At 36.7% G+C, this 72,089-nt stretch overlaps 1 protein-coding gene across 1 annotated transcript; it reads right to left on the bottom strand.

The window, feature by feature from the left end:
* Positions 1-20,208: 20,208 nt before the first annotated feature.
* Positions 20,209-44,047, bottom strand: LOC131621943 (SKP1-like protein 21). Its single transcript, XM_058893012.1, has 7 exons — positions 43,988-44,047; positions 43,507-43,698; positions 43,312-43,422; positions 43,128-43,197; positions 42,849-42,949; positions 42,572-42,690; positions 20,209-20,341 (listed from the first exon to the last, which is right to left on the bottom strand). The coding sequence occupies exons 1-7, from the start codon at positions 44,045-44,047 to the stop codon at positions 20,209-20,211; spliced, it is 786 nt and encodes a 261-aa protein (XP_058748995.1).
* Between the last annotated feature and the right edge of the window lie 28,042 nt (positions 44,048-72,089).

The following is a 72,089-nucleotide window of genomic DNA, read 5'->3' as shown; positions in this document are numbered from 1 at the left end:
CATGAAAGAAGTTGTTAGAAAAGAGGTTGTGAAGTTATTAGAGGCAGGGATGATTTATCCCATCTCCGATAGCGAATGGGTGAGCCCGGTGCATGTTGTTCCTAAGAAGGGTGGATTGACAGTTGTGAGAAATGAGAAGAACGAATTGATTCCTTCAAGAGCGGTGACCGGGTGGCGTATGTGTATTGATTATAGGAGGTTGAACCAAGCAACAAGAAAAGATCATTTTCCATTACCTTTTATGGATCAAATGTTAGAGAGGTTAGCCGGAAGAAATTTCTATTGTTTCTTGGATGGTTATTCGGGATACAATCAAATATCAGTGAATCCGGCGGACCACGAGAAAACTGCTTTTACATGTCCTTTTGGCGTTTTCGCATACCGAAGAATGCCATTTGGACTATGTAATGCTCCCGCAACATTTCAAAGGTGCATGCAAGCTATCTTCTCAGATTTGATCGAGAAAAGCATCGAGGTGTTCATGGATGATTTTTCTGTGTACGGGTCGTCATTTGACTTGTGCTTGAAAAACCTTGATGTGGTGATGGAAAGATGTATTGAAACAAATTTGGTTCTCAACTGGGAGAAATGCACTTTCATGGTAACGGATGGGATTGTTCTTGGCCACAAGGTATCTTCAAAGGGGCTTGAGGTCGATCCGGCAAAAATCGAGGTTATTGAAAAGCTTCCCCCTCCGGTGAATGTGAAAGGCATAAGGAGCTTTTTGGGACATGCTGGGTTCTATAGAAGATTCATCAAGGATTTCTCCAAGGTCACAAAGCCTTTGAGTAATTTGCTCAACAAAGGTATGGAATTTAATTTTGATGAATCATGTCTAAAAGCTTTCCTAGAACTTAAAGAAAATTTGACCACCACACCCATAATTGTCGCTCCTAATTGGTCGCTTGAGTTTGAACTCATGTGCGATGCTAGTGACTATGCGGTTGGTGCGGTCTTAGGCCAAAGGAAGAACAAACAATTTCATGCTATACATTATGCGAGCAAAGTTTTAAATGAGGCACAGGTTAACTATGCCACTACCGAAAAAGAATTGCTCGCAATTGTATTTGCATTGGAAAAGTTTCGTTCTTACCTCATTGGTTCTAAAGTGGTGTGTTATACAGATCATGCCGCAATCAAATATCTTCTCACCAAGCCTGATTCAAAACAGAGGCTTATTCGGTGGATTCTTTTGCTTCAAGAATTTGATCTTGAAGTGAGAGATAAGAAAGGTACCGAAAATTTGATTGCGGATCATTTGTCTCGGTTAGTGAATACCGAGGTGACAAACAATGAAAAAGAGGTGAGGGAAGAATTCCCAGATGAAAAACTGTATATGGTACAAGAAGTTAGACCCTGGTTCGTAGATATGGCTAATCACAAAGCATCTGGCTGGATACCGGAGGATCTAACTTGGAATCAAAGAAAAAAGTTTTTAAACGATGCTAATTTTTATGTTTGGGATGATCCTCACTTGTTTAAGTTGAGTAGTGACAATCTTTTGAGAAGATGTGTCGCGGATGAGGAGACAAAAAGCATTTTGTGGCATTGCCACAATTCGCCTTATGGTGGTCATTTTAATGGTTTGCGTACGGCCGCAAAAGTCCTTCAATCGGGATTTTGGTAGCCTACTTTGTTCAAAGATGCTTACCACCATGTTGCCTCATGCGACAGTTGTCAAAGAACTGGTGGAATTGGGAAAAGAGAGGAAATGCCCCTCCAAAGTATTGTAGAAGTAGAGGTATTTGATTGTTGGGGCATTGACTTTGTCGGACCATTCCCTTCCTCTATGTCAAATGAATACATCTTGGTAGCTGTGGATTACGTGTCTAAGTGGGTGGAAGCGATTGCTTCACCCAAAGCGGATGGTAAGACCGTGATAAAATTTTTGAAGAAAAATATATTTTCGCGGTTTGGCACGCCAAGAGTGTTAATTAGTGATGGTGGATCTCATTTCTGTAATGCCCCGCTTGAAAAAGTGTTGGAGCAATATGGAGTAAAACACAAGGTAGCTACTCCATATCATCCACAAACTAATGGGCAAGTTGAGAGGACCAATAGAGAAATTAAGAGAATTCTTGAGAAAACTGTGTCTAGCTCTAGGAAGGATTGGTCAATGAAGCTTGATGAAACCTTGTGGGCATATCGGACCGCTTTCAAAGCACCGATCGGTCTTACACCATTCCAAATGGTGTATGGTAAAAGTTGCCACCTTCTCGTAGAATTAGAACATAAGGCATATTGGGCCTTGAAGCTTTTGAATTTTGACCACAAGTTGTGTGGAGAGAGAAGAAAAATCCAATTAAATGAGTTGGAAGAGATGAGATTGCATGCTTATAAGTCTAATTCAATTTACAAGGAAAAGACCAAATTCTATCATGATAGTAAGGTTAGAATGAAGGACTTTAAGGTAGGACAATTAGTTTTACTCTTCAATTCCCGGTTAAGACTTTTTCCGGGAAAGTTGAAGTCGAAGTGGTCCGGACCGTTTTTGGTCAAAGAAGTGAGAAGCCAAGGGGCTATTGTGATAGAGGACCAAAAATCAAACCAAGAGTGGGTAGTTAATGGTCAGAGGTTGAAGGTTTATCGAGGAAGCGATTTTAATCGTGAAACTTGTGTTTTATCGTTTGGCGATCCTTGATTGCCTTTGACCGTCGAGCTGACCGACGTTAAACAAAGCGCTCTTGGGAGGCACCCCAAGTTGTATATATTCACTTGTATTTGTGTTCTTTGTGCAGGTGGGATTTTTGAGTTGTCGTCGAGCCAAAAACGATCTACCGGTATTTTTGGGCGTGCTGAAACAATGCAGTTTTTCTGCTGTTTCTAGTGTAGCGCGCGTCGCACCCATATGTGCGCGTCGCGCGCTATGTGAACTCAAGGACCCCTTCCAGGCAGAGATGAGGGCGCGTCGCGCCGAGTCTTCGCGCGTCGCGCGCTGTGTATATTTTTGAAAAAAAAAATAATTTTGATTTGGGCCCACCCATGCTGGGCCCGACCCGGTTTCGTTGGCAGAAGGTTTAGTTAGGGTTTTGGAGGTCTTTGCCTCCATTCCACCCTTTCTCCTCTTTGTTCCAAGAAAAGAAAAAACACAACACACACTTGTTCATTTAGATTGTTGCATTTCCTCACTATTTTTGTCTCTCTATCATCATCAATCATCAAGGTATGTTCTCTCTTCTTCTCTATTTCCATTAACTTAAGTTTTAGAACTTTAGGTTTTTAGATTTAGGAATTTTTGATAGATTTTGAATAACTAGGGTAGAAAACAACCTTTTGCTGTATCTTTAGCCTGCTGGAACCCTTAGAGGGAAGGAGAAGCAAGTTCTTCTCTTCTGTTTTGCAGAAAAATGAAGTTCTTTTCTGGGTTTCGCAGAGCGCGCGTCGCGCCCTGTTCAGCGCGCGTCGCGCCCTGGGTTAAACTTTGAATTTTTTTTATGCATTCTGTGAAGTTGTATAGGGTCTGTTTTTTTTTATTGATGATGAATGTGATTGATGTAGGCTATTAAAATAGAGGTTATGCTAACTTTGTTTCAATTTGTGTGTGTTTTGTTTGATTTGAAATTGTGCAGGAATGGCACCCTTTTTAAAGAGAAAGAAGACTGTTTCTGGTGAGGGATCTTCCTCACAAGCTGGCAGGTTTGATCGGACGAAGTTTCAAGGTCCGGAGCAAGAGGCGAGGTACCATGAGCTCGAAAGCCGAGTTGTGTGGAGTGAACGCACTGTGGTTCCTATTGACCACGGCCTCTTCCAAAGGGCGTGGACTGCTTTGTCTGAAACATGCTGGGACAAGTTGTTCACTCCACCAAAATTCTATCAGGTGGAGATTGTCAGAGAATTCTACGCAAATGCCTTGCCTCCGAGCGGTTGGTTAGGTACTGAAGCTTACCCGTTTAGAACGTGGGTGAGAGGTAAGACCATTGACTTTAGCAAAGAAGTAATTTTTGATTTTCTGGATAACCCTCTTGCTTTGGTAGAAGAGTGCCAGTACCATCCCAGGTTGAATAGAGGAAACTGGGACGTGGAGAGTATTAGGGAGAGGATTTGCAGGGCTGGTTTCACCTATACTCTGACTAAAGCTGGGCTGCCAAAGACTTTTACTCGTAGTCAGTTGACGGAGGAGGCTCAGTTGGTGACTTCGGTGGTCCTTTACAACATTAGGCCACGGAGTCACACTTCCTCACTCACCATTGATACTGCAGGTTTGGTTTAGGGTATTTTGAATGGTGATAACATTGATGTGTCCAGGATTGTGGCGAACGAGCTGAAAAGAGTCGCCCTGAATGGGACTCTTCATGGTGATGGGGTCAAATGTAGGTTGATTTTTCCTGGATTAATTATGGGTTTATGCAGGAAGGCTGGTGTCCGGTTTCCATCTGGTGGTATGATTCCCATGGATGGTGTTATAGATGATATTTTTGCTAACAGGTATTGTTTGCCTGGAGGTCGTCCTTTTGGTGTTGCTGCTAATACATCTGACCTTCCCGATACTTCTCAAGCTGTTCCGGTTGCTGCTGCACCGCCTGCTGGTCCTCATCTTATAGATGATACTATCAGATGCATATGGCGCATCAGAGAGCGTTTATGTTTTTGCAGGATTCTATCCGGCAGCTTTCTCTGCAGCAGCCTGTTGGTTCCAGGGATGATTTATCTGCTTATGCTTCATGGCCTGAGGGCAGGCCAGATCCTGAGGAGGGGATGGCTGATGATGATGAGGATACTTCTGATGAGGAGTAGTTTTGCTTTACTGTTTTATTGTTATTTTTATTGTTTTTAGTTTTATGTTAGAACAATTTTTACTTTGTTTTTAATTTTGTTCCATCCTGTTGGATGAGGTACTTTGAAAGGCTAGGTTTAAGCCTTTGGATAGTTAACACCGGTTTGGTGTGGTTTCTTCTTATATATATAAGTTCAGTTTACTTTATTTATCGCATTTATTTTTTTTTAGTATTTATATTTAAGATATAATTAATTTTGATAAGTTGTCCTGATGATTAATTAGTTGGAACATGAATTTTTGTGTCACGATGAATTTAGGCGATGCAACGCAATTTGAGTGGTGATGATATAAGTTGAAAACTGTACGTGCAAGGTACATCCTTTATCGTTTTGTTTATCAAGTACCTTTGATTCTGATGCTTTTAAATTGTACAAATTAGTTGTCATTAATTTATGTTGATAAAATTAGTTCAATTGTGAATCATTTTAGCCTAGTTGTAGTTGTGAGGAGACTTTCCACTGTGTAGATATATAATAAATTGTGCTGGATACCAGCAATGTGCGTTTTAACTCGTTTTTATTATGATTAATCTTGCATTTTTTATTAAATTGTGTTAAGCATGAAAGTGATCAAGGCGTTTTGTTCTGCATTACGAGTATAACTTCTCTACCATATATAACCTACCCGGTGAGTGTGTGTGCATTTGATAACCATTTTGAGCTGTTTTTGCCAAGATTCAATCGGTATCAATTCCTTGTCTATATTTGCCGATTTTTGATCTGAATCTTGATGATTTTCTTTCAACCTTGAAGAGCACCATTAATTGTGGTTAGGAATGATTCCTTTTCACCTTAGAATAGAGAGCATTCGTGATTATGTGGTGGTAATATTCAAGTTGGGGAGAATAAAAAATTTTGGTTGTATTGGTAATGAGAAGTAAATAAGTGATTGCTCAAGAAAAAAAAAAGAAAAAGAAAAAGAAAAAGAAAAAAGCTTTGTATATAGCTAGTCCTTTAAAATAAAAAGGTGAACTCTTGAGCAATAATGTTGTATGATCTGTTGATAAAGAGGTGTGGATGTAAGTGTATTTAAATGCTCTCTTAGGTATTGACCCTTTCGATTCAATGGCCGTGAGATATGACACTTCGTTGTTAACCAAGCCAAGCTACAACCAGAAAATCCTTAGTGATTCATGCTTATATACTTTTTTATTTATTTTGTGCTTAGATGAGTTCATAATTAATTCGGTATGTTTGCGTCATTGTCTGGTGAGTGTTAGGATCCTCCATTTTTTGTTCTCTCATGAGGGAAGTGCGTAGGTGTGATTCATTTTTGAACTTCTTTTGCTTGTGGAATTTTTGACATAAAATTTGTATATAGGATTAGCATTGTTATCATGGTGCTTTGATGAAAACTGGTAAGGATTGATCTTTGTGTGCTGTGGGAATTTGAACCACTCAATTGTTCTTGTTTCTGCCTGGTTGTTTCATTTGTGAAATTTTGTGTTCCCGGTAATTTATCATTGTTTTGTTTGAGGACAAACAAGAGTTTAAGTTGGGGAGAGTTGTTAGGTGCCAAATTGTGTTAATATTTAGTTTAATTAATGGCACCTTTCGACCGTTTTTATCGTATATTCGTACAATTCCCTGAAGTTTTAGATAATTATTTATAGTTTATAATTTTAAGCTTTCTTTTAATGATAATATGTGTTTTAGTTGTGATTTTGTAGGTTTTAGCCATTTTTGAGAAGTTTGGAGCTTGTTTTGACCATGATAGGAGAGTGCTTAGCCGAAGTATGCGCGCGTCGCGCGGAGATGTGGGCGCGTCGCGCCCTGGGCAAGATATTTTGGAGCTTCAAAGCAGAGAGTTGCGCGCGTCACGCGCATGGGCGGTTTATATTTCTTAAGTGTAATGGCGCGAAGCGCGCTGGAGGGCGCGACGCGCCCTGGACAGAAAATTGTTTTACTATATAAAGAGTAATTCTGATTTTTGGAAAGAGACTTGACATTCTTAAGAGCTCATAAACCCTAAACACTGTAGCAAACTAAGAGTTGAAGATTAGAAGCCTTGATCGTCGATTAATCGCCTTGGATGCTTGTTGATCTTCATTCTTTACTTCTTGAGCAAGCTACCATTCTCATGGATAGCTAAATCTCTTTTGTATCAAGATAAGATGTAATCTTCCTAGCTTTTTGTATGTGTTCTTGTGAATATATTATGTATGAACATGTGATGATCAATATAGATGGTTTAGTTTGTTAAGTAAAGATTTTCTTTGGTATAAGTGTTTGAGACATCAATATTTGTATCTAGATCTAACTTTATCATCTATCAAACTATAAATTGCAGACATGGATTTAGCGTCTGATGTTTACTTAGTATCGGTTTTAAAACGTTATTTGTATTGTTTAAAGGATGGAGAAATCGTCGGTTAAACAATACGGTAAATCTAACTATATCATTGCGGACACGGATGATATAGGCGTCGATACGTAATTATGTTGATCGTTACCATGTTCATATACGTATATTTATAAGGAGACATACAAATTTAGGTCGATGAAATCGAATCTTGATACATTTTCTTTAACTTAGAACTTTCATTACTTTACTCTTTGCTACTAAAAGTGTTGAATGATCTTTTGCAAACCCAAACTTAAAGTAACATTAACTCACGACAAAATAGGCTATAGAACGGCGGTGATATCGCAATAATCCCTGTGGATACGATATAAACGAAAAGTACACCACAATACTCATTCAACAGGAGTGCAACCCTCGTTAACCCCTTTGAGCCATGAAGTAGAAGTTTCTTTTTTATACAAAAAAAACCTCACATTTAACCCAGGGGCAGGGTAGCGTTCAATTATCCTAATCGAGCAATCCAAATTCATCAGGAGTGTGCATCCAAGGATACAACAATGGTTATCCTTCAAAAGGTTGAGAAAAGTCAATATCACAATGGTAATCCCTCGTCAATCAGATAATCAGGCAGTCACAATCACCTCCCACAAATCAAAGATTCAGGATCACACGACTTATCGAAAAAGTGAATGAAAAAAAAAAGCCCGCTAAGTCAACAACTTGAAAACAAGTGACTTAGGCAAAAATTAGGGCATCCCGCTGGACTCCAAAATAAAATTCAAAAGAATTTGTCCAGGCAAAAGTTAGGGATACAAAAAAGCAAAGCAAAAGCGAAAAGCAAGGATTATAAAATAAAGATCCTCACCAAAAGAACAAAGTCGTGTGATCAAACGCCAAAAACAAAAGGGGTAAGGTGACCGCCATGTCTAGAAGACCTCATCAATCCCTCAATCATTTCAAACTCCTTTTGAAGGATGGACGCTCGTATCAAGTTAAGTTGAACTTAGGACTGGAGAACATCACGAAGAATGGGTGGGTTAGGTTAGACTTTGAGCCTTAAATCCTTTCTTTCTAAAACCGTGAACCAGGCCACGTTACAACCCTTAAAAGACCTAATTGAAGCAGGGTTATTTCAAAAGCATACTACACCAAGTTGCGTAAAACTGACTCCTAGATGTTTGCTTACCATTTGCGTTGATATCGATATGACAAATAATTCAAACACTAAATGTCACAACTTTGTTTTAATAACGTTGATCTCGAAGCTAGCATAAGCATTGCATTAGGATTATCATCTTCAAAACAAATATCTTTTACTTGTGAATAAACACTTGACATCAAGGAAGATCAAAAAATGAACAACTGTAGAAAAAGCTGATCAATTCCATGAGCCATTCACTTCAAGGGCTAATCACTCCAAGGGGCAAGTTGTGTGAAGACTCTGTCAACTGAGGCATCCATTCACTGTTGGTCAATCTGGGGCCATTGAATCGAGGTTCGACCTCTCAAATTCAGCATATCTGGGGCAATCAAGTCGAGGAATCTCTCTTGGGTTCAACCAATCTGGGGCAGTTACGTCAAGATTTGACAAATCTCTCCAAGGATCCTTTGGGGCAAATTCCTTCGTAGTTCACGAATCTTGGGGCACAATCTTCTGAGTTGTATTGATTCTCTCCGATCATAGGAGTTTATTTCTCTTGTAACTTTGGTTTCGCCCCAAGAACATGAGTTTATTTCTCATGGGAGTTGTTCCACTTCCCCAACCTGGGCTTCTTATCTGAATTTCTCATCCTCAACATGGTGAATCGAGGGAATCTCCTCAAACTCACCATCCCCAAGCAGTTCAAGGTGTAGGGAAAGTCAAATGAAGTCAATTCCTCCCCAACAAAGCTACATTCCAACCCTCAGTACAATTGCTAAGGATCTTTGGTGCTGTAGGGATTCCAACCCCGATTCATATTGGCATCTCAAGACAATAAACAATGGACCCGAATGATCGTGCCTCTGTCTCACCAAGGCCTTTATTTGGTACTTTGCATATAGAATCCATTGCATATAGCATTTCATCCTCAAAAGCGTAGCATATCCGTCAAAACGGATCATTACGCCATAGAAAAATTCAAACATGCATACAAAGCATAAGCCAGATAATACAAATTAGCACTCAATCAAGACGACGATACTTCCCCACATAAAAGGTTGTCCTTATAAACTCCGATTGATATCTGCTACTACATTACAAATTGTTAGACGCTGGCCTTAGGATCTAGAGGGGGGTGAATAGATCGTTCACAGTTTTACGGAGTTAAACGACTTTTTCAGCGGAAGTGATTTTGAATCGACTCCCGTCTATTCCGAACCACTATCGAAACGATTATATATGTGTTTAAAAACCAGTCAAAGACTTGAGGTAAGTGATAAGAGTATACGTTGCAGAATCAAAGCGTTGCTCTTATTGAAAATCAGATTAACTTCTTGTATGATGGACAATGTTTGCAATGCAGTAAGATTGATAGAAACAAATATACAAACACTTGGTGATAATGATCAAATTGAAGGTGATTCAATGTGTGGTGGATTGTGATGTTTATGTAAGTTCTTAATTCACAATCTTAACACTCGAATCGTTGATCAATTTGCTATTATAACCAAATATGAACAGAATGTAAATGAAAAAGTAAAAGCGACAAGAACACGATATTTGTTTAGGCAGTTCGTCGATCGTCCTCGCTACGACTACGTCTGCCCCCAATTCCAAACTGAAATTGGGTAATCTTTCATTAATGTTGAAAGTAGTATATACAAAGAAGATAACAAAGCGATAAACGATAAACCAATTATGTCGATCCTTTGAATCTTCTTCCCCCTTAATCTTGAGCAAGATCAAGGTTATCCAAGAGCTTCACTTTGATTCCCTTCTGCAGTGTCTTGATTCCTTGAACTCCCCGTTCCTCAATCGTTACACTCAGCCGAATCCTCAATGAACGCCTCTTGATAAAAACCCCCAAGAACCACCCGTCGTGGAGGACAAAACCCGCAGATTTTATTCACCAACAAACCCCACAAACCTTCACCCACTAGGAATCTTCAATTCCGTTCCATGGACGTTATCGAACTCATCACTAACCCGCAACGCAAGAATGATTATGTGTAATTGTGTTGGAGATGATGAAGAACGAAGATGAGAAGCGTTTGTGTATCTTTCAGTCGTTGGTGTTGTTTTGAATAATGAGCCTTGGACAATATATATGATAGCTTAACAGTTGGATATGAGAGAAACAGAATTTTTGGCATTCTTGATCAGTTAGGTCGACCTTTTGTAGTGCTTAGGTCGACCTAGGAGAGCTTGCAGAATTTTGCTCCCAGTTAGGTCGACCTGTTTAAGGAGTAGGTCGACCAGAATCTTCTTCAAATGCATTCTGGGGACATTTTCTCAGATTAGGTCGACCTAGTTGTTGTGTAGGTCAACCTAGCAGACTGGTATTTAAATTTCATCAATTTAGGTCGACCTAGATGATGTGTGAGTCGACCTAGCAGAAGTATATGGATTTTTCTCCATTTTAGGTCGACCTGGGTTGAAGGTAGGTCGACCTAACTGCTGGTTTTCTGCATTCTTCTTGATCTGCTTGTGTTGAGTCGACCTATAAGTATAATAGATCAACCTGTACTATCATGAGTGATCAATGCTTGCTTTTCTTTGAGTTTTCTGCTTCCGCCTTGTTGTTTGAATGCTTATTTGAGTTTGCCATACATCAAAAACATCTTTGAGTGTAATCTTGTATTCACATGCTCCCCCTTTTTGATGATGGCAAACCATTAGTCGAAGCTTTGGTGATAGGTGATAAGGACTCAACAAAGCTCCCCCGTACATCCAGCATCTATCTCTCAACCAAGCAATCTCTTCACAAAGCTCCCCCGTACATCCAGCATCTATTGCATCTATCTCCCCCTTTGACAACATCAAAAAGAGAAACAAAGAGACAGAATAGGAGAGTAACAAGAGAAATATAAAGAAGATATCAGCATTCATAGTAATAGATAACATGTAGATATTGAACCAATAAGAGCCAAACATGTTTTAAAGAAACACCACAACATACATAGTAGTCCAAGATATTGATAGAAACAACACAAAAGATACTACATCATATAGAATTTTAACATAATGCTTAATGAAATGAAATGCAATGAAATGATGATATGATGAAGAATCCATCCTAACGCCTGCCCCTTCTTCCCCTTCCTCTTTGAAATGTGTGAGGTCGATCTTCTTCAACTTGTTCCAACAGATCCAGCACAGACATGTTAAGAGTGTTGAAGCTTTGACTTATGTTTGCATGACGATGCAATGCCGTTTCCTCAAACAGATTCTGTCTTAGAGTAGAGTTGGAGGCAAAAGTTTCAAAATCGCTTTTGTGGTCTTGAACCAAACTATATAGCGATTGATATTGACGTTGTTGTTCATCATACCTATCTTGTTGAAGCTGTTGCATGGTTTGGAAGTTCTGCTGTTGTTGAAGTTGCATAGCTTCAAGCATAGATACTATGTTGGATTGATCAGGAGGAGGTGGAGCAGTGTATCCCCAAGGAATTTCTTCCTCTTGAGGAGGTACATATTTCCAGTTTGAATCCATGTCATTGGCAGCATCTTCCATGTTGTGATCCTCATCATTGGCAATTTCATGATCATTGCCTTCTTCTTCATTCTCAGGAATATGACCAAATTCCGTAGGATCATCGTAATTGTATATGACTTTTCCCGATCCTTTCTGAATGAGATAATAGGTTTTCCTAATTGGATCCCAATGATATCCCATGAGGGTTAAGGTTGTTTGAGAGAAATCTTGATTCTGTTTCAAGTGAATGTACGGCAATCCATCAAGATTCATGCCAAAGTGGTTCACAATAGTTTGAATAATCGAACCATAACATAAAGCCGTAGTCTTCTTCTTTACTTCCTCAAACTTAGCAGTTAGAAAGTGTGGCCAATGCACACGAGTTCTGTTTTGAATCAGATACATTAACACCACTTCGTTACGTTCAATCCTTGAAAATCCTCCTGCTCGAGGTCGGATTACCCTTGAGATGATCCAGTTGAGAAGCCTAGGATCTCTTCTTAGATGCCCAGCTGTGATTGATTCATTTTTCTTGTCAAGAACAGCAGGATCTTTGAGAATGGATTTCATATAGGCGACATGATCATAATTTGCCGGAATGTCACCGTCTTCAATGCGAACTTCATCTCCCAAAAGTGTAAGGCCGAATATACTTATCCATGCCCGTTTGTCGACAATATGGGATCTTGACCCCATTTTAAATCTGAAATTACAGCCCTCCTCTCTTGTGAAACCAGCATAGAATGCCCTGATGGTATTCTCACAATACGGTGTAGCACATTCCAAAAGTGTATGAATATTTTGATGTTGAACCAAATCGACCACATTTGGAATATGCATGTGCTTGGCAACATGTTGATTATAGATATATTGTTTGACAACCTTCCTTTTCATTTGCCACTTTTCAAAATTATCTTTGCAATCCGGATGAACAAGAGTTAAAGCACTTACCGGTTGAGAAGATGAACTTGATGCAATTTCCTTTCCCTTTCTTGATTTTGGAGGCATGTTGTTGAAGATTTGAGAGAGAGAGAGATTTTGACACTTAGAACTTTGAGGAATTAGGGTTAGTCGTACCAAATGTGATGAGAATGAGAGGGATTGAAAAAGTAGAATGTTTTGAATGAATGAGAATGGGTCGGGTCGACCTAACAGACCCAAATCTGGAAAAAATGACATCAGTAGGTCGACCTAAAGTGAGGCTGGGTCGACCTAACAGAAGTAACATAAAAAATGACCAATTTAGGTCGACCTAGATTATGAGTAGGTCGACGCAACTGGACCTTTTTAGTTTCTGTAAAGAAAATTCTTCTGTAGGTCGACTCAAATACAGAGTAGGTCGACCTAAGTTCCCTTAAATGATGAAAATGCCTTAGAAATGTTTCTATATGATGTATTTTTGCTTTGTCATTTGTTTGAATGCCCAAACATGATATGTTATGAATGAAAATGATGAACACATATACATATGTAATTGAGAAGAGTAGATAAGAACACATGAAGTCACTATAAGCATGTTAATTGATATCATATTATAGTATCAATAAGATTTTTGGAAGTGAACAATAAACATGTTACCGCTTTCTCAATATGTAGGTGTTTTGTAATCATTGTGTGGAGTCCTCTTGTTAGTGTGCCATACTCCTAGATTTGATGATGAATTGTTTTGATGGAATGTTTCACAGCTTGTTTTGCTTGATTTTTGCGAAAAACTCATCTAGTATCGATTACTTGATGTTCTCCCGGATGCAGGACAAGGTCCCAAACAATATTCTGCTAAGAATAGGTTTAAAATCTCTTGGCAATGCAACTTGCCAATTGCACATCAAGTAATGCGTCCTTTGTGTTTTTCGGGTTAACTGTATTTGTGATGTATCTCATACATTTGAGATGGCCAGGTCACCTACATTTCCTCTGCCAAGTATGGTTCTTCAATCTGTCTTTATAGATGACATACCAAGAGTGGTATGTCTTCCTTTATGTGTCTTGAGCACCAGCTGTCAAGGAACCACCACCTTTCGGCGATGTCAAGACACTTTTCCTGCAAAATTAAATTAGAGTGGAAGGTCCCCAATCTTCATTGGGTCCTGGATAGTGAGTACAGTCATTGTTGCACTTAGGCAACCATTGAAATACTCCTTTAGGAACTAAAATTCTCCTAAATTTGCATTTTTCAATGGTATGTCCCTTTTTGCAACAATAATGACAGGTAATATGATGAGAATATGGAGTTTTGCTAGTTGATACTTTTGGTACAAAAGTGTATTTACTATATAAAGGAGTATACGATCTTTTGAACTTGTTTGGATCAACCGCAAAAGTCACTTTTGGTTGTAGAGCCTTGTCTAACTTGGCTTTTAGATCTCTTACTTCTTTTTGCCAAATGTGACATGTCTCACAACCAAACCATGATGTAGGATCTATTTCAACTTTATCCTTTTGAATGTCTAGCATAGATTGCTTTAAAGCTTCCATATCCTTTTCGGTTTTCTCAACTTTTGATTCAAGATATGAAAATATTTTCTTATTTGAGGCCAAAAGTTTGAAAGCTTTAATTGCATCTCTATGTAATTCTTCAAAAGCAAGTTTTAGTTGAGAATGAGATACCTTATCTACGAGTTCAGGTTTAAGATGACTTACAGCTTTCTTTTTCTTGTGTTGATGAGCCAAGAAACATAGGTTTGCTGATTCTTCTTCATCGCTTGATGAGCTTTCACTAGATGAATCACTTTCCCATGCTATGTAGGCTCTTTTAGATTTGTTATGACCTTTGCTTTGGTTCTTCTCCTTTTCTTTCTTAAGGTATGGACAATCCGGTTTGTAATGACCGGCTTTCCCACAATTGAAGCAAAGACCTTTGATTTTTCCCTTGTTGTCGTCATCTTGTTTGAACATGTTTGATTGCTTTCTATAGTTGATCAAGCCTTTGTCAGAATGTTTTGCTCCATTTTTCTTTAGATATTTGTTGTATCTTCGCACAAACAGTCCCATTTCCTCATCATCGGAGTCTTCGTCATCACTTGTGTCACTATCTTTTGGCTCTCGTTTTCAGGTCTTGGAGCTCGAAGCTTTTAGAGCTATTGACTTCTTCTCTACCTCTTTCTCCATGTTCTTTTCTTTCTTTGTCCTTTTCTCATGCATGTCAAGGCATTTAAGGTGTTGTTCATGTTCCTCTAGTTTACCAAATAGAGTTGTGATGTCTAAAGTGTTTAGATCATTTGCTTCCTTTATTGCTGTAACTTTGGGTTGCCATTCCCTGTTCAAACATCTTAAGATTTTGTTAGTAGCAACTGCATTGGAAACAGGTCTATCAAGAGAATTTAACCGATTTTTCAGATGAACGAATCTCTTCTGCATGTTTTCGATGGATTCACCATCTTCCATGTGGAAGAGTTCGAACTCTTGAGTTAACGTATTGATCCTAGCTAGTTTGACATCATCCGTTCCCTCGTGGGCAACTTGCAATGTGTCCCACATAGCTTTAGCTGATCTACAATGGGAAACGCGATAGTATTCATCAACTCCTAGAGCTGAGATTAGAATGTTTCTCGCTTTCCAATCGTATGCATATCTCTTTTCATCTTCAGCATCCCAAGTATTTTCTGGTTTTGGAACAACTGCACCAGCTGCATTTGTCATGGTGATCTGAAAGGGACCATTGACAATAGCTGTCCAGATGTTCCTATCAATTGCATTGATGTGGACACACATACAATCCTTCCAATAGCCATAGTTTTCACCGTTGAAAACTGGAGCTCTATTGTGAGCCCCTTTAGGTCCGGAAGCCATCTTTCCAATAAGTGTTTCACATAGCACGGAATAAACCAGAGCTCTTGATGCCACTTGTTAGACGCTGGCCTTAGGATCTAGAGGGGGGGTGAATAGATCGTTCACAGTTTTACGGAGTTAAACGACTTTTCAGCGGAAGTGATTCTGAATCGACTCGCGTCTATTCCGAACCACTATCGAAACGATTATATATGTGTTTAAAAACCAGTCAAAGACTTGAGGTAAGTGATAAGAGTATACGTTGCAGAATCAAAGCGTTGCTCTTATTGAAAATCAGATTAACTTCTTGTATGATGGACAATGTTTGCAATGCAGTAAGATTGATAGAAACAAATATACAAACACTTGGTGATAATGATCAAATTGAAGGTGATTCAATGTGTGGTGGATTGTGATGTTTATGTAAGTTCTTAATTCACAATCTTAACACTCGAATCGTTGATCAATTTGCTATTATAACCAAATATGAACAGAATGTAAATGAAAAAGTAAAAGCGACAAGAACACGATATTTATTTAGGCAGTTCGTCGATCGTCCTCGCTACGACTACGTCTGCCCCCAATTCCAAACTGAAATTGGGTAATCTTTCATTAATGTTGAAAGTAGTATATACAAAGAAGATAACAAAGCGATAAACGATAAACCAATTATGTCGATCCTTTGAATCTTCTTCCCCCTTAATCTTGAGCAAGATCAAGGTTATCCAAGAGCTTCACTTTGATTCCCTTCTGCAGTGTCTTGATTCCTTGAACTCCCCGTTCCTCAATCGTTACACTCAGCCGAATCCTCAATGAACGCCTCTTGATAAAAACCCCCAAGAACCACCCGTCGTGGAGGACAAAACCCGCAGATTTTATTCACCAACAAACCCCACAAACCTTCACCCACTAGGAATCTTCAATTCCGTTCCATGGACGTTATCGAACTCATCACTAACCCGCAACGCAAGAATGATTATGTGTAATTGTGTTGGAGATGATGAAGAACGAAGATGAGAAGCGTTTATGTATCTTTCAGTCGTTGGTGTTGTTTTGAATAATGAGCCTTGGACAATATATATGATAGCTTAACAGTTGGAGATGAGAGAAACAGAATTTTTGGCATTCTTGATCAGTTAGGTCGACCTCTTGTAGTGCTTAGGTCGACCTAGCAGAGCTTGCAGAATTTTGCTCCCAGTTAGGTCGACCTGTTTAAGGAGTAGGTCGACCAGAATCTTCTTCAAATGCATTCTGGGGACATTTTCTCAGATTAGGTCGACCTAGTTGTTGTGTAGGTCGACCTAGCAGACTGGTATGTAAATTTCATCAATTTAGGTCGACCTAGATGATGTGTGAGTCGACCTAGCAGAAGTATATGGATTTTTCTCCATTTTAGGTCGACCTGGGTTGAAGGTAGGTCGACCTAACTGCTGGTTTTCTGCATTCTTCTTGATCTGCTTGTGTTGAGTCGACCTATAAGTATAATAGATCAACCTGTACTATCATGAGTGATCAATGCTTGCTTTTCTTTGAGTTTTCTGCTTCCGCCTTGTTGTTTGAATGCTTATTTGAGTTTGCCATAAATCAAAAACATCTTTGAGTGTAATCTTGGATTCACACAAATCTCCTCAAGCCACGGTGCCGATACTTGGTATCCTCAATCCCCAAAAGAAGTCTCATGTTCTCTCCCCAATGTGGATCAGATACAATGTCTTTCTTCGTCAGAATCGTTGTCTCCGAGGTTATTTCCCGTGTGCTGCGTGCAAATTAGAGTGCGAATGAGGGTGGGCATTCAACCCATCTCATTTTTCAACCGTTTGAACAACCATACTTGGTGTGTGGCAATTCGAACGATTGCCGCTCTTGAAGAGTTACACCCCGCCTTTTGGCCTGAGGGATTAATGTAATTCTTATGCTTCGTAAGCATCGATATTCCCGTAATCCCCAGTGGTTACTATCGCCTTCTTGTCGAGTCTAGTCGTCTCTAGTCTTGTGATGGTTATTTCCCGTATGTTACGTGCAAATTAGAGTGCGAATGAGGGTGGGCATTCAACCCATCTCATTTTTCAATCGTTTGAATAACCATACTTGGTGTGTGGTAATTCGAACGATTGCCACTCTTGAAGAGTTACACCCCGCCTTTGGCCTGAGGGATTAATGTAATTCTTATGCTTCGCAAGCATCAACATCTTCGTGATTATGTCTTTTGATCGTGTCTAGTCGTCACTAGTCTCCATGGTCCCTTCCCCTCGTACGGGAAAACTTTTAGATCCAACCCCCGTGTTGCGTATCCTTTGCCTTCCGTTCTGGCAAACCATTTCAAAACTAATCCCCAACCTCAGTGTTGATATTAATTCTTTCTTCCCTTGACCTCAGTGTCGATACCTTTCTTTTCCAACCTCAGTGTTGATGTATATCCTCTCCTTGTCCAACCTCAGTGTTGATGCCTATCATTCCTTCGCCGACCTCTGCGTCGATGCCAATCGTCATTCACACCCTCAGTGTTGATGTTTATCTTTTCTCGTCACAACCTCAGTGTTGATGTCCTCGACCTCAGTGTCGACGCCTTCCCTCTCACAACCTCAGTGTTGATATGCTCCAACTTCAGCGTTGATGTCCTCCAACCCCAGTGTTGATGTTTATCCTTTCTTTCAATTCTTGTGGATCGTAGGTCCGTTGACCTTATCCTCATCTTTTTCATTTCTTGTGGATCGTAGGTCCGTTGACCTTATCCTCATCCTTTCAATTCTTGTGGATCGTAGGTTCGTTGACCTTATCCTCATCTTTTTCTTGTGGATCGTAGGTCCGTTGACCTTATCCTCATCTTTGCCAATTCCTGTGGATCGTAGGTCCGTTGACCTTATCCTCATCTTTTTCATTTCTTGTGGATCGTAGGTCCGTTGACCTTATCCTCATATTTTTCTTGTGGATCGTAGGTCCGTTGACCTTATCCTCATCTTTGCCAATTCCTGTGGATCGTAGGTCCGTTGACCTTATCCTCATCTTTTTCATTTCTTGTGGATCGTAGGTCCGTTGACCTTATCCTCATCCTTTCAATTCTTGTGGATCGTAGGTCCGTTGACCTTATCCTCATCTTTTTCTTGTGGATCGTAGGTCCGTTGACCTTATCCTCATCTTTGCCAATTCCTGTGGATCGTAGGTCCGTTGACCTTATCCTCATCTTTTTCATTTCTTGTGGATCGTATGTCCGTTGACCTTATCCTCATCTTTGCCAATTCCTGTGGATCGTAGGTCCGTTGACCTTATCCTCATCTTTGCCAATTCCTGTGGATCGTAGGTCTGTTGACCTTATCCTCATATTTTTCATTCCTGTGGATCGTAGGTCCGTTGACCTTATCCTTATCTTTTTTCAATTCTTGTGGATCGTAGGTCCGTTGACCTTATCCTCATCTTTTTCATTCTTGTGGATCGTAGGTCCGTTGACCTTATCCTCATCTTTTTCAATTCTTGTGGGTCGTAGGTCCGTTGATCTTACCCTAGTTTCTAGTCATTTATCCTTGTTTTCTTTTTGGGTCAGTAGATCCCATCTTTCCATCGGACCCATACTTTCAAATCATAGTTTCATACAACAATCATTTCCATCGAGAACCTTGTATTGGCACTTTGGCTACGTTACAAGCTATCTCCATTCAACCATTATTCACCATAAACTTTCCCATCAGAAAAAGAAAAACAAAATTCTCTTTCCCCAACAGATATTAAAACAAAAATAAAAATAACACTTACACCATCTTTTCAGGACAAATTTATGGTCTTGGTATTTAATCTTCTTCTACCTCGAATATTCGAAAGGCTAACGCCAATCTCACCTTCAGGTTTAAGATGATTAAATAGGGGCAGCTGTCATACCCCAAATTTGTCCTACCCTTTAATTTCCAACTGGCTTAGACTTTTGCATCTCATTTGCATATATCCATTAGGGCATTAACATAACTCATGCATCATTAATATCTAAAAGCATGTGATCAAAGGTTATAAAGCAAGCTGAGTTCCACTTGGATCTCGGTACAAGGCATTTAGTCATCATGAACTCCATTGAACTCAGGGCTTCTCAAGAGATCAAATATTTAGGTGGTTCATCAAGGATTCAGATAAATTTGCTTGAAATTAATACTTTGATTCTTTCTCAAATAAATAAAGTTGTGAAGTTGTCTCTCAAATAAAGGAATTAGAAGTTTTGGGTATGTGCTCATTGAGGCCCATTAACTGGAGATGGAATTTAAGTTCTATTCTTTCGGTTACTTGGTGCGTGTCATGCAAGTTTGATATGGATTAGAAGATTGAATTGAAGCCAATGTTCCTTTGAGAAGTGAAGTCGAATTCGGATTCATTAGCACTTTAAAGTCGAATTTGTGTTTACATTTGTTAAATGAATCAAAGTTCTCAAGCATACAAGGTTGGAAGATAAAGTGGAAGGAATTTGGAATATTTGCAAAAGCTTTATTACTTGAAGTTCAACATTCGATTCAAGCTCATTCAAGTATTGTCCAAAGGTTCTCATTCATTACAAAAAGCCCACGCAAATTTCATTACAAAAATCATACAAAAAGAATACACCATTCAATGCCCTTTTACAAAGTTCTTTCACATTACACTTTCAATCATGTCCAAAAATCCAAATTTTATTAAGGAACCATTACATTACACATTCCATTGAAAATTACAAAAATAATAATGATTGTTGGACCAAGTCAGCACCCTATCCTAAACCCTATCTTGTTTCTAAGTCAGCTTCATTTTGCTTCCAACAAGCCATTTCGCTTCATCTTCATAACCTCCAAAAGTACCATATGCCAACCCGCGAGATTCCATCAAACCAAATTGCATCGTTAAGCCAGAACCTGCTATACGTGATCTGCATCATTACAAAATTAGTTCAAAAAAAAAGAGTAACAAAGCCACCATTAATTCAATACCTCTACACCAAACACTTCTAATCATCCTATCACCTGCAGCAGTAAACATACAAAAAAAACCAGCCCTGCATTCAAAGAAAAACCAAAGCAAAGATGCATACATATAAACCATACACCTACACACCAATACAATTCAAACAACCTGCAGCAAAACCAGACTTCAAAAACAGTTCACACTAACCCCTAAAAAGTTTGATAACCAATCCTTTTTTTACATGCATAAGGGAGCCTTTCCCAAACATTTAACCATCACATAACAGTCCCTGCAACACATAAAAATCAGCAGCCACTCACAAAACCTATACTGACATAACCCCTAAACCTTTCTAACTTTCAAATCCCACATCTCGTTCAAACTTCCCTTAACCAACAAAGCTGCAGCTAACTTCAATTTCTAACCCTCACACTCTTAACAGAATTTCAAACTAACTAATTCCCAACTGCTTTCTAAACCAACATAACAACTGTCAACAGAACCCAACTAACTTATAACAACCTTCAAAAATCAGTGACAAACTCTCTAACCACCTAACCGATCTCTAACTACCTCCTAACAGAAGTCAGATGGGAGGAAGTTCACAACAGAAAAATCAAGAGGAAAAGGGACGAACCTCTCACCATTCACGATCCCTCTGAATTCATTCTTGAAGTCCCTTCCATCATCATCTCCACCTTCTTCATCTTCTTCAGATTCCACAACCTTCAATCAATCACCACTGCCACCATTATTCACCTCCATCATCTTCTTCAACTCTGAGCCTTCCCACAATCTTCTCCAATCTGCACTCTCTCAAAACCCTATCTCTTCAATATTCATATATTATGAAGCCAAGATTCGCACATAAGAACAACAACAATCTTCAATCGATTCCGAACCAAATCACTGCTTCAAACACTTCGACGTCTTCATCGTCATCATGAACCTTCTTCCCTCAATCTCGCAACGCAACAACGCAACAACGACACAAAGTTCACAGAATAGAAACGAATAGCAGAAGAATCAGAAACAAGAAGAAGCAAGAGATTTGGCGAAAATTAATAGAAGCATTGGATTCGAAATTACCTGAAGAAACTCTTTTCCTTTTGCGGAGCTCATGCGATCCTCATATCCGAGTCTCTATCACCTTGTTCGTCATTGAAGAGTCACCGGAAACTGCTCCGGTCAGTAAGTTCCCTCGTCACTCATTCTTGCCTTCTATGTGATGCTTGTTTCAACTCCGATTGACTGGAATTCGTTGATGCTTAGACTCGAATCTACTCTATCAGACTTAGGGTTTATTCTTGTTAGATTTTTCGGCGAGAAATTGAGAGATGAGGTGAGGAAAACGAGCGAGAGAGGGAAACAAGAGAAAGCTTGGTCTAATGGTGGCTGCTCGGAGAAAGAAGCTTCTCCGGCGCCGTTAGTTTGTTCCGGTGAGAACGAGAGTGAGAGAGAAGGCTAGACGGCGCAGGATTCAGAACCCTAATCCCAATTCTTTCACTTATTTTGCTCTTTTAGTTAACACTAGGATTAATACTTTAATTGACGATTAATTAGAATTAGATGAGTTAAATCATGATTAGTGGGATGCTTAAGTTTAATAGGGCATTAAGATGATACATTAAGTCGATAATCTGGTGACAAATCTGATAAAAATGGAAATTGGATCAAGCAAAACTGATATTCATTGGGCTCCCCACGAATTTCTATTTCCACCCCCTCTTCTGGGCCCAAGCGCCAGTTAAGATAGATTTAGTTCATTAGGCAATTACTTTCTCATCCCCTGTGGCAGACAGATTTTAGCTTTGTTTTCAATTTTATTTTCCCTTTAACTTTTACTTCATAAATCATTTTTCCATGAAATAAAAAATGAATAAAAATAGGTTTTAGATAGATATATGTGTGTACATATTTTTGGTATTTTTTGTAGATTTTTAGAATTTGCTTGGCTATTTTTAATAAATCTTTTCTTCATATATGTTCATCCTCCTTCATGTTTTGCTAGGTTTTGCAAAGTAATTTCGTTTAACACCTTAGGATCAGAATTCAACCACCAATTTTTGTATGATTGCTGTAGACTAACCCATGATGTTGTGTATAAAAAATGAGCTCCTAATTCTTTGTTTTGATTGGTATTTGGTTAGCTTTGTTTAACTCGATTAACATGCGTTTTTAATAGATGTTTGTGACGTTTGTGCTCTCAAATTGAAACGCATTCATGCAATAACGTTGGTTCCTTTTTGTACATATAATTAGGGATGTTTAGAGGTCCTAAGACCTGGAATTGAAAATTTTAAATCATGTTTTCCCATTTTACTCGATTTTTCTTTCTCACATGTGAATACCTTGTTTTTGGTTGACGATCGCACCGTAACTTGTACAAATGACCCGTAATTTTGTGTGTAACTTCTTGGCATGACTTTGTGGTTGTTTAGGCATCTAGTATAGGCTATTTGCTACTGACTTGTACCATTTGATTGCATGTTTCTAACTTCATTCACAATTTGAAACCGTTTAGCTAGTATTAACCTAGTATTGTCTAGTTTTGGTTAGAGTTTTGTATTGCTTCATGCTAATTGACTAATATAGATTAACATAGGATATTGGAACTAAATGAATGAGTTTGCTACTGACTTCAAGCTTAGACCATGTGTTCACTTGCTTTTGCTTTGATTAATTGATGTTTGTCCGCTAATTGGTAAGTAACGACGCATGCGATACTTTGGTAACTTCTTGTGGATATTTTTGTATGATACCGTGATGCTTTTGTATTTGATTTGGGACACTCAATCCCTTGTTTTGCTACTGACTTGGGGCTTCTCTCTCTTGTTTCCATGCTTAGCCTCTCATTTCTTGCTTTGATGTTGCTTACTCCTTACTATTGCTTGCCATGTTCCCTTAGACTCTTCCTTCTTTGTTAAGAGGAATTGAGATAGGATAGTTATCCTCGACCTTAGGGCCATTTGTAGATTAGAATAACATAGATTAGAATGTTAGATCTAGTTCCCTATTGCATTCTTTTTCTTTTTCAACTCTTTAAAACATTAATAAAAGGAAGATGCGAATCACATTAAGAAAGTGATTGAGAAATGAGTGGGATTCATTCCCTAATCTATTTCTCAATCGCTTAGTGGCATAGAAACGAGTGGGATTCATTCCCTAATCTTTTTCTCGGTCGCTACTTAATGGGAGAGAAACGAGTGGGATTCATTCCCTAATCTGTTTCTCAAACATTAATTAATGGGAGAGAAATGAGTGGGATCCATTCCCTAATCTGTTTCTCAAGCATTACATAATGGGGTAGAAGTGAGTGGGATTCATTCCCTAATCTGCTTCTCGATCATTATACATTTTATGAGATTCGGATCGCAAAGTAAACTTCCTTAAAAAACACACAAACAAAAACGCTTTAAAACACATAACAATGGTTCAGACTAAAGCAAAGTAGAGAAAGTGGTGAGTGGCCCGGTATTGGGAACTGTTCACCACTCATCTATCCTAAAAGACACAAACCAATCATTTCTTTTTCTTTTGCCTCGTTGGCACCTAAGGGCAATGTCATTTCTGCTTGTACGCATCCTAGGTCGATCCCTTATGCAAAAGCGCGAACGTTGACTCCGCCCAATTAAAAAACACAAAAACAAATAGAAAATCTTTAGCCGAGCTACGGTAACTCTGATTCCTGAAAAGGATACGTAGGCAGCGGGGTAGGGCCCGTGCGAGTACAATTCTTTATTTTCCCTACATTTTGCATTCATTCGCATTTAGACATAGACATAGATACACACCCTTTAGATAGAAACAAACATAGGTGGATACCATCGAGTACGATGGGCGCGAGGGGTGCTAGCACCTTCCCCTTGCGTAACCAACTCCCGTACCTTGATTCTCTGGTCGCAAGACCCTGTTCCTTCCTTTTTTAGGTTTCCTGATATTCCTTTCCCTTATGGGATAAATATATTGGTGGCTGTTAGACGCTGGCCTTAGGATCTAGAGGGGGGTGAATAGATCGTTCACAGTTTTACGGAGTTAAACGACTTTTCAGCGGAAGTGATTATGAATCGACTCGCGTCTATTCCGAACCACTATCGAAACGATTATATATGTGTTTAAAAACCAGTCAAAGACTTGAGGTAAGTGATAAGAGTATACGTTGCAGAATCAAAGCGTTGCTCTTATTGAAAATCAGATTAACTTCTTGTATGATGGACACTGTTTGCAATGCAGTAAGATTGATAGAAACAAATATACAAACACTTGGTGATAATGATCAAATTGAAGGTGATTCAATGTGTGGTGGATTGTGATGTTTATGTAAGTTCTTAATTCACAATCTTAACACTCGAATCGTTGATCAATTTGCTATTATAACCAAATATGAACAGAATGTAAATGAAAAAGTAAAAGCGACAAGAACACGATATTTGTTTAGGCAGTTCGTCGACCGTCCTCGCTACGACTACGTCTGCCCCCAATTCCAAACTGAAATTGGGTAATCTTTCATTAATGTTGAAAGTAGTATATACAAAGAAGATAACAAAGCGATAAACGATAAACCAATTATGTCGATCCTTTGAATCTTCTTCCCCCTTAATCTTGAGCAAGATCAAGGTTATCCAAGAGCTTCACTTTGATTCCCTTCTGCAGTGTCTTGATTCCTTGAACTCCCCGTTCCTCAATCGTTACACTCAGCCGAATCCTCAATGAACGCCTCTTGATAAAAACCCCCAAGAACCACCCGTCGTGGAGGACAAAACCCGCAGATTTTATTCACCAACAAACCCCACAAACCTTCACCCACTAGGAATCTTCAATTCCGTTCCATGGACGTTTCGAACTCATCACTAACCCGCAACGCAAGAATGATTATGTGTAATTGTGTTGGAGATGATGAAGAACGAAGATGAGAAGCGTTTGTGTATCTTTCAGTCGTTGGTGTTGTTTTGAATAATGAACCTTGGACAATATATATGATAGCTTAACAGTTGGAGATGAGAGAAACAGAATTTTTGGCATTCTTGATCAGTTAGGTCGACCTCTTGTAGTGCTTAGGTCGACCTAGCAGAGCTTGCAGAATTTTGCTCCCAGTTAGGTCGACCTGTTTAAGGAGTAGGTCGACCAGAATCTTCTTCAAATGCATTCTGGGGACATTTTCTCAGATTAGGTCGACCTAGTTGTTGTGTAGGTCGACCTAGCAGACTGGTATGTAAATTTCATCAATTTAGGTCGACCTAGATGATGTGTGAGTCGACCTAGCAGAAGTATATGGATTTTTCTCCATTTTAGGTCGACCTGGGTTGACAGTAGGTCGACCTAACTGCTGGTTTTCTGCATTCTTCTTGATCTGCTTGTGTTGAGTCGACCTATAAGTATAATAGATCAACCTGTACTATGCTGAGTGATCAATGCTTGCTTTTCTTTGAGTTTTCTGCTTCCGCCTTGTTGTTTGAATGCTTATTTGAGTTTGCCATAAATCAAAAACATCTTTGAGTGTAATCTTGTATTCACATGCTCCCCCTTTTTGATGATGGCAAACCATTAGTCGAAGCTTTGGTGGTAAGTGATAAAGACTCAACAAAGCTCCCCCGTACATCCAGCATCTATCTCTCAACAAGGCAATCTCTTCAACAAAGCTCCCCCGTACACTCAGCATCTATCTCCCCCTTTGACAACATCAAAAAAAAAGATACGACGAAAATAGAAGAGTAACAAGAGAAACATAGATAAAATGCTAGCATTCATAAAAAGGTAGCTAGTGATAGCATGAGAGTCACATGAGCAAGAGCGATATATGCATGAAGTCACTATAAGCATGTTAATTGATAGCATATTATAGTATCAATAATATTTTTGGAAGTGAACAACAATAACGTTACCGCTTTCTCAACTTTAATGGCAGCCTTTAATCAATGTGGAATGACGCCTGGCTAGATGATGAACTACCTTTACGCTAAGGAAAATGTTAGCAAAGAAAGAACATATATATATATAAAGTAAAGGAATAATATTAAGAGAGAACAAACGTAATTAGCCCAAATTAGAGATATCGAGTATCCCTAATTCCCTACGAATGTTGAAGTATTGCTCCGTTGCTAGAGGTTTGGTGAAGATGTCAGCTAGTTGCTTCTTGCTTTCTACATGTTCAAATGTAACGTCTCCTTTCTCTACATGATCTCGTAGAAAGTGATGTCTTATTTCAATATGCTTGGTACGTGAGTGTAAGACAGGATTTTTACTCAAGTTTATGGCACTTGTGTTGTCGCACATGATAGGTATGCGATCAAGCTTAATACCAAAGTCAAGAAGTTGTTGCTTGAGCCATAATATTTGTGCACAGCAGCTTCCAGCAGCTACATATTCTGCCTCAGCAGTAGATAATGCAACCGATACTTGTTTCTTGCTATGCCAACTTATCAATGAATTTGAGAATAGATGACACGTTCCACTGGTGCTTTTTCTATCGGATTTGCAGCCAGCAAAATCTGAATCGGAGAATCCTACCAAATGACACTCATTTCCTTTTGGATACCATAGGCCATATGTAGTAGTTCCACGTAAGTATCGCAGAATTCTTTTGACAGCTTTCAAGTGAGATTCTTTTGGACAAGATTGATATCTTGCACACATACACACACTAAACATAATGTCTGGTCTTGAGGCAGTAAGATACAATAGTGAACCTATCATACCTCGGTATAATTTCACGTCAACCTCTTTACCTTTCTTATCTTTGTCTAGATTAGTATTTGTTGCCATAGGTGTGTCAATTTCTTTTGCTTCACTCAATCCAAATCTTTTGAGCAGCTCCGTACAGTATTTAGTTTGATTCACAAACGTTCCATGACTGAGTTGCTTGATTTGTAGGCCAAGGAAGAAATTTAGCTCACCCATGAGACTCATCTCAAATTCACTCTGCATAAGCTTAGAAAACTCTTTGACAAGTTTTGCATTAGTCGACCCAAATATAATGTCATCTACATAAATTTGGACTAAGAGAATATCTTTATCTTTTCTTTTAATAAAGAGAGTAGTGTCAACTTTACCCCTAGAGTACCCTTGACTAAGGAGAAATTTGCTCAAACGTTCGTACCAAGCCCGAGGGGCTTGTTTAAGACCGTATAGAGCACGTTTCAGCTTATAGACATGAGTTGGATACATGTAATTCTCAAAGCCGGGTGGCTGAGCAACATAGACTTCTTCATTTATATAGCCATTTAGAAAGGCACTTTTAACATCCATTTGGAATAGTTTGAAGTCTTTAGAACAAGCATAAGCAAGTAAGAGACGAATAGCTTCGAGACGTGCTACAGGAGCGTATGTCTCTTCATAATCAATACCTTCCTCTTGATTATAACCTTGGGCAACTAATCTAGCTTTGTTTCTAGTAATAACACCGTTTTCATCAAGTTTGTTACGAAAAACCCATCTAGTGCCTATTACTTGATGATCTCCCGGATGAGGGACTAAGTCCCAAACATCATTCCGTTTAAATTGGTTTAATTCTTCTTGCATGGCCATTAGCCAATGCTCATCAAGTAATGCATCCTTAGCGTTTTTCGGCTCAACTTGTGAAACAAAAGCAAAATGATGACAGAAGTTACTTATCTTTGAGCGTGTTGTAACGCCCCTTGAGATGTCTCCTATTATATTGTCAATTGGATGGTCTTTCACATTTGTCCAGGCCTTGGGAAGTTCTTCATTGTTTGAGATGCTTTCTTTTTCATTTTCATTGTGAGACTCATCTTTCTCTCTCTCAGCATCTTTCTTTACAATACTTTCATTCTCATCTTCCTTATCCTTGACAATGTCTTCAGTGGATGGACCTGCACCATTAAATGAAAGACCTACACTTCCTTTACCAAGTATGGCTCCCCGATTGTTATCTCCATAGGTGACATACCCCTTTTTCTTTGCTTGAAACTCAAAGAAAAGAGATAGGTCTCCAGTCATGTGTCTTGAACATCCGCTATCAAGGAACCACAACCTTTCGGCAATGTCAAGACACTTTTCCTGCAAGATTAATTTAAAGAGGGAGGTCCCCAATTTTCATTGGGTCCTTGGTAGTGAGTACACAATTTGTTGCACTTAGGCAACCATTGAAATACTCCTTTAGGAACTAAAATTCTCCTAAATTTGCATTTTTCAATGGTATGTCCCTTTTTGCAACAATAATGACAGGTAATATGATGAGAATATGGAGTTTTGCTAGTTGATACTTTTGGTACAAAAGTGTATTTACTATATAAAGGAGTATACGATCTTTTGAACTTGTTTGGATCAACCGCAAAAGTCACTTTTGGTTGTAGAGCCTTGTCTAACTTGGCTTTTAGATCTCTTACTTCTTTTTGCCAAATGTGACATGTCTCACAACCAAACCATGATGTAGGATCTATTTCAACTTTATCCTTTTGAATGTCTAGCATAGATTGCTTTAAAGCTTCCATATCCTTTTTGGTTTTCTCAACTTTTGATTCAAGATATGAAAATATTTTCTTATTTGAGGCCAAAAGTTTGAAAGCTTTAATTGCATCTCTATGTAATTCTTCAAAAGCAAGTTTTAGTTGAGAATGAGATACCTTATCTACGAGTTCAGGTTTAAGATGACTTACAGCTTTCTTTTTCTTGTGTTGATGAGCCATGAAACATAGGTTTGCTGATTCTTCTTCATCGCTTGATGAGCTTTCACTAGATGAATCACTTTCCCATGCTATGTAGGCTCTTTTAGATTTGTTATGACCTTTGCTTTGGTTCTTCTCCTTTTCTTTCTTAAGGTATGGACAATTCGGTTTGTAGTGACCGGCTTTCTCACAATTGAAGCAAAGACCTTTGATTTTTCCCTTGTTGTCGTCATCTTGTTTGAACATGTTTGATTGCTTTCTATAGTTGATCAAGCCTTTGTCAGAATGTTTTGCTCCATTTTTCTTTAGATATTTGTTGTATCTTCGCACAAACAGTCTCATTTCCTCATCATCGGAGTCTTCGTCATCACTTGTGTCACTATCCTTTGGCTCTCGTTTTGAGGTCTTGGAGCTCGAAGCTTTTAGAGCTATTGACTTCTTCTCTACCTCTTTCTCCATGTTCTTTTCTTTCTTTGTCCTTTTCTCATGCATGTCAAGGCATTTAAGGTGTTGTTCATGTTCCTCTAGTTTACCAAATAGAGTTGTGATGTCTAAAGTGTTTAGATCATTTGCTTCCTTTATTGCTGTAACTTTGGGTTGCCATTCCCTGTTCAAACATCTTAAGATTTTGTTAGTAGCAACTGCATTGGAAACAGGTCTATCAAGAGAATTTAACCGATTTTTCAGATGAACGAATCTCTTCTGCATGTTTTCGATGGATTCACCATCTTCCATGTGGAAGAGTTCGAACTCTTGAGTTAACGTATTGATCCTAGCTAGTTTGACATCATCCGTTCCCTCGTGGGCAACTTGCAATGTGTCCCACATAGCTTTAGCTGATCTACAATGGGAAACGCGATAGTATTCATCAACTCCTAGAGCTGAGATTAGAATGTTTCTCGCTTTCCAATCGTATGCATATCTCTTTTCATCTTCAGCATCCCAAGTATTTTCTGGTTTTGGAACAACTGCACCAGCTGCATTTGTCATGGTGATCTGAAAGGGACCATTGACAATAGCTGTCCAGATGTTCCTATCAATTGCATTGATGTGGACACACATACAATCCTTCCAATAGCCATAGTTTTCACCGTTGAAAACTGGAGCTCTATTGTGAGCCCCTTTAGGTCCGGAAGCCATCTTTCCAATAAGTGTTTCACATAGCACGGAATAAACCAGAGCTCTTGATGCCACTTGTTAGACGCTGGCCTTAGGATCTAGAGGGGGGGGTGAATAGATCGTTCACAATTTTACGGAGTTAAACGACTTTTCAGCGGAAGTGATTCTGAATCGACTCGCGTCTATTCCGAACCACTATCGAAACGATTATATATGTGTTTAAAAACCAGTCAAAGACTTGAGGTAAGTGATAAGAGTATACGTTGCAGAATCAAAGCGTTGCTCTTATTGAAAATCAGATTAACTTCTTGTATGATGGACAATGTTTGCAATGCAGTAAGATTGATAGAAACAAATATACAAACACTTGGTGATAATGATCAAATTGAAGGTGATTCAATGTGTGGTGGATTGTGATGTTTATGTAAGTTCTTAATTCACAATCTTAACACTCGAATCGTTGATCAATTTGCTATTATAACCAAATATGAACAGAATGTAAATGAAAAAGTAAAAGCGACAAGAACACGATGTTTGTTTAGGCAGTTCGTCGATCGTCCTCGCTACGACTACGTCTGCCCCCAATTCCAAACTGAAATTGGGTAATCTTTCATTAATGTTGAAAGTAGTATATACAAAGAAGATAGCAAAGCGATAAACGATAAACCAATTATGTCGATCCTTTGAATCTTCTTCCCCCTTAATCTTGAGCAAGATCAAGGTTATCCAAGAGCTTCACTTTGATTCCCTTCTGCAGTGTCTTGATTCCTTGAACTCCCCGTTCCTCAATCGTTACACTCAGCCGAATCCTCAATGAACGCCTCTTGATAAAAACCCCCAAGAACCACCCGTCGTGGAGGACAAAACCCGCAGATTTTATTCACCAACAAACCCCACAAACCTTCACCCACTAGGAATCTTCAATTCCGTTCCATGGACGTTATCGAACTCATCACTAACCCGCAACGCAAGAATGATTATGTGTAATTGTGTTGGAGATGATGAAGAACGAAGATGAGAAGCGTTTGTGTATCTTTCAGTCGTTGGTGTTGTTTTGAATAATGAACCTTGGACAATATATATGATAGCTTAACAGTTGGAGATGAGAGAAACAGAATTTTTGGCATTCTTGATCAGTTAGGTCGACCTCTTGTAGTGCTTAGGTCGACCTAGCAGAGCTTGCAGAATTTTGCTCCCAGTTAGGTCGACCTGTTTAAGGAGTAGGTCGACCAGAATCTTCTTCAAATGCATTCTGGGGACATTTTCTCAGATTAGGTCGACCTAGTTGTTGTGTAGGTCGACCTAGCAGACTGGTATGTAAATTTCATCAATTTAGGTCGACCTAGATGATGTGTGAGTCGACCTAGCAGAAGTATATGGATTTTTCTCCATTTTAGGTCGACCTGGGTTGACAGTAGGTCGACCTAACTGCTGGTTTTCTACATTCTTCTTGATCTGCTTGTGTTGAGTCGACCTATAAGTATAATAGATCAACCTGTACTATGCTGAGTGATCAATGCTTGCTTTTCTTTGAGTTTTCTGCTTCCGCCTTGTTGTTTGAATGCTTATTTGAGTTTGCCATAAATCAAAAACATCTTTGAGTGTAATCTTGTATTCACAGTGGGGACTCTGTTCATTTTTCGCGAGCGTGCGACAGCGGAGGCTCTACAAGTTATATATTTTTTATAATATTTTGATATATAGCTTGAAATTGAGGTATATATCGGGTATTATCTTCTAAAAAAGGTGGTATAACACTAAAAAATTTGTATGTTAATAGCAAATATATTAACAACTGTGCCATATAATATTAGTTTCTCATACCTAGATTTAATGATTTGCTATATCTCTGGCATGCTATTAAAATATTTTCATATTAAGGAAGGGATATGAATGACAGGCGACCTTTAAACCTTAAGGTTAAAATTGTTAAACAATAATAAATTCTATTTTTATTGGGTTTCCGTTGTAAAAGTCCAACGGCTTTATTTTCCTTTTACTTGTCAAGCCCACTTGTATTGTGGCTGTTATAAATAACCCTCATGTTTACTCTGGAAAATCAATGGAAATAATATAAATTTTTTCATTCAGTATTTTTCTCCCTATGATTCGCTGCCAAGTGTTAACATCTCTTCCTCTTATACCCCCCAGAAGTGAGATTCCTCTGATTTTTTCAATCTTTCTCTTCTTTTCACGTGTCTTCACGTTCATCTCTTCCTTTTCCTTCTTTATCTTCTTCGTTATTACCTGAATTTCCCTTCATCATTTTGTTCTTGTTCCTTTTCCTTTTTTCGTGCCTCTTCTTCGCTTCTTTGAGTTTCCTACGTTAAACTCCAGTGATGCCATGTGATGAATTAACAATGAATATGTCTTTATTAGGAAGTTAAATATAACGGGTTATGATGATTGCTTGAATTATGGAATATGATGAATGTGTTGACGTTGTTGTTAATAAGAAGAATTGATGATGTTTTTATTAACATGATGGACTCGTTGTTGTTGTAATATGATGATGGATTTGTTGTTGTTATTAATGTGATGAATTTGTTGTTGTTGTTGTTGTTGTTGTTGATGTAACATGATGAATTTGTTGTTGTTCTTGTAACATGATGAATTGTTGTTGTTGTTGTTGTAACATGATGAATTTGTTGTTGTTGTTGTAACATGATGAGTTGTTGTTGTTGCTGTAATATGATGAATTTGTCGTTGTTGTCGTAGACCCAATGGTCATTGTTGATAAGTTGTAATTGTGATGTGATTGTGAAGTGATGCATTCTTATGAATGATGATGATTTTTTTTGTTGAAGTTCGACATTTAATTGATAATGTTCGATGGTGGTTTAGACGATGTTTTGACGTATTGTTTATGTGGTATTTGTGGATGTGCATCATTGAGTCGCATCCATTGCATAAAAGTGACGTGGTCTTAATGGCAAAAGTGACGTGGCCTTAATGGAAAATAGTGACGTGTGTCCAATGGAAAATTTGAGACGTGGGAGTTTTACTCCAAATGGTACCACATGCATATGCATAAGTTTGAGTCACATTCGAGTTACATTTGAATTGTGATTTGAATTGTTGAGATGATGATATGTTTGTTGTGACGTGATGATAGTATAACTGTGAATTTGAATATGTTGTCTTAATTGATTAATGACATGGTTGTCGTTTTGAAAGTTGTATTATATTGATAAGTTGTTTTGCGATGAAATCTGTTGTAAGATGTTATATGATGCGAAGTGGTGAAATTATGTATGATTTATATCTCCTATATTAGTTATAATGCATTCCTTTATATTGTAATATATCTCACCCCTTTGTTGATATTTCCCCTACCATGGGAAATGGGCAGGTACTCAAGATTAGTCGTGGATGTTCCAGGTTATTTATGTGAAGTCTTTATGTTGCTTTATGGCAAGTCGAGTTGGTGTCTATTGCTATGATACGTAGCACTTGGGGGGATTAGTCGTTATTGTTTAACTATTGTATTCTATATTGACATTTATGTTAAGTTGAATTGAAAGAGGTTTATAAGTTGAAGTTGGTAGTTGTGGATGAAGTTATGTTTCCGAATGCTATGTATCATTATTAAATGTAATATAAGTATGTTTGTTTAGTTAAGTTGAAATGTGACATCCCATCTTTTGATGAATATTTTTGAATGCACTCTGATTTTCGCATATACTTGCGGGGTAGATTTGGGGTGTTACAAAGACTGTTTCATGGTGATTGCGTGCAATTGGAATAAACCTGTGGAAGAAAATCTGATGCATCAAAATTATATATAAGATTCAAAGGTTGCAGGGAGAACTAAAACAATGAAGCAAGACAAACTTTGAAAATATGGATATCCAAGTAGAAAGAGCTTTATATGAGACCCATCATATTTTCATAGAGCTACGAAAGTCAAAAGCGTTAAGGGGATGATAGATGTTATAATAGATAGCAACGTGATCCTCTCACATACGAGACAAAAGTCACTGGGTTCTTAATGCTTTTATATTATTGAGTTGCACGAGACATCGCCTACGAGACAATACGATTGTTCTCTCAACTCTGGGCTAGACATAACCTGGTTGTGAGCGATACGTGATGATATTGAAGAGTGATTTAGACTGCGTACAATTGATCAGTAGACTTAAGTATTTGACTGGTAGTTAAAATTCAATCCCCACGAGTTCTCTTTTCTTCAAAGAATGTTTTCTTTTTATGTTCATATTTTAAACCATTCAACCCAAGCTCAGAAACGCGGAAAGTTTTAAACGGCGTTCTTTCCCTCGCACCAATCCCTGTGGAGACGATAAAACTCGGAATATTTCCAAATCTTTTGCTTGACGCTTTATTGCGTCAACACGTAGTCAAAAAATTTAATAATTTTGTTTATATTTCCTTTTTTATCTAATATTTTAAAAAAATAATTAAATCTTCATCATTTTATGGATGAGAGGTAAATTTACCAAAGGTTAAGAGATAAAAGATCATCTATTTCAATAAGGTTATTCACACCGTCTTAGTAAGATTTAATGAAATAACTTAATGATTAGAGAAATAAAATACAATATTAAAAATGTATTCTTCAAAAAATAGAGAGGTTTATCGTAGATCTTAATTTTCACAATGATAATTGATGCTCCCTTCAAGGTTTCAGGTTCAAATCCGGCTAGGCACAAATTGCCTATTGAAAAAAAAAAACGATGATAATTGATTACATAAAATTTGAATCATTCAAATGTAAAATTTTAGTGTAAATTATAAGATTGATACTTTATTTTTTATTTTATTTTAATATTTATTCATTTTAAATATTAATTTTAAATTACAAAAACGCAATGCATGCTCTAAAATTTTATAAGGGTTCGCTCTTTCATTTGGCGGAGGCTCTACAAGTTATATTTTTTTTATATAATATTTTGATATATAGCTTGAAATTGAGGTATATATTGGGTATTGTCTTCTAAAAAGGTGGTATAACACTAAAAAATGTGTATGTTAATAGCAAATATATTAACAAATGTGCCATATAATATTAGTTTTTCATACCTAGATTTAATGATTTGCTAGATCACTGACGTGCTATTAAAATATTTTCATATTAAGGATGGGATATGAATGACAGAAGACCTTTAAACCTTAAGGTGAAAATTATGAGTGGAGAGTGATTCTCTTTAAATTTTCAAGTGATCAGTTTGAATGAGAAAAATTTATAATGTCAAAACTAAAGAAAAATGTTAAAGTTCATATTCAAATATTGAAGTTTTTCACATCGGCCAAACCTAAAGTAAAAACAAAACACTATGACCATTTCTTTATTCACCTCAAACTTCTTAGATATCTGCGTAAAATTCCTAAAACGCTCCTATATTTTAGAAGTGCATATCTGAAGTCATAAAAAATGGTGATTTTCGAGATGCATCTCCGAAATTACTTTTTTATCTAAAAATAAGGTGTTTTCGGAGATACATCTCCGAAAATATCTGCGTTTTGAAGTTTAAACAAAACAGTCTCCCTCCTTTTTCATTTTATCCTAAAACACAAAATTTCCAAAAATTTCTCCATTTCTTCCTACTACTACATTTAGTTTGACATCTAAAGTTGTTCTACAACATTCAACGACTACTTCAAATGCTACATTCAAAGCTTCCACTTTGTAAGTTTTACAACCTTAAACTCTAGGATTGAAATTCATAGTAAGGTTGTTAGAAATTAGCAAAATGTTATAGGGTTTAGTTATTATACGTCAATGTGTGTGTTTAGATAGGAAAAAATGGGATTTGAAGCATTCAGGGAAGAAATGGGTTTCTGCAAAAAAATGGTATTTGCAGGTTGTTTTCTAAGTGTATTTCCGAAAACACCTCTCTGAGACGGGTCAGTGACGCGGCCGGTGCGGCGGCGTATAGGAGGCAGAGGAGGTCTCAGGGAGTTAGGGTTAGGCATACTCAGTAGCAGTTGCCTATTTATATTTTATTCTTGACTTTTTTGTATTCGGGTTGTATTATATTGACACTTAGCACTTACTCGTACAACTATTTTCGTATTTATAATATTGCTATTTTATTTATATTTACGTGTTATATTTTATTCGTATTTATTCGATTCTATTTTGTTGATTAATGTAAAATATGAGATTAATCATTGATTTGAATAAAAAGAAAAATTCAGAGCATATTTCGGAGATGCATCTCCGAAATAATGAAAAATGTGAAAATGAGTGTTTTCGGAGATGCATTTCCAAAAACACCTAAAAATTGATGTTTTCGAAGATGCATCTCCGAATTCTGAAAAAATAGAAGAAAAAAATGATTTCGGAGATGCATCTCCGAAGTCAGAGGTATTATGGGATTTCCAGCAGATATTCTCATCCTAGAGGTGGATAAAGTGATTATCAACACTATACAATCCCTACCATTTTATAAGCAACATTTATAATATGTTGGTATGGACTTTTTATTTGGACGGTCTTGGACTCAGAAATAGAAGGATTAATCAATGGTATTTGTTTACATATTTTAAGAAAATTCTTGTTTTATTATGTATTAGTAGATTAATGCTACTGTCTATAAGAAGATAAAACATAGTTTCACTTGAGAATAAGTCTTTTTTAAATTGGGGATAATGATAAAGAATATTATGAGCCTAAACAATTGAAGGTTTCATACTTAATACATTGTCTTTGTTCCATGTGATGACACTTAACCTTGTTGCATGTTAATGTAAATTTAACTTGCATGATTTTAAATTGGGGATAATGTAAATATTATTAGATGATATATATATATATATATATATATATATATATATATATATATATATATATATATATATATATATATATATATATATATATATATATATATATATATATATATATATATATATATATATATATATATATATATATATATTAGTCCTCCGCTACAAAGTAAAAAAGAGTTTCATGATGATAAACTTTTTGATCTCTTGCATTTATAAAAAAAAAGTAATCAATGTGCAGACACTCTAAAAAACTTAGGGTTGTTTACCTAATTTCACTTGGTAGTCACCCTCCTATTGTAATTAGAGAAAGCCTTGTTAAAAATAGGTTTGGTCTTTCTCACTATAGCTTCTTGTAGGAGTTGGTTTGGCCCCCTCCTCATTTTGTATATCACTTTTCGTTTCAATATATTTTGTTTTGGATCTCATTGAGTGTGCCATTAAAAAAACAGCCGCAAAATTACCTCCAAAATATAATTATAGCAATTGTTATCGTTATTAATTTTTTTACATTTTGTTTTTAAGATTTATGACGAGGGTTGCTAATTATCTAAAATATGAAATTTTCACAGTTCAAATGTTTCGTAACAGTTTAAACTTATGTTAAATTTTAATTTTAATATTTTTGAAAATAGTTTTAACTCTTGATAAAATTGTTGGCTTTTTTAAATATTTATAAATTATCAAAAGTTACAATCAAATAAATAAATAATTTCATAAAACTAACATTCAAAATATTATATATTTAAAAAGGTAAATATTCATATATCAAACTAAAATAAAATTATTAATACATTTTTAAAATGAAAAATATATAACTATAAATTATGAAATCTAATTCATATTATATTTCATTCAAATATAACAAAATTTATACCATACACTAAAACACTAAAATTCAACCAATATTTAGTAACAAGTCTTTCACGCATCCACTCTTGTGTTTCAAATAAGCCATTAGTAGGTTTGTTTATTCTAGTACATGGAAAATCATCTAGCATTACACATATTAGTTTTTCCTACCAACCATCACCAAAAACATGTAAGTTCCACTTTTCACACTGAACTACACCATTATCTACAATTTTTATATTTTATTTATCATTATCAACAATACTTGATGGCCCAACAAATTAATTGGTATGTACATCAATCTGATCAAAACATCATTTCAGTACACACCAAAACATATGAAAATTTTAGTTCAACATCAAAAATTGCAACAACAAAAAACAAAACTCGGAATGTGAGACAAGATTTATACACAATCCATATTATAGAGGAAAATGTGAAAGCTTGGAGTATCCAATAGCCTATTTTTAAAAGTCTTATTAGAAAATAAAATATGGAGAAATTGATATGAATTACAACTATATATACTAGCATCATAAGGAAAATTTACTTGAGGTGTGTAAAGATTTGCAATAGTGAGACCAACGAGTATATCACTCTTAAATTTTGAGGATTATAACTTCTCCTCTTAATTTCTTGGACTATGGCCTCAATACAAAAGGGTCAAAAAAATTTACTTTGTTTGGGTTTTTAAGGATCTTAGAGTAATCATCAGCAAAGAAAGATTCTTTAACAATATTTTGAAAATCTTTGTATTATTTTTGTTTTGGATGTCCCTTTGCTTGTAAAACATTGAAAGCACTGCAACGGAAAATACACTATTGAAGATAACTAATTAATTGCCTCAATGACATGAAAGATGATGCTAAAGAAACATAGAAAACATAATAGAAATATAGAAGTTGAGGAAAAATGAAATGACTGGAATCAAAAATCAATATCTAATAAGATTACTTGAGTTGTGTGCAATGGGTGTGTGCAATCTTCATGAACCTCTTTATACACTTCCATCCACATCAATTTGAACAATAAATTGATATGGCATCATAATCAATGGTCTAAGTGTTTGTTGATGGTGTAATTCTTTTTGTCGAAGTAGGAATTCGATAGAGTCTATATTAGCGGTATTCGACGGAGAATAGAATACAATAAGTAGTTATTGAAATGCATGTAGTAGTCAAAATGTATAGTTGTTGAAGGAGCTAGCCTCGAAGGAATTAAACTTAGCATTTTTGCATGTTTTAGCTGAGTTAGTTAGTTAGTTAGATATTTTTTGGTGTACAAGTAATCTCAGCTATAAATAAGAGAGGTGATTCATACCCTTAATGCGTGGAAAAAAATTGAGTAAAATTTCCGTTTGAAAGTAGAGAGAAACTCTGAAGAATCTTCTTTTTCTTCCCATTTTCTCTCAAACCTTAATTTCTCTTTTCTTCCCCAATTCATCTTTATTTCTTCTAAAAATTTCTATGAAGCGTGAATCATCTTGCAACCAAAGTATGGTTGATTCACTCAAGTGAAGAATGAAGAATAAGAGGTGAAATCAATTAGAAAGATTGATTCTTGTTCATTAAGATTGATTTGAGTCAACTCCTAAATTGGGGCTTAATTCCAACATCTTGGTTGTTGGGTTTCAAGTGTTAAAGCCCCACATCAAATAGGAATGGAGGAAAAGTTGGGTTTATAAAAGAGGTGATTCATACCCTTATTACCTTGAGATTTTGGGTATATATGGTGTCAATATCTATTGTAACCATGAACGTTTTGCCCATTGACACTTATGGGCCTCGCTCCTCGGACTTCCCCAACTAGTGGTATCTGAGTACTAGTTGAACCGATGGTAGAGTGGAAGTGGATCCTAGTTTGGATCAAGACTAGTAATGCGGGTGACTCACAATTGTGGGGGAGATTGTTGAGTTTCAATTATTCAAGTCTCGTATCAACTAAGAATTGATGAAATGTTGGATTTATAAGATAAGTGGCCCATACCCCCATTACCTTTAAGTTTTTGGTGGATATGTGGTGTCAAGGTCTCTTGTAAGTGTAGGGTGTTAGTAATAATTTGTATGTGTAGGGTATTAGAAATAATTTTAGAAAATAAAATACTCAGAGTTATATTTTGGGGATAGGGATTAATCAAGAGTGAGGTGTTTATTTAAGCTATCTATAATAGCATGGAGTATGTGTGGGTAAGGTGGTGGAGAGAAAAGAAATTTATGAAAAGTGTTGAAATTTTTTGAATAGTTTTATTTTTCGCAACCTTCACACTAAAGTACAATATTGTAAAACTATGTGAAATGAGTTGACACAATTTAGAATGATGAAAAAAAATCCAAATTTAATGTTTTGATTGAATAAAACATAGTTTAAATATACGATACCTCCTTGAAATGTAGACGAGTTTTGCTTTATCCCCCTATAATATTTTTTTGAATTCCCCCTTAACCGTATAATTTGAACACTGAATTTGGAAGCTGTAAATAAATAAAAATATATATTATAGAGGGATAACTTGTGCACCTAGGGTGCAAAAGGCATAGACTTTTAACATTTCAAGGGGGATTTAAAAAAATAAATTTACAGGGGGAAAACCGAATCTCGCCTACATTGCAGGGGATATTGTATATTTAACCCTAAAGACATTAATATAGATTTAGAGATTTGTATTTGCTACTTATTATTACCTCAGTCCTAAATATAGGATCCCTTTTACAAAATCACTCGAATTAAGAAAGCTATGTCGCGGCGCGAAAAATACCCAAGTGTAAGGAACACTCGAAAAATTACAGAGTCGCCACCGAACTTTATTTATTCTAAAAGGAAAGGAAAAATATCAATAAAACTCGCGAAAGAAATGATAAGAAGGTCATCGCAACCAAATTAGAGTTCGGGAGTCGGTTATACAGGGAGAAGGTATTAGCACCCTTCACATATATTGTACTCAACGGGACATATTTAGTTAGTCTCGTATCGAATGTTTGCTTATGCTTACGTTATTTTCTACTCATTATGCGAGAAAGAAAGGAAAATGTTATTGGTATTTAATTAATGGGCCTGACGAGACTTTGAATCATACTCTTATGTATCTCCAAGTACGATGGAAAACTCAAGGCTATGTAGTTCTTAGTGAACTTACTTGTTTTTGTTTTAGGTGACACGAACGAGAGTCTAGACCAACACGGAGAGTGTTAGATAGAGGGTTCGCGCTTGGGCGAAAAAAGGGGATTTGAAAAAGGAATCGCACTTGAACGAGAAGGTAAATAAGCTCACACTTGGGTGAAAGGTGAAAATGCTCGCACTTGGACAAAATATTTTTTGCTTTTTCTAAAAGTTGGCCAATAATTTTTTTAAAAGGGTGAAAAAAGAAAAAGGTTGTGTGACGAGACGTTGGATCTCGCTCATATGTATCCTCAGGTACAATGAGAAACTCAAGACATATGTAGTTCTAGGGAACTACACTAGATTGGTTAGGTTTGAAAAATGGCTTGATAATGATCAAGTGTTTTGACTTTTTGAAAAATGGTTTAGTTTGAATTTAGTTTTCAAAATGGGCTTGATAATGATCAAGAGTTTGACTTTGTTTGGTTTTAAAAGTTGCACATATATAGGCAAAAAAAAGTAAAATAACAATCGCACATGGGCGAGAAATAGTTGATTGATTGATTTTTTTTAAGTGAATGATTGCACTTGGGCTAGAAAATGAAATTTAATCGATGGTGCATTTTAAATTGAATTATGAAAAAGGCTTACTGTTGGACCAGGGATTGAAAATGAAAATGATTTGATAAGTATGAATTAAGGTGAGTAATCAATAAGTTCAGTTCTATTAAATGTATACAATGGTTCAAATTAAGTGAAAAGAAAATTTATGATATTAATCAAATTGCTTTTGGTATTTTTGAAAAAGGATTATTTTAGTTGTTTTTGGTTTTTTACTAATTAACAAAAGCAAAATAAATATACATGACAAATACCCACACCTCAACCGAAACCCTAAATCCACACCCACTATTTTTGTATCAGATGAAAGTAGTATTAAATTCGCAAGTAGTTGATATTGTTTTTACATGTTTAATTTGTGTGTGTGTGTGTGTGTGTGTGAGAGAGAGAGAGAGAGAGAGAGAGAGAGAGAGAGAGAGAGATATCATGTTATCATTTATTGTTGATAACAAACAATTATGTAAAATAAATTAGGATATGTTGGTAAAAATAATTAACACGTTTAAAATTTAAACAGAGTCTTATAGAAAAGAACAAAATATTTCCCCAAAAAAGTATAATACAACAACTCTAGAAATAATACAATAAAAATACATTAAAAATAAAGATAACTAACTAGCTTCAATTACATTTTTTAATTTGAGTGATAAAATTATGCTCAAACAAGCGCATTCGAGTTATAAATGAAGAAACATAAATCTCTGAGTAACTATCATTTTATTTGTAAGATTCTCTTTGTAAAACATGTTGAACCATTTGATATCACAGACAAGGGTGTTAATCATTTGGTTTGTCCTAAAGGTAATATTTGTATCCTTTCAGACCAATTTAAATTTAATAGCCTAGTAAAATATTTCACCTCCCTGTATATATAAAAACATAATAATTAATAAATATATAATAAATAAAAATTTTAACAATTAAATAACCATGTATTTCTTTACAAAATTAAGCAAATATCTGTTTTAAATGTGTTATATATATATAAGGAATCTTTTTCGCCTTTTTAGGCGATCACACATGTTGGATGCTCAAAAATATTAATTTTAAAGTAGAAACATAGTTATATGGACATTTATTTGTTCGATCTTATTAAAAAATAATTAAAGAACTAAAAGAAGAATGTAACTAACCTGTCAATTTCCTTCTTCACTAAAGGATCTAAATCATCTTCAGAATCCCCTTTAGAGTGTTTCATTAATGGATCGAAATCATCTTTAGAATCTGCTTCATTGTATTTACTTGAAGAGGTCTTTAATGCATTACATGAACATTGAAGATGAATACAAACAAAAATTCTAGGTAAGACCATGAAAAATGTTGATCTTAAAATGCATTAAAATGAGGATACCTCACATGCAAACACTCTCATAAGTTATTCTGAAATATAATATATGGTAAGAGTCTAACCTTATTATTGTTATTATTTTCTATTGTATTTTTTGAAGAAATATCTTTTGTTTTTCCCTCCTTTCTCCTAATCTTCTTTTTCTTCTTAATTGTTGAAGTACCTACCATATATGTCAATTTATTTGTATCTTTATGATAGAGAAAATAAAAAATAAAATTTATAAAAGTTTTATAATCTCTAAGGAGACTTTAATAAATAAATAAAAAATAGGAATGAAAAAATGGAAGAAAAAAATAGGCTATAAAAAAGTGATTTCTAAGGAAAACATTAAATATTACCACAATCTGGCCCATTAATACATTTAAGTAAATCATTAATCGAGCGTTCATCTTTTGGTTTCTCCACAACCTTAACATCATGAAACACAAGAAGTTTTATTATATAATTTTCATTAAATAATTGAAAGAGAATATATCAATTTCATTCTTTAGAAACGTATGTAACTGAAAAGATAGAGCATGCCTTCAATGTCTTTCTCACTCGTAGTTCTTGATTCTTTATTTCAGAAAACTTCTTGAAAAGTAGGATCCGTGAATAACCAGTCATATTTTTGATATTATCAAAATTTTCCTCCTATCAAAATTTCCAATAAAATTTAAGAAACATCATAGTTTTATTTAAGGGTCGCATAACTAGATATAGATCATATCCACATACCTCGTCAAGGTCATCATTTAGATGAAATAGTTTAGAAACTTCTTTAGGAGTTTTTCCTTTAGTTTGTTGAGCAAGTTCTTTGCAAGTCAAGTCAACCAATGGTGTTATTTCCAGACTTACAGCAGTAGTTCCTAACTCAATCAAAGTCTTTACATCTTTTGAAATGAAAGTCTCGGCAAAGGCTTTGCAGTCCTATAATAGTAGCAATCACATGAAAATACTTGTAGTGTAAAATATTTTAACTAGAATATCTCTAATTATTAGAAATTAACAAAAAGTTTACAAAAAAATATATATTTATTCGTAATTTTGAAATTTCAAAGTTTAGTGACATAATTAAATTTGAGTTTAATTTTTTTCGCTTGTCTAATAATTTGAATTAAACTTTTTTTTAGGAAACAAATTAGGAGGACTGAAAAACTATAAATTTCTTCTCAAAACAAGAAAAAATTGAATCATGAGAGTTAACAATATTCCATACCTTTTCGGGGCGTCCTATTATTTGATAAGATCGACAATAATCAAGTATTAAATCAAACATTGTAGATGTAACACAAGGTGGAAGAGATACCGCAGAGACTTTAGAAAACCCCTTATAATTTTGAACAATTTCCCGACAAATGATTGGGCAACACTTAGCCACCGACTTTTCTATTTGTTGAAATAAACCATCCTTAGTTTGAATCCATACATATGATTCCATGTAAGAAATATAACCAAAAAAAAAGTTAGTAAGCTAAAAATTTATGCAATCATGTACATCTAAATTTACATGCATATCTTAGATTTGAAATAATTTAGTCGTCAGTTTCTTCTCTAAATTATAGAGATTTATTTCGCTTTACTTATTGTGAGATGAGAACATGTATTTTAAATGAAGAAGTGTATCATGCATTGAAGGTTAAACTCAACCAATATATAATACTACTAAAAGAAAATCAATAAAATAAAAATTAACATATTAAGTAAATATAAGTAATAAATTAAGGTGGAAACATATAATTACCTAACAAATTTGGTTCACTTTACCTTACTTTATATTAAAAGAGTGGTGTAATATGATATCATACCTCATGGTTCCATTATATACCCTACTTTCACCATAAATTTCATTCAAGATTCGCCAAATCATAATAGCAAAATCTATTCTAAACATATGTTACTGGAAAATGTAAGATTGAGGGTTGTTTAATTTATAAGGATTATGTTCCTAAGTAAAAGGTTGAAAATGAAATTAAATATTATCAACATTCAAAATAAAATTTTATTGTTTAACAATCAATCAAATAAAACAATAATAAATCCTATATAAGTCATTGACAATCAATCCAACAAAGCAATAATAAATCACATATTAGTCATTAGTAACACATTTTATATTTTTTAGATTGACAATCAATCATAACTATTAAAATCTTTAAATTATTTGATGAAATTTTAATTATTGATAATGTCACACATACAGTTTCATACGAAATCTTTTTTATTAACTAATTGTTACACTAATAACGTAGGAAAATAAACACCAAATAATAACCTGAAACGATGCTAATATTTCAAATATCTATTGTAACATACATTTAGTTAACTAAATAATCCTAAACTAGAATTTAGAATACTCCAAAGAAATTATATTTCATTGAGTTTTTTTTTTTTTACAATACTTCAAAATATTGAAGAGTAATTCAATATTCAGAAGATGGACTGATCTTCTGATGGTTACTCAGAAGATAGTATTGACCAGAAGATGTTATCTGGGTCCCATTAACTTAGCTGTTTAGTAGTAAGGGTACTTTAGTATTTTTGTAGTACTGTACTGTTGTACCTTAGACTTGTTCACTAAGTTTACTATTTTAGGGCTTATGTGGCAAGATTTTCTTTTCTTATAAATAGCTTTGTAATAGCTATCATTAATAGTAGAATACAACATTTATTCTCTCATCTCTTTTGCGCTGTTATTCTATTATTCTCTTTGTCACCATCTGTATTCATTGTGCACCAACAATTGGAATCTAGAGCTCCAGTTCCAAACACAGGGAAACACGAGTGAACGTGAGTTTGTGTGACTGTGTGATTGATTTTGTTTCTGGGAAACAAAGTTATGTTGAATCACATTTTTCTTGATTGTTTGTGGGTTGGGAAACACTGTGTGAGTGTGAGTGAAATCTGTTTTTGTCTGCACAAGTTTAAAGATGAGTGGAAGCAACTTGAATACCAAACTTCCAGTTCTTGATGGTAAAAACTGGAATAGATGGATGATTCAAATGCGTGTATTGTTTGGTGCTCAAGATGTTCTAGATCTTGTCACTGGAGGATATATTCCGGTTGCAGCGGATGCAACGGAAGAACAAAGAGAAGCGCAGAGAGAGACGAAGAAGAGAGACCAAAAGGCGTTGTTCTTCATCCATCAATGTGTGGATGTGAATGTGTTTGAGAAGATTGCTGATTCTATGACGTCAAAGGAGGCGTGGGATATACTGGTCAGGTGTTACGGTGGTGACGTATCAGTGAAGAAGGTGAAGCTTCAATCCCTGAGAAAGCAATATGAGAATCTCAACATGAAGAACAATGAGAAAGTCTCTGAGTATATCTCTAGAGTGATTGTGATCACTAATGAGATGAAGGCTTGTGGAGAAACTCTTTCTGAACAAGTAATCATAGAGAAGATATTGAGGTCACTTACTCCTCAATTTGATTATATTGTTGTATCCATTGAACATTCTAAAGATCTGGAAACCATGAGAATAGAAGAGTTGCAAAGCAGTTTAGAAGCACAAGAGTTGCGTCTGACTGAGAGAACTTCTGAGAGAGAAGTTGAGCAAGCTCTGAAGGCTTCTTTTGTCAAGAAGGACCAGAAGCATAGACGTGGTGATAGATTCCAGAAGGAAGCCTCAACTTCTGATGAGAAGAGATATCAGAAGGGAAAGGATAAGAAGAAAGTTCAATGTTATTGTTGCAAACAGTTTGGCCATTTTGCTAGAGACTGTTTGGCAAACAAAGGAAGGAGATCAGAAGAAGCAAATATAGCCAGAGGAGGATCAGATGATGAACCTGTGCTATTGATGGCTTCAGAGTCGGATAAAAGATGTTCGTCAGAATGGTGGTATATGGACACTGGGTGTTCAAATCACTTGACTGGAAACAAACAATGGCTGATAGACTTTGACTCTGAAAGGAGGACAAAGATCAGATGTGCTGATGATAAGTACCTATATGCAGAAGGTATGGGAAATGTCAAAGCCAAAGTGAAGAATGGAAAGACTGTTCTGATCAAGGATGTTTGGTATGTTCCTGGAATCAGAAGCAATCTGATGAGTGTGGGTCAGCTCATTGAGAAAGGTTTCTCAGTTGTTATGAAGAACAACCTCTTGAAGTTGTATGATTCCAATCAGAAGTTGAGTATGCAATCTGAACAGGGAATCAACAGAACATTCAAGGTGAATGTAGAAACAGCTGAAACAGAGTGTCTGAGTGCTGAAGGCTCAGAAGGTGATAGTAAGCTGTGGCATAAGAGGTTGGGGCACTTGAACTATAGAAGTCTGGGGCATCTAAGTTCTAAGAAGCTCGTACGTGGCATTCCTAAGATTGTAAAGCCTGATAAGTCATGTGAGGTATGCATGAAAGGCAAACAACCCAGAATGCCATTTGTATCAGAAGTTGCTCCAAGAGCAAAGCATGCTCTGGGAGTAGTGCACTCTGATGTGTGTGGACCATTTCCAGAACCTTCACTTGGAGGAAATAGGTATTTTGTGTCTTTTGTGGATGAGTTCACAAGAATGACGTGGGTAACTCTCATTAAGTTTAAGAATGAGGTGTTTACAGAATTCCAGAAGTTCAAGGTGAAGGCTGAGAAGCAGAGTGGTTAGAAGATAAAGATTCTCAGAACGGATGGTGGAGGCGAGTATAACTCTACAGAATTCCAGAAGTTCTGTGATGATAATGGAATTGAGCATGAAGTTACTGCTCCTTATACTCCTCAACACAATGGTCTTGCTGAACGTAGAAACCGTACTTTGCTTGATATGACGAGAAGTATGCTTAAAGAGAAGAAGCTTCCTCATAATCTATGGGGAGAAGCTGTTGCTACTGCAGCATATGTACTCAACAGGTGTCCAACAAAGAGGCTGAAGGAAATTGTTCCTTTAGAGAAGGGGACTAAAGAGAAACAGAGTGTTAGTCATCTGAAGGTTTTTGGTTCTGTGTGTTACAAACACGTTCCAGAAGCTAGAAGGAAGAAGTTGGATGATAGAAGCAAAGTGATGTTATTGGTGGGGTACCACAGTACATGTGCATACAAGCTCTATTGTCCAGAGACTAACAAAGTTGAAGTCAGCAGAGACGTCATTGTGAAGGAATCAGAAGTTTGGGATTGGAGAAAGTCTCAACCAACTTCTGATGTAGAGATAACTTTTGAAGAAAAGTTAGAGTCAGAAGATGAAGAATCTTCTGAAGACAAGTCAGAAGATGAAGCATCTTCTGAAGATGAGTTAGATGGAGAATCTGATTCTGATCCAGATTCTGATGATGATCCAGAGTCTGGTGGTAGTCATGATTCTGGAAGGGAAAACTCTGAAGACATAGGGTCTGGAGGACAAGCTTCTGGAGATGATCATGGAGGTGGTGACTCTGGAGTAGCTGACTCTGAAGTAGCTCAGCGACCACAAAGAGTCGGAACTATACCAAGAAGGTTTGCAGATTTTGACATGTTGCAAGACACAGAAGTTGACTCAGAAGGAGAGGTCATTCAGTGCGCCATGTTAGTAGATTCTGAATCAGTGAGTATAGAAGAAGCGCTCAAGAAGAAGGTCTGGATGAATGCCATGAAAGAAGAACTTGAGGCTATAGAAAGAAACAAAACTTGGAAGCTGACAGAACTTCCAAAGAAGAAGAAAGCCATCAGCGTCAGATGGGTTTTCAAAGTAAAGCTGAAGCTAGATGGATCAGTTGGTAAACACAAAGCAAGGCTAGTGGCTAGAGGTTTTCTTCAAAAACCTGGACTAGATTACTTTGAGGTGTTTGCTCCTGTAGCTAGACATGAAACAATCAGACTGGTGATTGCGTTAGCTGCGAACAGAGGTTGGTCCTTGATGCATCTGGATGTAAAGTCTGCATTTCTGAACGGTCCATTACAAGAGGATGTATACGTGTCACAACCCCCTGGCTTTGTGAAAAAGAATAAGGAAGGGATGGTGTACAAATTACACAAAGCTCTGTATGGATTGAAGCAAGCGCCCAGAGCTTGGAATTTGAAAATTGATTCATTTTTCAAGAAGCAAGGGTTTCAGAAGTGTGAGATGGAATATGGAGTTTATGTGCAACATTCTGGATGCAATATGATTCTGTTGTGTCTTTATGTTGATGACATATTGCTTACGGGGAGTTGTCCAGAAGATCTGATGAAGTTCAAGAAGGTGCTGATGAATGAGTTTGAGATTACAGACCTTGGGAAAATGTCATATTTTCTAGGGATGGAGATTCTGTACTCAGAAGATGGTATCATTCTGCATCAGTTGAAGTATGAGTTAGAACTTCTGAAGAAATTCAAGTTGGAGAATTGCAAAGCTGTTGTTACACCGTCAGAAGTGAATCAGAAGTTGGACTCTGATTCTGAAGGTGAAGATGTTGATGCTACGGTATTCAAACAGCTGGTATGTTCTCTAAGGTATTTGTGTAATACCAGGCCTGATATATGCTATGCAGTTGGATTGGTTAGTAGGTTCATGAGTAAACCTAAGTGGTCCCATTACCAAGCTGCTGTCAGAGTCTTGAGATATGTCAAGGGAACTCTGAAGTTTGGCATATTGTTTCCTTCTGGGAGAAAGGAAGAATCAGAGTTATTGAGTTATTCTGATTCTGATTGGTGTGGAGACAGAGTTGATAGAAGGAGTACTTCTGGATATTTGTTCATGTTTCTGGGAGGCCCTATCTCTTGGAGTTCCAAGAAGCAACCTGTTGTTGCTCTATCAACCTGTGAAGCTGAGTACATCGCAGGCGCTGTAGCTGCATGTCAAGCTGTGTGGCTTCTGAATCTATTAGAAGACTTGAAGATTAGGGTGAAGAAGCCTCTGAAGCTGATGATTGATAACAAGTCTGCAATCAATCTTGCCAAGAATCCGGTGTTACATGGAAGAAGCAAGCATATTGAGACTAAGTATCATTTCTTGAGAAGCCAAGTCCAGAATGGAACATTAGAAGTTGTGCACTTTAGCACTCAGAAGCAAGTGGCAGATGTTCTGACGAAGGCGATCAAGACGGATCAATTTCTGCTCTTGAGGGATGGAATTGGCGTTGTCAGTTTTGATTGAAGAATATGAATTAAGGGGTGGTATTGAAGAGTAATTCAATATTCAGAAGATGGACTGATCTTCTGATGGTTACTCAGAAGATAGTATTGACCAGAAGATGTTATCTGGGTCCCATTAGCTTAGCTGTTTAGTAGTAAGGGTACTTTAGTATTTTTGTAGTACTGTACTGTTGTTCCTTAGACTTGTTCACTAAGTTTACTGCTTTAGGGCTTATGTGGCAAGATTTTCTTTTCTTATAAATAGCCTTGTAATAGCTATCATTAATAGTAGAATACAACATTTATTCTCTCATCTCTTTTGCGCCGTTATTCTATTATTCTCTTTGTCACCATCTTTATTCATTGTGCACCAACACAAAAATATACTCCCTCCGTTCCTTTTTAAGTGTCGTTTTAGAAGAACTTTTTTGTTCCTATTTAAGTGTCGTTTTATAATTTAATGTTATAATTTGTCATTTATACCCTTATTTTTTCAATAACTCTACCTCAAATTTTTCAATTAGTTATTGGAAAAAGAGAGTGTATGATTGAATTTATTTAGAAAGAGAAAAATAAATAAGGGTATAATAGAAAAAGTAACTCTAATAATCCACTGTCTTGGTGGAAGAGCTTTTTGCTAAAACGACACTTAAAAAGAAACGGAGGGAGTAATAAACAATTTGATTTTTCCCGATTTACATGTAACCTATTCAAAAATATCAATTATTTTGTGTTAAAAGTAAAACATGTAAGAGAATAGATGATTTCAATTTTTAGTTTATTAAATGAAACAAGATTGTTAAATTTATTTATAACATAAATAAAAAACAAAAGGTCATACAACAATTTTAAAATGCAATGTTCTCAAACTTTAAATAATCTAAGAAATAATCATGAAAATAATCTAAGAAGATTGTACATACCTTCTTGATGATTAAATTTGACAATTTTTCTGTAGATCTCTACAAAGATATCTTATTTTCAAGCTTCAAATGATCACCTAAGTGTCAAGTAAACCACAGTGAAAATTCATTACTTCTAGGAGTTTAGAAAACCCAAACATACAGGGAAAAAAAAAAAAAGAAAGGAAACGAGGCATCGAATAAAGAAAAATAGGTTTTATCTTACCAAGGGAAACTGGTGCAACTACAATGAAAAAGAGGATGAGAGAATGTCAGAGAAAATTATCGAGAGAAAAGAGGATGAGAGAATGTGAAAGAGAATTGTTGAGAGAGGGCATTAGAATTTATTTGTAATTGAAAAGATCAAAAATTATATTTTATTATAAAAGATATGGTACAATTAAAAAAAATTATTTTAAATTAAAAAAAAGAAAATATTAATTATGTTTATACTTTCACTTGTTTAACTAATGAGAAAATTTTATTTATTAATAGTAAATTTCAAATTTTGTGTGTTTTTTTTACCTTTTTGATTTTTTAAATTTATATATTTTTTAAGTAATTACCTACTTTTATATTAATATAAATATTTCTTTACAACATATTAATTTATTACAGATATAAAAATACATATAAGGATATATAAAATATGAAGATATATATAATAGGTAAAGATATTAAAAATTAAATTTTGATGTTTTATATATTATATAAAGGAGATGTACAATATATAAGGATATATTATATATAAGAATATACATATATAACATAACCTTATATATTATATATTTCCTTTATATAATATATATAAAATATTATATACCATTATATATATATATATATATATATATATATATATATATATATATATATATATATATATATATATAAATATTTTTAATATTTATTTATTATTTTAAACTAAAAAACAATATATCAGTGATGTTTTTACTTTAATTTGTTTAACTAATAAAAAAAGTTTATTTATTAATAGTTAACTTCAAATTTTATTTTTTTCCTTTAATTTTAAAATAATTAGCTTCTTTTATTTTAATATAATTTATTTGTTTGAGGAAACAAGGGTTGAAATCTAATGTAAGGAAAAATTATTAACGTAACAAGGTCACGAGGAATAAACAAAACTTGTAGCAGAAGAAAAGCTCCAACAAAAAAAAGCTATTGGACGCAAAATTTACGATTTTAATATTTTAATATGTACGATTTAATATTTTAATAAAAAGGAAACGTTAATTTTGTCAATATATATAACAAATTTTGGAGAACATATTTTGTTTAAACAAAAAAAATGGAGGAGGGGTCCTAATCACTATCAACACAGCAAAATTTCTTAAGTGTAATAATTGTAGATGAAATATACTTTTTGTTCTTTATTTCCATTCTTTTTATCTTTTACCTTGAAAAATTAGGTTCGAATTTGTGCTCTTTATTTATTTTCATAATATTATATTATTGGTTCTTTTGTGAAACCTATAAATTTGATATCATTATACTTCCATTATTGTTTATATGTATTATCTAAAAAGGATGCAATTTTGTTCTTAATTTTTTTTCTTACAACTTATAAAATTATAAATGAAAAATTACACAAAGGTTCTTTAAATTATTATTTTTTAACAAATTGGTCTTTAAGTTTTATTTGTAATAATTTGGTCCTTTAAGTTATCAAATGTGTGCAACTAAATATTGGATAAAAAATACATAATTCAAGTATTGTAACCGGTTAAGACAGAGTGGTAACCTGTTACAACAAATCACTTTTATCGCATTTAGCGGATACATAGCACTTTCTTTGATCAATTAAACAAATATTCAGCACATAATACTATTTAAAACAGAATAACTCCTTTTATTAGAACATGGTGGAATCATAGTTCTCAATCTTTGAATCAATGACATCTTATTCAGCTATGATAAAACAATAAACAACAACAATCATAAACATCATAAATCATCCCCCGAGTGCTACGTATCAGAGCGACAACTGACTCGATTAACAGCAACTAAATATTCATACTCGAACACCTGCACGTTACTAATATAAAGGCAATGGCGAAGAAGAGAAAAGGGTGAGATATCAAATCATATAAGTGAGCGCATGATAAATTGTATATTAGGATCCAGGCATATATAGTCATCACATCGCAAGTATTAATATTGCTATACACTTCATGCTTTCACTACTTCACAAATCTCACATACTTTACATCTCACAATAAGTCACCACAAATCATATTCACATCAATTACATATAAATCTCATTCATTTACTTTGCAAGTTAATTCACGATACATCACAAGTATAAATCACAATTCAAATCCTAAAACATCACCGCATATAAGTCATACGTCTAGTCACAAAACATCACATATAAGTCACACATCTAGTCACAAAACATCACATATAAGTCACACATCTAGTCACCAAATATCGCATATAAGTCACATCATACATATTCAGTTAATAGTATTCACAAGTATGGATATCCCCGTACTATTCACAAAATCAAAATTTTATCATTATGTAGAACCTAATAGTAGCACCTTGGATAACATACACATAATCACATTGGCATATCATGGCTTACATGTTTGTGAGTTTGATCAAACGATACTTTTAAAAATATAGAGGAAGATTATGTGTACTCAATGACCAGGGATGCAACTGTACCCCTCAACTTTTACAATTTATATCAACTGTTTTATATATTTTAATCTTGCATCCCTTCAAAAGTTTGTCTTGCCCCAATGTTGCAGATGTTCTCTCATTAGAGTGGCACTTCCAATGCAGCTTGCAGAGTTGTAATAATTGAAAAGTCAAACAAAATTAAAGCATAGTAGTCTTTTTTATTATAATATAACTATACTGTAGTAATTAGGAATTAAAACTTACTATTTCTTTGAGTGACAAGTGAGCCAAACGGATTACATGAATTGATTGATTTTAATTATATGTAATACAATATATATTGTTTATGATTTTTTTTGAAACAGCAAAGAGATTAAAATAAGCCAGCGCAGAAGTTGTGCAAACATATACCAGTATCCACTAATTATCACACATGAATACTATGCTAAGCAATCTAAGACCAATAAACAAAACCACTTGAATAACACCTAAGCCAAAAGAGAAACTACCCCAAAACAGTTGAATACAAAAAATATAACACTGCATGACAGAAACAAAACACCAGCCCAGAACTGCATGACAGAACAAAAACACCAACAGAGAACAATTTAATTTCAATCTATCTAAAAGACCTCTCGACCCTTGACATCAAAATTCCCGATACTCCGAGACGATCGCGCCCCACAACCTACTGCACATCCAGCAAGCACTCTTCCTTAAAAAATCTACCAGAAGCACGGACATTGCAGAACACCCGAGTCGAAATGTTCGATAGCGCGCGATAGACCAACCGCCCAGGATTTTGAAAAGGGAACAATCTGTAGCATTAACCAGCAATGAAAGTCTCAATTAAAATCCATCCTGCAGCGCATGCTACAATCGATCACAGATGCAAACGACGCTCCGATATACCAGAAGTAAGGGCATCAGTTCCAATAACCACTTTTATTCTTTAATGGCTTCTTTTAGTATCTAAGCTTAAATAAACCAATAGAAGTAAGGGCATCAGTTCTAATAATAGAGTTCAAAACTAAGTATTTTCACTCTAACCTTATTTGTAGATTCTTCAAAAAGCCCAGAAAAGGTGATAAAAGGAGCAATCCTATTTGTAGCTACATAAACCTGCAGAACACAAATAAATTAGTGCTTGTTGTTTAACCATGGACTCAAAACATCAAAATACATAACTTCAAAACACACACGCTCCAGTAGAAGCCACAAACATCAAAAGCGTTTGAAATTGCCTATGACAATTGGGAGGAATTTGAAGCCTGTTACACAGAAAAATGAAAACTATGAGTGAAATAGTGAAAGAATTTTTTTGGAGGAAAACCAAACATAGTGTACAATAAAATGTATCAGAAAAATTATAAAAACATTCATAAATTTAAAAAAAAAAGCATCAAACCTAATTATGCTAATGTCGGTGAAAACTCTCTGCAACATATTATCAAACATATCGTGTGCATATCAAAATGGAATAGAGCAACATAAAATTCAAAGAGACGAGTAAATTAATACATCCTATTGCAGGACCAACATGAGTAACTTATTACCTCGGTTGCATAATCAATAATTTCAGTATGTAACATTATAAAATGAAAACCTAAGGATACATGTAACTCAGTAGGAAAAATAGGAGTAGCTTATCACCTCAGTTGCAGAATCAATAGTTTTATAAACATGGCTGGAATCTTACATTTCAGCAAAAACTGAGCATACCAACCTTAGATATCTTGATAGAAGTCTTGCATAACCTATCGACAGTACAATATAACCTTTTCCTTTAATTTTCTCAAGAAAACCATCCTAATCAAACACAACATGAAGATTTCACCATAAAAATAAATTTCAATATGAGAAATTAAAACAAATTCACCCCCCACTCACTAGCAAATTTCACTCCTTAATCACCATAGATTCTCCTCTAACCAAACACACACTCAACAACTATTCTTTCGACAATGACAAGTCATTCAACTCCACGAAGACAATTGAAAATTAACCTACAATGAAGACAAGAAACGATATGTAATTAAGAGTCATTCCTCATCTTTGTAAGTCAATAAACTATTTCCACACCCTCCAATGAAAAGAAAAAAACCTTGAAAATCATAGTAATGATTTCTCATTTTTGCATCAAGCATCCTAATCTCATATTACACATCAACGGTATGAGCATCTAGCACGGTATGAACATCTAGCACAGAAAAAAGCAATATGATAAACATAACAGAAAACCACAAATGCAAAATAAATATGACAAAAACAGAAGAAAAAAACACTAAAAAATCACCATGAATGATAAAAGCAAAAATTCATAAATAATGGTTACCACAGGTAAATCTTTCGAAAAAATTTGTTGCTTACTTGCTTCTTTCTTCTAAAATCAAAACCACTAAAAAACAACACAAATGAGAAGAACCAAATGAAAGTTAAATCTTAACAGAATACGAAGGAGAAAGAGTGAAAACAAAAACGAACAATGAAATCAAACAAAAATGAAATCAAAATTCTGAATAGAATGACAAGGAGTTAAAGAGAGTTTGAAATGAAAGAAGAGATTCTAAGATACCATTGAATCATAGACGAAGATTGGCATGGTTTTTTCTATGTTTGCGGCAAAAAGAGGGAGGATTTGAATGGGGAAAATGGATTGGCTAGTGTCGCACGCTCGCGAAAAATGAACAGAGTCGCCACCAATATATTTATCCCATAAGGGAAAGGAATACCAGAAAACCTAACAAAGGAAGGAACAGGGTCTTGCGACCAGAGAATCAAGGTACGGGAGTCGGTTACGCAAGGGGAAGGTATTAGCACCCCTCACGCCCATCGTACTCGATGGTATCCACCTATGTTTGTTTCTATCTAAAGGGTGTATAACTATGTCTAAGTCTAAATGCGAAATGAATGCAAAATGTAGGGAAAATAAAGAATTGTACTCGCACGGGCCCTACCCCGCTGCCTACGTATCCTTTTCAGGAATCAGAGTTACCGTAGCTCGGCTCACGATTTTCTGTTTGTTTTGTGTTTTTTAGTTGGGCGGAGTTAACGCTCGCGCTCTTGCATAAGGGGACAGCCTAGGATGCAATGGAGCGGAGATAACGGTGCCCTTAGGTGCCAAAGAGGCAAAAGGAAAAGAGATTGGTTTGTGTCTTTTAAGGTAGATGAGTGATGAACAGTTCCCAATACCGGGCCACTCACCACTTTCTCTACTTTGCTTTAGTCTGAACCATTGTTAGATGTTTTAAAGTGTTTTTGGTTGTGTATTTTTTTTAAGGGAAATTAATCTGCGATTCGAATCACATAAAATGTATAATGATCGAGAAGCAGATTAGGGAATGAATCCCACTCGCTTCTATCCCATTATGTAATGTTTGAGAAACAGATTAGAGAATGAATCTCACTCATTTCTCTCCCATTAATTAATGTTTGAGAAACAGATTAGGGAATGAATCCCACTCGTTTCTCTCCCATTAAGTAGTGACCGAGAAACAGATTAGGGAATGAATCCCACTCGTTTCTATGCCACTAAGTGATTGAGAAACAGATTAGGGAATGAATCCCATTCATTTCTCTATCACTTTCTTAATGTGATTCGCATCTTCCTTTTATTAAGCATTTTAAAAGAGTTGAAAAGAAAAAGAATGCAAACGGGAACTAATCCTAAATTCTAGTCTATGTTGTCTATACAAGTCTAGATCCTAATGTCAACATGATAATGTGATAGATTCTAAGAGGAGCATACAAGTGGTACTAACAAAGATAGGCCTAAAATAAGGCCAAGAATAAGAGTAATAAAATCACACAAGCATCCTACAAAAACGAACATGGAAATAGCGCAAAGAAACAATTCAAGTATTAATGCGAAATTAAACTAAAACTATTATTATTTTTTATGAGTTTTTTATGAAGGAAATTAAATGTCAAAGTTAACCTAAAAATTCTACTATTTTTATGAGTTTTATTGGTGTTAAGGGAATTCTAATTAAGCAAAAGGAATTAGCCTAAACTAACATTTTTACGGAACACTATCTATGTCAACAATTTGTATTAAAGTCTAAAAAATTAGCATTTTATCACCTAAAAGAAAATAGAGAAAAAGTCTAATTGGTTAGAAGTTATTTTTATTAGAGAAAGTTCAATTAATGCAAAAAGAATAATAGACAAAAAGCTATTTATTTGTTCTTATTAACTGTCAGGCAGGGGTGCATTTAGAAACAATTAAGGCCCAGTATTAAATGGCCCATGCGGTCCACTCCATCAATTTTACACAGCTTTTATTCATACAGCATGTATTTTATTGAGTTATGATATAGTTTTAATATGCATGTAACATGATAACGTAAATGCACCCAAACTCTGCGTCAATTGGTCAGGTTTATTTAAAAGAGAATAAGACAAGAACGAACCTAAGCCAATCATAACACGCCACCACATCCTTCAATCATGGTGATGAAACAAAAGCCACAAGATATTGGAACAGGAGCGAGTCAGGGGACGCCACGTGCGCAAAACGAATTGAGCCATGGATCGACACAGACGCCGGAGCTAGGGCTCCGGTCGTCTTCTCCGGTGAGCTTCCACCGTGAACCAATTCAAACTCGCCCAGAAATCGATCAAACTACCACTGTTCCGCTCGTTTTTTCGCCCTCGTTCCAAATCCGCACTCGGTTTTGATTAATTCTTCTTCTATCATGCTAACCGAACACAACACCTAAGCCTTAGATTTATGAACCTTCACCAAAACTCACGGCAATGTTATCAACACGAACCTTACGCTACGTAAACTCCAACTACGCGATCTAACCAGATAAACACACACTCCATCATGCAATCACATGTTGAATTCACACGCAGATGCACATGAACCTAAGCAGTCCTCTAAGTATGCTCAGAAGGTTCCAGAGAACTTACCTGAATCCGGTTCTTGAGTTGAAGCTAGAAGGGAATGCTCTTGGATGCGATCCTCCCTTCGAGATGTGGATGCTGATAATGCTCCCGAATAACCCTTCACTGAGCAGTTTGTTACCACTCTGGAGAGTGCAGTTTGAGATGATGACGATGATCGCGTGGTGATGATGTTGAAGGCAAATGGAGGCTGAGGATGGTGAGTACGAAACTTGGAGGGGAGAGTGATGAAGATCGTTGATGATTATGATGGAGAAGATTGATGATAATGAAGAGGAATGAAGATGAAGGTTGTAGTTACGGTTATGGAGGTGGTTTTGGCGGTTACAGTTTGTTATACAGTTATGGAGGTTGTTAGAGATGGTGGTTGCAGCTATGGTGATGCTATGCGTTGAGGAGATGATGATGATGCTGTGGGAAAGAACTACAAGATGATTATTGTAAGGTTGTTGAGACTATGGAGATGGAGATGAAGATACGAAGTGAAGAAGATGATTGGCGTTGAAGGTTGAAATTTTGATGGTGATAGAAAGCAGTTACAAGTTTGTTGAGTTTGTTGGGAGAGAAAGGTGAGAGAGAAGAGAGAGGGAGATGAAGAGGGCGATGAGAGAGAGGAGAGAAACTGGAAAAATGGAGAATGAAGAAATGAGAGTGTGTTGTGATTCGTGAAACGTTTTAGTTTATATATGGTGCATGAGGTGTATGGGAGTTATGATGAGGGTGCTTTGTAGTGTATCATAGCTCCTTGTTTTGTACATGGGAGTGTATGGAGCTTGTAGTATGGTTGCATGGGGAATTACGTATGGTGTGGTTGCATGGAGATTAGTGATGGATCGTGTGACTCGTGACTGAGTGTGTAGGGAACCGGCTGGGCATGACTTACTTCCGACGCTTAGCGAAATGCAGTTTCAAACACGTGACTTCACGCCTCCATAACTTGGCAATCGAGCATCCGAATAACATGTCAACTTGTTCCATGGAAAGAGGGCATTGGGGGGATGAGATTGACATTAAATTTGAATCCAGGAAATGCTTGTGGCTCTGTAATATTCACTTTGAAGACAGCACGCCAAGTGCTCGATAAATTGCCTACGCCGGCCGTGAGTTTGTGCCCAGCCAGATGCGCAGTTTCAACATTGCAAGGGCGAGACTTTGGAGCTTCATAGATCATTCAATATCCACTTGATTGACTTGATTCTTGGTTAATTGTGTAGAGGTCATGGCAAAGAATAGATACATACTAGGTTTACTCTTGTAGGGTCCCTTAATTTCCAGATAATTGGCTTCAAACTTGGCACGCCATGTGCTCGACGAAATGTGTCACGTATGACCAGAAATGTGCCCAGCTTCATGACTTGATTCAGATGAAAATCTCCAACTTTGAACCTTAATATCTCTTCAACCAAGCTTCAAATGGAAAAGTTTCCAACTACAAAGTTGTTCTCCTCCATGAGAGGAACAACTTTGATGTTAGAATTTTTTCCAAAAAACGCCATTTGCCACATGTAGATTGGTGATGAAATGAACCGTTCACTAGACTTTTAGGAACCAAAAAATTTTCTAAGTACAAAACTTTTCCCTTTTGATATTTTTCTATTTTTAGCAATTTTTGTCGAACTCCCGATTTTATCCATTCTTCGACTTTCCTTGATTAATTTTCCACCAAAAGTCAATGTTTGAATAATTCTTCTGATTTTGACCCGAAAGTCAACTGTTCTGATTTTTTCCGACTATTGATGAAATTCCCGATTAAATCTCTTCCAGTCAAGTCCAGTCAAATAAACACATCCACATAGTCAATATGAGAGGCTTCCCATTCATAGAATCCACTCCTGATTAAATGTTGACCAGAAAGTCAACTGGTTGACTTTGGTCAAAGAAACCCTGATTTGGGAGACCAGATGATTTGTAAGCTTGTACCCTTCAATTAATGCCTCGAGTTGAGAATGGGAAAACCCTAATCCGAGAAGTCTTCAATGAACATAGAGCCACATGATTACACCTCAGATCCCCACATTTGGTAGGAAACCCTCTGCCAGGAAAGCTCTTTCTTGCTAGTCTTTTGAATAGTACCAATGATATGAATGCATGGATATGGATTATGACCTAAGTGATGTATGTACATGAATGCAAAGCCTAAGCCAGTTAGAAGTTAAAGGGTAGGACAAATTTGGGGTATGACAGCTGCCCCTATTTAATCGTCTTAAACCTGAAGGTGAGATTGGCGCTAGCCTTTCGAACATTCAAGGTAGAAGAAGATTAAATAACAAAGACCCGAAATTTGTCCCGAGGAGATAGAGTAGTCTTTATTCTTTACTTTTGTTTTGATATCTGCTGGGGAAAGAGAGGAATTTGTTTTTCTGGTGGATATATTTACAGTGAACAATGGATTTGGATGGAGATGGCTTATAACGTGGTAGCGGTGCCGACACGGGGTTTTCAAAGAGAATGGTTGTATGAAACAATGATCGAAAGAAAAAGACCTCGTGCGATTTACGACTCAACGTCAGGACTGAAAGGAACAAGATCTCGTAGCGATCTTATGACTCCACATCGAAAGAAAATCTCGTGCGATTTTCCACACTTTGGAAAGGAATAAGATCTCGTAGCGATCTTATGACTCAACATCAGGACTGAAGGGAATAAGATCTCGTAGCGATCTTATGACTCAACATCGAAAGAAAATCTCGTGCGATTTTCCACACTTTGGAAAGGAATAAGATCTCGTAGCGATCTTATGACTCAACATCAGGACTGAAGGGAATAAGATCTCGTAGCGATCTTATGACTCAACATCGAAAGAAAATCTCGTGCGATTTTCCACACTTTGGAAAGGAATAAGATCTCGTAGCGATCTTATGACTCAACATCAGGACTGAAGGGAATAAGATCTCGTAGCGATCTTATGACTCAACATCGAAAGAAAATCTCGTGCGATTTTCCACACTTTGGAAAGGAATAAGATCTCGTAGCGATCTTATGACTCAACATCAGGACTGAAGGGAATAAGATCTCGTAGCGATCTTATGACTCAACATCGAATCGACATCGAGGGACGGAAGAAGACATTGTGTCAGACACTCATCAGAGATTGAAGATACCTCGCATCGGCACCGTGGTTGGAAGTGTTTGTAGTATGATAGCAGATATCAGGCAAAGTTTGTACAGGTAACAACTTGAGAGGATGGGTCATTGTTCTGATTCAACATTGGCTCCTATTATTTGGCTTATGCTTTGTATGCATGTTTGAGTTTTTACGGCGTAATGATCCATTGTGATGGATATGCTACGCTTTTGAGGATGCAGTGCTGTATGCAATGGATTCTATATGCAAAGAGTGCCAAATAAAGGCCCTGGTGGAGTAAACACCAGGGAGAATCCCCTTAGTGTTAAGGACCATGTGGAGGTGCCACTAGATATTGGACTTTGATTTGTAAGATGCACTTTTCTTTGACTTGAAGAATGATTTCTGACTTCTCACCATGTGCCACTACCTGAAGGATTTTCAGCTTGAGGAGATTCCTTCGATTCACCATGTTGGGAATGAGAAATCCAGATAGGGAGCCTTGGCTAGGGAAGTAGGGCAACTCCTAGGAGAAATAAACTCCTATACTTGAGGAATGGAACAAAATCTCGGGCGAAATAAACTCCATGCTTGGGGAGAGACCAAGTTTCCAGGAGAAATAAACTCCTATGGTTGGGGAGAGACAAGATAACTCGAAAGATTGTGCCCCAAGCTTTCATGACCCATGAAGGAAATTTCCCCACGGGATCCTTGGAGAGATTTGTCAAATCTCGACGTAACTGCCCCATATTGGTTGTATTTGAGAGAAATTCCTTGACATGATTGCCCCAGGTTGATCAAAGCTTGAAGAGATTTATCGACATGATTGCCCCAGATATACTGAATTTGAGAGGGATTTCTTGACATGATTGCCCCAGATTGATCAAAGCTTGAAGAGATTTATCGACATGATTGCCCCAGATATGCTGAATTTGAGAGGTCAAACCTCGACTTAATTGCCCCTGATTAGGTACATCTTACTAGAATCCTCAAGCTTTCCTTGTTTTGATGCCAAACAAACATGGGAACAACTTTACCACACTCAACGGAGTCTTCAAACCCTTCCCCTCAAGGTAATCAAAGAAAGCATTAAGTGTTCATGCCCGACGGATTTCTTTAGAGAACCTGCCCATTGATGGTCAACATTTGAAGTGATTAGCTTTTACTCTTCGGAGTTCTCAAGTCTCTTGTATTTTGACATGATCAAGTTGCTCATTGATTCTCATCCTTGAAAATTTCCTTGATGTTAAGCACATATTTTGCATGCAAAAGAATGTTAATTCTAAGAATGATGATTCTAATGCAAAGCCTATGTTAGTCTTGAAGTTTAACGAAACTTTTTATTGAAATGAGGCTGCGACCTCTTGTGACTGAATCACTAGTTGACACAACCTCGATTTTTTCATATGGAAGATAAAGCAAGCATACGATACCAACATGGATATGTGTCACGCCTCATTGGGAGTCAGTTAAACGCTATCTCATCGGAGTGTGCTTTCGAAATAAACCCTACTTCAATTAGGACTTTTAAGGGTTGTAATTTGGCCGGGTTCACGGTTTAAAGAAACAAAGGATATTTAGGCTCAAAATTATTTGTACCCACCCCCTTCGTGATGTTCTCCAGTCCTATGTTCAATTTACCTTGATACGAGTGTTCATTCCTCACAAGTAATTCGGAATGGTTGAGGAATCAATGAGGTTTTTTGGACATGGCAGTCACTCGCTTTCTTGTTCTTCCGATTGATTATCACACGACTTTGTTCTTTTGATGAGGATCTTTATCTTGTAATCCTTATTTTTCGCTTCTACTTTCCCTAACTTTTGCCTGGACATATTCTCTTGAATTTTATTTTGGAGTCCAGCGGGATGCCCTAACCTTTTTGCCTAAGTCACTTGTTTTCGTGTTGTTGACTTAGCGGGCTCTTTTTTTTTTATTCACCTTCTTTTTTTTTTTGAACAAGTCGTGTGATCTTGAATCTTTGATTTGCGGGAGGTGATTGTGACTGCCTCGTTCTTTGATTGATGAGGGATAACCATCGTTGTGTCGTCATCTCTTGACCTCTTGATAGGATAAGGATAACCATTGAGGTTTTGACATTCCTCAACCTTTTGAAGGATATCCATTGTTGTACCCTTATGTGCACCTTTTGGTGAGTTTTGAACACTCGATCAAGTTAAATGGACACTACCCTGCCCCAAGGTTAAAATAAGGGTCTTTATGATTAGAAAAGAAACTTCTACTTCAAGGCTCAAAGGGGTTGGCGAGGGTCTACCTCCCTTATATCTCCGGTGTTTGGGGATTTGAAACAATGCCTGTACATCCTCAGTAGGGTTTTTATTCAAAAACACACGATTAGAGATTTTGCATTTTTATTTTCATCATTCTCCCTCAGCTTTTTGCCTAAGCAAGCAAATAATAAAGTTGGTATCGTAATGCCAAAAACATTTTATGAGTGAAAACGAATGGGTTTCTTCAAGACAAACATAAACAATGTATTATGATTTTCATTCAGAAATTAACAAGTTTTTACATGCTATTGATGCTTAAACACACAAATGAAAAATTACAATGAGAATGCAGTAAGAAACTAAATGGGTGTCGTTGTTGAGGAGACTTGACTCCGTCTGGACTTATTGATCTTGAATACTTTTTGCAGTTCTTTCCAAATACTCCAGATTACTTCAAAAGAGAACTCCAACGAAGTCACCCATGAGTCGTAAACTTTTGCCTTGCTTTAGGGATTCGAGCAATGCGAGTGATGCAATGCTCAAGATAAGAGTACGTCTTGCTTATCCCTCATGCGGGAGCCCCAAGCATAGATGTTGTAGAAGTATTCATTATCAAAAGTGGAGGAACCTTGCATGGTCATCAAACTGAGAACTTGTGGTGAAGAAGACCTTGAGAATGAGGAGCATTGTGTAGAATACTCTTGATTACCACATGGAAGAAGATTCTGACGAAGTCACCCAAGAATTTGTAATGCTTTAGGGATTCGAGCAATGCGAATGATGCAATGCTCAAGATAAGAGTACGTCTTGCTTATCCCTCGTGCGGGAGCCCCAAGCATATTCATTGAAGAAGTATTTGCCATCAAACATGGAGGAACCTTGCGTGGTCATCAAACTTAGAGAAGCTATATGTTGTAAGGAAAGACCAAAACACCAACTGAAACACCAACCTCCACGGATACAACTGAGCACAAGAACCTTGAGAATGTGAGATGCTTCTACAGAACACTCTTGATTACCACTTGAAAAAGGTTCTGACAAAGTTGCTCGAGAATTTGTGGTGTTTTTATTATTATCATACCAACGAGTTCAAGGAAGCAGCTTTCTACAAAACAGGAAATACTTGAAATGAGAACACAGAAAGGAAATGATGATTGCCATAGTTGAGGAGACTTGACGCCTTCTGGGCTTATTTCTTTTTGTGACACTTCATGGAATACGGACATTCACTTGGGCACGGGCATTCCGTTCACCCACATGCTTCCTCCTTGAAGGGTTATATGTCTCTCGTCGATCAACTGTTGCACCTTGGATTTGAAAGCGTTGCAGTCCTCGGTTGAGTGCCCTGCTGATCCGGCGTGGTACCCACATTGCACATTAGGGTCATACCCAGGTGGAAAGGGACGTGGTGGAGGCTTCAGAGATTTGGGAACCACCAATGAGCTTTGAACTAGATATGGCAGAAGTTTAGTGTATGTCAGAGGAATCTGGTCCAGAGGAGCATTTCTTCGTCCCAAATTACTTCTAGGTGGGTATTCATTCAGATGACCTTGTTGATGATTCTGTTCAGGTGTCTTCTCCCTTTGATTTGGTTGTGAAACAATCGGAGACTGATGAAGTGGGAAACCTGGAACCCAAGATGGTGCATTTGAAGTAGATCCGACATAGAAGCATGAATCAACCTTTCTTTCCACCACATGTGGAACCCTGTTTCCTTGAACAATCATACCCTCGGGGGTGAACAAAATCACTTTTGAATCAATGAGATCTTGAACTTGATGTTTCATCGCCTTACAATTCTCAATGTCATGGCCAGGTGCCCCAGAATGGAACTCGCATCGAGCATTGACATCAAAGTTGGGAGGAAGCTTTTCAGGCGTAGCCAAATCTCGTAGCTCAATCAACTGAAGTTCCAGCAAGCGAGGAAGTAACTGAGCATAAGGCAACGGGATAGGATTGAGAACTCTCTGAGGTATCTTAGGCCTTTTCCCACGCATTTGGCCCCCTTGATTCATTCTAGGGACATGAACAGATTGATGTGGAGGTAATGGCACTTGAAATTGAGGGAGAGCTCCCTGAGGCATTCCATGAGTGGAAAGGAATCCTATTGGGAAGAAGGAATCAACAACTTCTGTTGCAGCAGCAGGAACAACATCACCTTCCTTCCTTAATACCGTCTTCAGAACTTCCATGACCAAGCTCAATTGAGTCTTCAACTGACTATTCTCCTCTTTTAGTGCATCCTGATTACGGACCAAGTCTCGCATCTCCAACATAAGATGACCCATTTGTTCCCTCATCTCATCCATTTCTTCACGGAGTTGTTCCATAGTTGATCTTGGAGTTGTGGCGGTGAGAAGTCAAATCTATTGTTGATCTTGGAATCTGAATAGAAATGGTCCCGTAAGTCTTTGAAAGAACCATGAAATGCATGATAGTGTGAATGCATGTTTCATTCATGAGAGATCCTAAAGTCTTTTCACACAATTTCATTTTTCTTTTTTGGAATCAAAGCTTCTTTTTTGTATAGAATAGCTTTTCTTTTCTTTTTGCTTTTCTATTTCCTTTTCTTTTACATATCTTTTCTTTTCTTTTCTTTTACATATCTTTTCTTTTCTTTTCTTTTCTCTTTTTTGGAAATAGACTTTAGGATCTTTCATAAATGGAGCGGACAAAGCAATGATGTTAGGCAATGCAAAAGCATGGGATCAACGGTCCATATAATCTTAGTAACCACCATACAAACTTCTGAATAACTGATACAGGTCAAATGTCACAGGATCAAAGGTCCGACGCCTTTTTGGATACCAGGAAAACCAATAGTCACCAACAGAACAGAATAGTCACCAACGGTACCTGTCATGTATATCCCACCCCACTCACAGGTGAATCTAGGTCAAGGTAGGTCAATGGCTTCCAGCGTTATCAGTTCTCCTGAAACACCATCATTGTCGCAAATACATGCCAACAATGGTATTTCATTTGAACCTCGACTGGTCGTGGGTCTCATGATCGCAATCAACAGAACTTGACATTCTGTTGGCGTCATGACTATCCACTCTATCCTAGGTATCCTATGTGTCACTCTGGCCTGGGTATTGGGCCTTTTACCTCATAGAACATCCCACCCAACCTACAAAACAGAACAGAAGACCCCAAGGAACACAAAATATAATCCATATGCATGATGTGCAAGCAGAAATAAACATGATATGCAAACAGAAAATAAACAGGACATGCGAAACATAAAAAAATAAATAAAGGCACGTATAGACAAAACATAGCACACCCAGTAAATAAAAAAACAAACGGATAGGCTAGGATCGACTCACTAAGGATGGACCAGCAACAGGTCTAGCAACATCCCCAGCAGAGTCGCCAGCTGTCGCACGCTCGCGAAAAATGAACAGAGTCGCCACCAATATATTTATCCCATAAGGGAAAGGAATACCAGAAAACCTAACAAAGGAAGGAACAGGGTCTTGCGACCAGAGAATCAAGGTACGGGAGTCGGTTACGCAAGGGGAAGGTATTAGCACCCCTCACGCCCATCGTACTCGATGGTATCCACCTATGTTTGTTTCTATCTAAAGGGTGTATAACTATGTCTAAGTCTAAATGCGAAATGAATGCAAAATGTAGGGAAAATAAAGAATTGTACTCGCACGGGCCCTACCCCGCTGCCTACGTATCCTTTTCAGGAATCAGAGTTACCGTAGCTCGGCTCACGATTTTCTGTTTGTTTTGTGTTTTTTAGTTGGGCGGAGTTAACGCTCGCGCTCTTGCATAAGGGGACAGCCTAGGATGCAATGGAGCGGAGATAACGGTGCCCTTAGGTGCCAAAGAGGCAAAAGGAAAAGAGATTGGTTTGTGTCTTTTAAGGTAGATGAGTGATGAACAGTTCCCAATACCGGGCCACTCACCACTTTCTCTACTTTGCTTTAGTCTGAACCATTGTTAGATGTTTTAAAGTGTTTTTGGTTGTGTATTTTTTTTAAGGGAAATTAATCTGCGATTCGAATCACATAAAATGTATAATGATCGAGAAGCAGATTAGGGAATGAATCCCACTCGCTTCTATCCCATTATGTAATGTTTGAGAAACAGATTAGAGAATGAATCTCACTCATTTCTCTCCCATTAATTAATGTTTGAGAAACAGATTAGGGAATGAATCCCACTCGTTTCTCTCCCATTAAGTAGTGACCGAGAAACAGATTAGGGAATGAATCTCACTCGTTTCTATGCCACTAAGTGATTGAGAAACAGATTAGGGAATGAATCCCATTCATTTCTCTATCACTTTCTTAATGTGATTCGCATCTTCCTTTTATTAAGCATTTTAAAAGAGTTGAAAAGAAAAAGAATGCAAACGGGAACTAATCCTAAATTCTAGTCTATGTTGTCTATACAAGTCTAGATCCTAATGTCAACATGATAATGTGATAGATTCTAAGAGGAGCATACAAGTGGTACTAACAAAGATAGGCCTAAAATAAGGCCAAGAATAAGAGTAATAAAATCACACAAGCATCCTACAAAAACGAACATGGAAATAGCGCAAAGAAACAATTCAAGTATTAATGCGAAATTAAACTAAAACTATTATTATTTTTTATGAGTTTTTTATGAAGGAAATTAAATGTCAAAGTTAACCTAAAAATTCTACTATTTTTATGAGTTTTATTGGTGTTAAGGGAATTCTAATTAAGCAAAAGGAATTAGCCTAAACTAACATTTTTACGGAACACTATCTATGTCAACAATTTGTATTAAAGTCTAAAAAATTAGCATTTTATCACCTAAAAGAAAATAGAGAAAAAGTCTAATTGGTTAGAAGTTATTTTTATTAGAGAAAGTTCAATTAATGCAAAAAGAATAATAGACAAAAAGCTATTTATTTGTTCTTATTAACTGTCAGGCAGGGGTGCATTTAGAAACAATTAAGGCCCAGTATTGCATGGCCCATGCGGTCCACTCCATCAATTTTACACAGCTTTTATTCATACAGCATGTATTTTATTGAGTTATGATATAGTTTTAATATGCATGTAACATGATAACGTAAATGCACCCAAACTCTGCGTCAATTGGTCAGGTTTATTTAAAAGAGAATAAGACAAGAACGAACCTAAGCCAATCATAACACGCCACCACATCCTTCAATCATGGTGATGAAACAAAAGCCACAAGATATTGGAACAGGAGCGAGTCAGGGGACGCCACGTGCGCAAAACGAATTGAGCCATGGATCGACACAGACGCCGGAGCTAGGGCTCCGGTCGTCTTCTCCGGTGAGCTTCCACCGTGAACCAATTCAAACTCGCCCAGAAATCGATCAAACTACCACTGTTCCGCTCGTTTTTTCGCCCTCGTTCCAAATCCGCACTCGGTTTTGATTAATTCTTCTTCTATCATGCTAACCGAACACAACACCTAAGCCTTAGATTTATGAACCTTCACCAAAACTCACGGCAATGTTATCAACACGAACCTTACGCTACGTAAACTCCAACTACGCGATCTAACCAGATAAACACACACTCCATCATGCAATCACATGTTGAATTCACACGCAGATGCACATGAACCTAAGCAGTCCTCTAAGTATGCTCAGAAGGTTCCAGAGAACTTACCTGAATCCGGTTCTTGAGTTGAAGCTAGAAGGGAATGCTCTTGGATGCGATCCTCCCTTCGAGATGTGGATGCTGATAATGCTCCCGAATAACCCTTCACTGAGCAGTTTGTTACCACTCTGGAGAGTGCAGTTTGAGATGATGACGATGATCGCGTGGTGATGATGTTGAAGGCAAATGGAGGCTGAGGATGGTGAGTACGAAACTTGGAGGGGAGAGTGATGAAGATCGTTGATGATTATGATGGAGAAGATTGATGATAATGAAGAGGAATGAAGATGAAGGTTGTAGTTACGGTTATGGAGGTGGTTTTGGCGGTTACAGTTTGTTATACAGTTATGGAGGTTGTTAGAGATGGTGGTTGCAGCTATGGTGATGCTATGCGTTGAGGAGATGATGATGATGCTGTGGGAAAGAACTACAAGATGATTATTGTAAGGTTGTTGAGACTATGGAGATGGAGATGAAGATACGAAGTGAAGAAGATGATTGGCGTTGAAGGTTGAAATTTTGATGGTGATAGAAAGCGGTTACAAGTTTGTTGAGTTTGTTGGGAGAGAAAGGTGAGAGAGAAGAGAGAGGGAGATGAAGAGGGCGATGAGAGAGAGGAGAGAAACTGGAAAAATGGAGAATGAAGAAATGAGAGTGTGTTGTGATTCGTGAAACGTTTTAGTTTATATATGGTGCATGAGGTGTATGGGAGTTATGATGAGGGTGCTTTGTAGTGTATCATAGCTCCTTGTTTTGTACATGGGAGTGTATGGAGCTTGTAGTATGGTTGCATGGGGAATTACGTATGGTGTGGTTGCATGGAGATTAGTGATGGATCGTGTGACTCGTGACTGAGTGTGTAGGGAACCGGCTGGGCATGACTTACTTCCGACGCTTAGCGAAATGCAGTTTCAAACACGTGACTTCACGCCTCCATAACTTGGCAATCGAGCATCCGAATAACATGTCAACTTGTTCCATGGAAAGAGGGCATTGGGGGGATGAGATTGACATTAAATTTGAATCCAGGAAATGCTTGTGGCTCTGTAATATTCACTTTGAAGACAGCACGCCAAGTGCTCGATAAATTGCCTACGCCGGCCGTGAGTTTGTGCCCAGCCAGATGCGCAGTTTCAACATTGCGAGGGCGAGACTTTGGAGCTTCATAGATCATTCAATATCCACTTGATTGACTTGATTCTTGGTTAATTGTGTAGAGGTCATGGCAAAGAATAGATACATACTAGGTTTACTCTTGTAGGGTCCCTTAATTTCCAGATAATTGGCTTCAAACTTGGCACGCCATGTGCTCGACGAAATGTGTCACGTATGACCAGAAATGTGCCCAGCTTCATGACTTGATTCAGATGAAAATCTCCAACTTTGAACCTTAATATCTCTTCAACCAAGCTTCAAATGGAAAAGTTTCCAACTACAAAGTTGTTCTCCTCCATGAGAGGAACAACTTTGATGTTAGAATTTTTTCCAAAAAACGCCATTTGCCACATGTAGATTGGTGATGAAATGAACCGTTCACTAGACTTTTAGGAACCAAAAAATTTTCTAAGTACAAAACTTTTCCCTTTTGATATTTTTCTATTTTTAGCAATTTTTGTCGAACTCCCGATTTTATCCATTCTTCGACTTTCCTTGATTAATTTTCCACCAAAAGTCAATGTTTGAATAATTCTTCTGATTTTGACCCGAAAGTCAACTGTTCTGATTTTTTCCGACTATTGATGAAATTCCCGATTAAATCTCTTCCAGTCAAGTCCAGTCAAATAAACACATCCACATAGTCAATATGAGAGGCTTCCCATTCATAGAATCCACTCCTGATTAAATGTTGACCAGAAAGTCAACTGGTTGACTTTGGTCAAAGAAACCCTGATTTGGGAGACCAGATGATTTGTAAGCTTGTACCCTTCAATTAATGCCTCGAGTTGAGAATGGGAAAACCCTAATCCGAGAAGTCTTCAATGAACATAGAGCCACATGATTACACCTCAGATCCCCACATTTGGTAGGAAACCCTCTGCCAGGAAAGCTCTTTCTTGCTAGTCTTTTGAATAGTACCAATGATATGAATGCATGGATATGGATTATGACCTAAGTGATGTATGTACATGAATGCAAAGCCTAAGCCAGTTAGAAGTTAAAGGGTAGGACAAATTTGGGGTATGACAGCTAGGGTTTGAAGAGAAATCAGAAAGTAGAAAAGAGAAAACAGGTGAGAGAGAAGGAAAAGGTTAGGTGGAAGTGAGAGAAAGGCAACCGGACCTTGTTTAGTGAGATTTGAATTTGAAATTGGGCAATTTTGACCAATTAAAAGCTTTGATTTAGACCAATGAAAGTTTTTCAATTTAGACCAATCAAATTGGAACACTTGGTGCAAGAAAGTAGAAAAGATGAAAAAGTGAAGAGTTATTTTATTAGTTACGAAAATGTCCAATTTGCAGTGTAAATTATTTTTTAGGGAAGGGCATTATAGGTAGTTTGGTCAATTTATTAGTAATGGATAGATAGTAGAAGATAGTAGATAGTAAATAGTAGACAACATTACGTATTACCAATCATCACAAACATCGTCATGTTCGGCACGTCATCACAAATACACACTTCATCAGGACTATCACAAATATCATCATAATCGACTAAACTAACGACAACTCGCTAGGGTTCATGCCATAAGGCTAATCACATACAATGCACAATAATAAACATATTGTCAATCACAACATCATTCGCAACAGAGGCATTCAAATCAAAATCATAATTTTCGGTCGGTTCGTAAAATAATCTCAACATGCTAATTTATCAAGTAAACCGAATCAACTTCCAATTAACATTTAACTAAATTAGATATCATGTTAATTGTCAAAACGACATCATTGGCATAACAATATATTATTCTCAACATA

Source organism: Vicia villosa, unplaced genomic scaffold (genome assembly GCF_029867415.1).
Source record: "Vicia villosa cultivar HV-30 ecotype Madison, WI unplaced genomic scaffold, Vvil1.0 ctg.000015F_1_1_5, whole genome shotgun sequence".
NCBI lineage: Eukaryota > Viridiplantae > Streptophyta > Magnoliopsida > Fabales > Fabaceae > Vicia > Vicia villosa.
This window is presented reverse-complemented; position numbering and strand designations above follow the sequence as displayed.

What these genes read in the sequence shown, in the direction of transcription:
- LOC131621943 (XM_058893012.1), bottom strand. Translation starts at nt 44,047, where the DNA reads ATGTTTGATTTAATACTTGATTATTGTCGATCTTATCAAATAATAGGA. An exon ending in TAATAGGACGCCCCGAAAAG is followed by an intron (nt 43,699 to 43,987) that starts GTATGGAATATT and finishes CTACTATTATAG; the next exon opens with GACTGCAAAGCCTTTGCCGA. An exon ending in TAAATGATGACCTTGACGAG is followed by an intron (nt 43,423 to 43,506) that starts GTATGTGGATAT and finishes AAATTTTGATAG; the next exon opens with GAGGAAAATTTTGATAATAT.